General features: G+C 45.7%; 3 protein-coding genes and 1 pseudogene across 3 annotated transcripts; all 4 read right to left on the bottom strand.

Moving 5' to 3' along the window:
- Nucleotides 1-2,770: 2,770 nt before the first annotated feature.
- LOC127328554 (UDP-glycosyltransferase 85A8-like) lies at nucleotides 2,771-3,664 on the bottom strand. The gene has a single exon (XM_051355148.1). It carries the CDS (start codon nucleotides 3,662-3,664, stop codon nucleotides 2,771-2,773), a length of 894 nt encoding a protein of 297 aa, XP_051211108.1.
- Nucleotides 3,665-12,173: 8,509 nt separating this feature from the next.
- Nucleotides 12,174-12,870, bottom strand: LOC139835480 (UDP-glycosyltransferase 85A1-like). The gene has a single exon (XM_071825335.1). The coding sequence runs from the start codon at nucleotides 12,756-12,758 to the stop codon at nucleotides 12,174-12,176; it is 585 nt and encodes a 194-aa protein (XP_071681436.1). The 5' UTR covers nucleotides 12,759-12,870.
- Nucleotides 12,871-13,007: 137 nt separating this feature from the next.
- LOC139835479 (uncharacterized) lies at nucleotides 13,008-14,806 on the bottom strand (annotated as a pseudogene).
- A 4,284-nt stretch (nucleotides 14,807-19,090) lies between these two features.
- LOC127328552 (uncharacterized) lies at nucleotides 19,091-20,552 on the bottom strand. The gene is made up of 2 exons (XM_051355146.1): nucleotides 20,369-20,552; nucleotides 19,091-20,135 (listed from the first exon to the last, which is right to left on the bottom strand). Exon 2 carries the CDS (start codon nucleotides 20,126-20,128, stop codon nucleotides 19,091-19,093), a length of 1,038 nt encoding a protein of 345 aa, XP_051211106.1. The 5' UTR covers nucleotides 20,129-20,135; nucleotides 20,369-20,552.
- Nucleotides 20,553-60,948: the final 40,396 nt, after the last annotated feature.

The following is a 60,948-nucleotide window of genomic DNA, read 5'->3' as shown; positions in this document are numbered from 1 at the left end:
CCAGTGCTCCGGCGGACGGGCGCGGCCGTCTCCGACACGCGCACGCTCATCCTCACCGACATCACCGGCGCAAGCGTCCAACCGCCTCCCAGAGCGGGGACTGTAAGTGCGACTCGCCGCTCCACCGCAGCATCTCCGGCGTCCACGGCCACGACCTCTCTCCACGCCACCTCGGCGCGGCCAACCAGCACCGACCCGCCGGTGCGCCCCATGATCTTCCTCCGCCTCCTACGCATCTCGAACACCACGCTCCTCGTGTCCACGAGCTCTCGCACGCACGCGGCCGAGCCGTCGCATGTCAGCGACGCCACGTCCCGCCACGAGACCACGTCGCCGACGTGGGCCTCGGCGCTTTGGCTGTCGACCTGGATCGTCCTCCCACCGCCCGCCGGGACGTGGCACCGGAGGAAGAGCGCGCGAGCGTCACCGGTGCAGCCGAGGGCGCCCGTGACCTCGACCGAGCTGATCTCGCATTGGAGATGGCAAACGGCCTCGACACCAATACCCCATCCGCCATCCATGGTAGTTACACTTACACTCAGTAGTCAGTACTAGTACCTGGTGCATACATATGTGTATATAAGCATGCACGCGTGGATGAGCATGTAACTTTAGTTAGTGCGTGATCGATCCGGCGAAGACTAATGGAATGTGTGTAGTGTCATACTGCCATGGTGCAGTAAACTTTATCTCTTCGAAACAGCAAGGGCCAGATGGCCTTCCATGCGCATGCTTCTCCTAGCTAGACTGCTAGTCTGCTACCTTCTCAGGTTGACCTATCAGATGACCAAAGGTAAGCTGCAACCCCGACTCAAGACGGAAAAGCTTGGCGAGCCAGTCACCAATCATTATTTTGGGGTACAGTGTGACTCAACATAGACATGGTCTGTTTCAGAGAAGTTTTGACTGAGAGAGGAATGTACAGTACCAGAATTCAAACTCCGGCAGGATTTCCATGCTTGACCAGGCCGAATGAGAGATGGGTCTCACAAGGCCCACTCTCACTGCTTGGGCCTTGAGGTAAAAAATGGCCTTGTAACCTTCATAGCCATATATTCCTGAAATCTTGCACACTTTGACTGTTGATCTGCATCTGAAATTCTGGACATTTTCAGAGACTCAAAGTTCGTGGATGGTTTCAAGAGGCATGAAGTGGAAATACAGTAAGCTAGCACAATAACTACTTGACTGAATATGTCAATCTCTACTGCAGTTTCAGCATGGACATTGTCACTTAATTTTTTTTGCGGGAGAAGGATAAGCATTACATCGGAAACAAAGCAGAAAAGACCCCAACAAACATAAAATTACAGATCCTTCCTTCTGCACGTTGACCGCGTCGATGACCCATCGTTGCCGTCGGTGGCGCGTCGTCGCCGCTGCCTCCCTCAAAGCCTTGGATCGGAGGCAGTCCCCAGGCGAGCGGGAAGTCGCCGAGCGCCGGTCCCGGAAGACCTACACCATCGAGCGCCGCTGCGGACGATCCGATATGCCGCATCTCCTTCTTCTTGATCTCGATTTGGAGGCTCCGCCGCCCTCGGAGCCGACCATGGAGAAGACGCCCACAACACCTCCGCGGAGATGCGAGGGCATCGGTGGCAGTGGATCGAAGACGACGCTCCGCAGAACGCCGACGCCGGAGAGGAGATCCACCGCCCGCAAACTTCAGCCGCCACGCCTCCACCTCCAGAGCGCCGACGACCTGCAACCAAAGAGCGCCTACACTATAAATAGGACACGAGACGGGGATCCCCCGGCCTCCCGCCGCCGAGGCGGCCGACGGAGATCGAGGGATCCAACGAATCACGCCGGCGAGGTGGAGTTCTTCGGTGGGATCCAGAAATCGCCTCCGTAGTACTGTAGACGGGGAGGGGAACGTCCAAGGTCGCACATATCACGAGTACATACAAACAACAGATGCTGCATACGACATGCACCAAAGAGGCGATGATTAACACCGTACCACGAGTACATTTTAATTTTATTCCTTTCACACTCCGAACTAATTAAACTGAGAACTCAGCAAAGTTGTCGCTAATTTTAGAAAAGAATAATCCAAAACATATTGGGCGACCGTACCCCGCTGGCTCCGTAGCGCGATGCTCTCTTGGCCGCTAGTTCTTGGACGCGAAGGGTGATAAGGATCAGAAAAAACCATGGGAGTTGCAGGGGCCCAAAGGCAAATTTCCCTCGCCACATTCAGAAGTAGTCGCGTTGAGGGTCTAAAAGCACCTTACTCATTTTGGACACCAAATGTATCCGTTTTGTTCGGTTTAAGGCCCCCCCCCCCCCCCCCCCGCGTTCCCCCTGCCCCTCTTTGGTCGTAGACTGCTACCCTGACTCAAGATGTCACCAACCAAGACGGACATGATCTGCTCCAGAGAAGTTTTGAGTGAGAGGGGAATTAATGTACTCCGTACCATAGTTCCAACTTCAGCAGGTTTTCCATGCTGGACCAGGCAAAAAGAGAGAGATGGACCTCACAAGGACCACTGTTACTAATTGGGCCTTGGGGTAGAAAATAGGCGTTGCAACCTTCATAGCCATATATTCCTGAAATCTTGCTTTCGGATCTGAAATTCTGAACATGTCCAAAGACTCAAAGTTCGCGTATAACACATGTGTGGTCTAGAGAGGCATGAAATGGAAATACAGAAAGCCACCACGAGAATAGACTGAATATATCGATCTCGACTGCAGTTTCAGCATCGCAGATGATGCATACGACGCGCATCAAAGTGGCAAAGATTAATTCAACGAGTTATATTAACTAGCTAGAACTATGCGCGCGCAAGACCTCGTCGACGAACCTGTCGAGGTTTCGTTGCGACGACCCGCCTGCCGCGACCGCGCTCGCGGCCTTCTCCTTCCACTCCGCCGCTTTCCTCCTCATTGCCGCCGCCTTCTCCCCGTCGCCCATCAGCTCCCTCAAGGCGGCCTCCACCTCTGCCTGGCCGGCTTCTCGCGACAACTGGACGCCCACACCCCACTCGTCGCACGCGTACCGGCAGTTGGTCACCTGCTCCGAGAAGAAGGGCCAGCACAGCATCGGCACGCCGGCGCGCAGGCTCTCCACCGTCGAGTTCCAACCGCAGTGGCTCAGGAACCCACCCGTCGCGCGGTGGCCCAGCACCGCCTCCTGGTCGCACCACCCCACCATCAGCCCCCGCCCCGCAACCTCCTCCGCGAACCCCTCCGGCACCGGCAACATGTCGACGCCGTCCCGAACCATGTCGGGGCGGACGACCCACAGGAACGGGCTGCCGGCGGCTGCTAGCCCGCGCGCGAACTCCACCATCTGCTCCCTCGTCACCACGGTGATGCTCCCGAAGTTGACGTACACCACGGAGCCGTCCGCCGGCTGCGCGTCCAGCCACGCGACGCATCGGTCGTCCTCCTTCCACAGGCTCGAGGTGATCGACGGGAGGTAAGACGGCGGCGACACCTCCGGGCCTAGAGGGCCGATGGTGAAGGTGTTTGGCAGGCGCGCGCGGATGGCATCCAACGCGACGCGCTCGAGGTCGTCGAAGGTGTTGAGGAGGATGCCGTCGGCGGCGGGCGCGTCCAGCTCGCACCGCTTGATGTTGATGGTGAGCATTGTGTCGTCAGCGTCCGTGGTGCGGATGAACGTTGGGAGGTCGCGGAGGCGGATGTCGCTGATCATGCCGGCGATCCAGTCCAGGGGCGTGTCTAGGTACCCGTTGGTGAAGCAACTCTCGTCTGCGTGTGCATCGTTCGTTTGAATCAGTTCCAGTTACATAACAGTGCAAATGAGAACGCATACAATACGAATCTTTAGCGGACTATTGCATCCACGTTTCATATATGTCGAGTGGAGGAAGTGAACATGTATGTATTTTAATTTATCATAAATCTTTTGTTTGCTTTGAGATATGGATATGCAAGCTCTTATGTCATTATTCATACATATGGTACAATGCTCTCAAATCCATCACACTCTCCCATCCACTAATCCACCTATTTAATTCTCATTCTAAAATTTAAAGGGCCTATTTCAGAGTAATTATCAAAATAACATTAAGTTTTAACCAGTGTTTTTTATGTCGATGATTAGAAGAATCCAAAATTAACAAAATTCAAAACCTAAATTCCCCAAAATAAAACATTATGATTCAAAATAAACCCAATGAAACGAAATTTAATTAGTCTACGGAGCGTGTCTAATATAAGTTTCAAGTATTGCAAAACAGATAAACAAGCAAAATGATACCCATGGAGAATGGATACTACGCGAAGATGTCTGCCCACGTGGCAAGCCAACACATGTGAAGGAGTGGAATGCTCCGCATAGTCACCACGCGGTGATCATGTGGCGGTCATGGTTGTATGTTCATCCTCGTCGAGCAACCGTCTGGTGGGCATGCCCACATGGCTATTGTCACATATTCCTGCTACCTTGTGAACGCCCTGTATGCCTCGTCAGCCGACGATTGTCCCATGTTCATGCCTACTCAGCAATAGTTTTACATGAATCCGTAGTGCCATTAGGGTGGTGCGTTGTTGCAGAGGCTGAGTGTAATTGGTATCTTCTTGATATTAATATATTCCCTTTATCGAAAAACATGAATGGGCAAGCGTCGGTTGTCGCTTTAGGCCGAAATATGTACTTCCCGGGTATAGCCAGCATTCGGCTGCGTACTTATATTTTTTTTACATAGTTGTTTTGAAAATTTTCCATGATTTTGGTACAGTTTTGACCCATCGTGAAATAAAATGTTGCGATTTCATGACATCCGACGTGTGGCGCGGGGGGGCAGTGGATGAAATCCACAAATCCGCCGGAGCACGCTCATCACTATGCTTTTGTATTACGATGGGTTGTGCCCAAATGATGACATATGAGATGTGTTTTCGCTGTCCCTCCCAAAATCCTTGGTCAATGTGTGGGCCACAGTGATGTTGTGTGCGAGCACGCCACTTGTACACGGACCTTGATCCTTAAGTACCAAATAGAATGTAAATACTATGAATATTAACTTGATAAACTTCAAAAATGCATAGATACATTTTCGACGTTGTCTTGGTTTCAGGCGTGCTTATCCCGATGATATCGTGAGACTAACCACCGACAAGTTGATGTTGCGAGCCACCGCTAGGCACTGATACGTCGAAAATGTATCTATGCATTTTTGAAGTTTATCAAGTCAATATTCATATTATTTGCATCATTTGTGCTATTTCCCTACTGTTTTAAGTATTTTTGGGATTTCCCATGAAATTTTATTATTTTAGCATCTAACGGTAGAAATAGCCGAAGATGGAGTGCATGAGACAAAAGAGGGGAGTCATAGGGTCCACGACGTGTCTGCTCTACCACGGCGCGTCATGGTGTGGTCCACTCCCACTTGATCATATGATCTTGTCGAATCTTGCAACTTCGGGTATGTCTTGACCTAAAACCATCTACATATACCTTCTTCGGTTTTTATAGCAACAAAGATGGTGGTACGAGGCGAAACAACAAAGCCGAGAAATAGATCGCCAACATGATGCATCATATTACCAAGTTCTTGTATGCTTGTTCTAATCAAACTTGTAAGTTAGGCCATGTGTGAGTAAACATCAGTATTAGTTGGAGAAGAACTTGTGGTGTGTCAGTATAAGTGTTTTTGGAACAACTATGGTGTTTTACTTTTTTGTTCTACCTCACTTGGGATAAATGAGATGCGTATGTTGTGTTGTTCAGCGACGGGTCTTGTTTCATATATACAACAAGCACATGAGAACTTTCAATATCATGCCATTTATCTAAAAGAAATACTATTTTTATTACTTTATTGTAGGTGTTCCTTGGTGTTTCCCTCACACATATACTACTAGTAGCTAGGATGTGTTGTCATCTTAATATTATACCCATATGAATGTGTATCAATTCTAAACAAACATAAAACTTGCATGTGCTATAACTTGTCAGCTTAATTACTTTGTGCCATATGGTTTGAGAGAGATAGAGGGGTCAAATTGTTAGAGATATATTTGGTATAGGTATATTAGGTAGTCTAGGATTTATACTCTCTACCTACCATATTTTTAGGAGAGCTATCTTAGCCTCCAAGTCTTGTATTCTATATATACTCGCACCGAGAGACTCAATACAACATCCATCATATTCCATCAATCCCTCTCTCTATCGTTCTACACAAATGAACACATGAGCCTTCGTCCATTTTCCAACATAAGAAATGACTTTCACCTCACTTTTGTGGTTTTTTAAAATTGTCATTTTAGTTAATCCAAAAGTATGAAACACCTTGATTACTATTGTTTATAAACCTCTTACAGCTGTTGTATGTGACAAATACTATGATGGAGTTGGAGACAACGGGGCGGGTTTCTATGTTTTGAGTGGGTTGTTTGATGAGAATAGATATAAATGCAATTTTCTTGTGTTCAATATTAACCCTCGAGTCATTTTTCTGATGAAGATGTTGCTTGCTGCAACATTCTACGTTTGGAGTCCCGTCAAGTTGGTTGACACGCAGTTTGTTACCTTAAGGCAGACGCACATGTACCATGTGTTGGTGCTTTAGGTGATGGGTTGTATCGATCATTGTCCACCTTGAACATAGGTTTGAGTATAGCTTTTTCCACCATCTCACAACATTGCACGAGACTTAGAGACACACTTGGGACCTTGCAACGTGTTTTCAAGCGAAGGAGTATCTATAAAACGCGACATTCCGTACAAGATTGTGTCATGTTCACACCCTGTTCTAACATCTCTACTGCCATGATATTCTTTCAAGTGGCCTCCTCAACGGCTCTCCCCTATTTATATGGAATCTTCTCATGCACACTATTCATATCGCTAGAGTCGCCCCACCTCGTGACACCCACAAACACACATCACCCCTTCCCGAGCGAAGACCATGGACCACCGATGAGTCGTTTGCCACCCAGTCGGCCAGGCAAGCGAGGAAAGGTGCCCCACCTCAGAAGGTTGGGTACATCATGGGCTTCTGCAGCTGATCATATTTTTCTATCACAAAATGTTACAAATTGCCTACCTCTGGAACTTATTGCGTTCGTATGAACCGTATGAACCTTATCGTGTTTGCATAAGCTCTTATTCTATCATGTACGTGTTTCTCCATTTTTCTATCACAAGCTGTCCTCGCTTCGACGCGATTGCTGTGGTATTCTTTTGGCTCATGGATCTATTAAGGGGTACATTTGGACCCACACGTTTTGCATTTCATCGAAGTGCATGACGCCTGTATCATTTAGCCATTTTTCTGAGTGATTCAGCTTGACAAAATGAATGCCAAGCATGTGGGCAACTAAATATACCTATAGATATGTCCCCTAAAATAGTGTGTAATCGTACGGTCTACCGTCCTTTATTATGGACATGCATCTCAACCATCTTGTTAAACGATTTTCTTGGCGCCATGGCGCATAATGGGTATAATATATCTTCACTTTGGTGAAATTTATGGCGATATTACAAAATGTTAGGATTTTTTGCTGGCATGTAGCATTTGCATCCTAAAGTCAATTTTGATTGGAATGTTTTTGTCGGTTAATTAATTGGTAACAAATGTGTAACACTAAGTGCACACTCTAAGGGTGCATTTGGAAGCCTGTGTGAGGGCCAACGGGGTTGTTCATGTGTTAGGAAAGTATCCTTGATGAATAAATGTGTACGGATTGTGTCAATCATATAAGACACAATTCGGTAAAGAAGGCAATGAGTTAACCACACCGATCACATCATGAATGAATCAATCACAGTGATCATGGTGTCCCCCTTATCAAAACCATCCATGATACCGTTGCACCTTTTCATATATATAAACATGTAACCGATGGGAGAACAACCATCGGTTCCAACACACACAAAATTGCATGGTATCAGAGAGGGTAGTCTTAGCACACCGATCCTAGGTTCTTCCACCACTTCAGCATCGCGCCGCCTCTAGGGAGATTAATCTTCTCTCCCCTGGGTGGCACCCAGTCTCAATCAAAGATCAGATTGGTTTAGTAGATTAGATCAATTTCAGAATTCCCAATTTTCTATTAGATCAACTAAGCCAAATAAATCTCTAAATCTCCACGGACCTTATGTCCCTGCGCAAATAAGATGCACATGCACACACCAAGGTCGCGTGGCGAAGGGAAGATCAACACCACTGAACGATCCGTCACCGCCGAGTCGTTCTAGCACTCCAAGATGATCAGATATGGCGCCGAGTCGTTCTAGCACTCCAAGATGATCAGATCTGGCAGGCCATGCGTGCAAAGTTCTACATCAACGATCTAATGCCTGCACTATTACTCCCTCAACTCTACGATATGTGGGACACCCCCACCTCGTGCAGCGACCTGGCGATGCGCCTACGGCACACTGGCATGACCTAGCCACCTGGGAGGCGGGGACACCCGCACATGACATCGGAGGACCGTGAAGGCACATTCCAATCCTCAGAATTCACGGCGCATCTCCTTCTAAAGGCTTGGAAGATGATTCCAGCAAGCCGTTTTCCGATACTTGTCCTCCCACCTCCACCGCTCTCTTCTGCGACCGCCCTGTGAGAGGCCGGATCGATCCTGAGCCCTTCCCGTCGGAATAGCCGGCCGGAGGTGGAAAAGGAGAGACGATGTAGTAGGTGTAACATAGTAGTGTTAGGTCTTATGCTAGGTTCTGGTGCGATGACGTTGTCTAGCACGATGCCGAGAGGTGGCGGCTCAATCTCTTGGCCGAGATCTGCAGCCTTTTGGCAATCTTCCTCCTCGACTCACTGCTCCTCCGGTTGGAGCCGAAGGCGTGTGGGAGGTGGGTGGCTAGATCCTCCACAAATAAACGGCCATTATCCTTGGCTTCGGGTGCCCAAGGTGGGAGATGGAGGCTTATCTTGTTCGCTCGTCATGGTGATGAGGTAAAAGAGAAGTTTCCTGCCCCGGCCAGAGGGTGGCCACACAAGCAACACGTGAGTAATGAAGCTGCTCCCAGGAGCACATCCACGGCGACCCTATCTTGGTCGTCGCTCAACAAGGTCGACGGGCGACCGCTCCCACCCTCTTCGTCGGTGATGTTTCTTCCCGGCCGCCGATTGCAAGTCAACAACTGCCTCCAGGCTTACTTGCCAAGGCGGAGGCCCCTCTGCATCAGCGCAGTAGGCTCCCGGCGGCTCACCCCAAGTGGCATAGTCCCCGGCGGTGATCAGCTCGGCTGCGCTGCCATGCGAAGAAGCAGTGGTTCTGGGACCGGATCCGATTGCTTTTGTAATTTATCTGTTAGGATCCTTTGTGCAAAGAGTTTGGACTGGTTTGTGCTTTTCCTTTTCTTGGTAGTCCTCCATGTAATTGTGGCTCCACCGCTGAATTAATGCTTCTAGGTTCCTCTGGAACCTACCCCTGTTAGGGCATCTCCAGCGGCGCAACGCAAACGGACGATGAGCGACCGTTTTCGTCCGCCGTGACCGGAAATGCGTCTGGCACCACCTCTAGTGGGGCGACGCAAAGTGACCGGGCCATCCACGGAGACGCAAACCTGGCCCAAATATGCGCCAGGTTTGCATCTCTGCGGACGCTCGGCGGACGCGCAAAGTGTCCGCTCGCTTCTCCATCGGGCCCGCCTGGCAGCGAGCCTGCATCGAGGGTATCGCTTCGGCGGTCAGCGCTTCGCTTCCGCGTCTGCGCCGCAGCCTTCACCATCAATGGTGCGGCTGCCTGTTCTGCACGCGCACTGGCGGACGGCGGCTGGGCTTCTGCGCCGCCTTCAATGCCATCGTATCCCGCGCGCGGCCGCGCTTAAAAGACCACCGGCCGCATTCCTCCTTCCCCCACACCTCCACTCGCAGCACCACCGCCGCAGCGCCATGGGGAAGAAGAACGACTTCGAGACCTCTGGCAGCGGCTACAAGAGGGTGCCGCTCCCCGTCACGCTGGGGAGGCTCATGCACGACAAATGGATGCCGTGCGAGCGCTGGGCCGGCGTGCAACTGCCTGGCGGCTGGCGGCTCAGCTGCCGCCGGGTGCCCATCCCTGCACGCGAGCCTGATCGGACCGCGGAGATCCGACGAAGAAGGCGGTACCTGCCGCCGGACCTTTGCGACGATCCGGCATACGCCATCGACTCCGGCAGCTGGCGTACATATCTGTCGACCGAGACGGATAAGAGAAGAAGGGCGGGCTTCATGGGCGACAGGGATTTTCCCTTCGGGTCTGCATCGCCGACTCGTCCACGACGACAGGAGGCGCCGAGGCGTCGTCAGCAGGCGGCAACGCACGCGCAGCACAACGACGACGACGACCACGATGACGACGCCTACGCCGCGTACGACGATGAGGACGACTACATCGAGGCGCTCGCGTACCATAACGAGGAGGTGAAGGATGACAGCGACGACTACGTCGCGGCCGTCTTCCACGAATGTCAGCAGGCCGTGGCGGAGGGCCGCAATTTCGAGTTCCCGGAGAACATGATGGACGACGAGATGGCGAAGCTCGGCGTCCTCGTCTCCGAGAACGACGCGCCTGTGCAGCCGCCGCTGCCCCGGTACGCCACCGGCGTCATGCCGCCGGGCCTGTCGGAGGATGAAGACCTTCGACTGGCACTGCAGGACTCGGCGGCGCCACAACCGCAGCCCTGGGCACCGCCTCCACCGCCGCCAAAGCCGCAGCTCTGGGCGCCTCCATCGCCGCCACAGCCGCAGCCCTGGGCGCCTCCTCCACCGCCGCCACAACTATACCTCTGGGCGCCTCCGCCGCCTCCACAGCCGCAGCTCTGGGCGCCTCCACCGCCGCAGCCCTGGGCGCCTCCTCCACCTCCAGCACCGCCGGCGCGCCCAGCGTACGCTCCCCCGGATGGCAACTGGCCGTGGGTGATACCGGAGCTCATCATGCTCGACAGTAGGCGTTAGGTTTTTTTTTTCATGTTTTAACTATGTAAATTATATATGTTTCATGTCTTAAAAAAATAATTCGGCCAAAAAAATCCGCCGTGCCGCTGGAGCCACCCGACGCAAACGGACACGCGGTCGATTTCGACCATTTCGACCGACGCAAACGGACACACGCAGACGCTAAAATACGTCGCATCGCTGGAGATGCCCATAAAAAAAGCTCGGAAGATCCACGCGCAACTTCAGGCTGGGCCATCTTCTACTGTGTGCCTGCACTAGCCCATGAGCATCCACGATTTGTTTTTGTGTTGCATGCAGGAGAAGCAAGCTGGGTCACGCTTCTCATCTACACTGAGATTTCAGTCCGCGATCGTCCAAGGCTGCAAGTCCTCCATGCATGTGCGTCTTTCTCATCCAGTACATACCGATCTGGACGACTGGGAGCAGCGCCTGTCGCGACTACTACATCAACCACGCGCGCACGCGCATCACGAGGTGGACGCCATGGCACGCACACGTGGAACTTCATGGACAACATGCATGTGGGCATGTGGCCATATATACATCGTTCCGCGTGACGACAGCATCGATGACGAGAGTACAAACATCCCGCGCCGAGCGATCACCGAGCCAATCTAGCTATCCTCAGCGACACTGCACCGAGCCAAACTACAACGAGCCAAACCACGACGTAAGTTGTATGACTATTTTGGGTGATGAGCTAAGATTTCCGTCGAGCGACATTAATATCACCCACACGCAAGCTTGTGTGGCGAATCAAGAATTTCACTTCGAATTCCGGACCTGAACATCCTGCCGCTCATGGTGTTTCACGATCAGTATTGGAAATGAACGAAGAAGTGGTGGAACGTGCGGAACCACATATTGGATCACTCCAGTGCGGCACGAAGCCGCTGACGCTGAGTAGGCTCCTATGCCGCTAGCACGGTGGAGGTTCCGTAGCGCGTCATGAGCACCGGGCAAAGGGACGGTTGAGCAACTCAAGCGAACCGCCCTACCTGACTTTGGATAAAGATAGAAGGGAGAAGGTTGTGAAGGTGGCCTCTACTTCGCCGACTTCTTCGATGACATCAACACCAAGAGAGACCTTCAAGTATGAAGATGAAGTATAAAACTAGTCTCGTCAACTAAAGAATCGGCAATCAGCTGGCTAGCACGTTCAAAGTAGATACCTTTCAGCACACTTGCCATTATTTTACGCATGTCTTTGTTTTGGGTGTGAAATACAATATGTTATCATCTTATGCATTTATATGTTTCTTGACCTGAAGCAAACAATCTGACTTAGATGGCACTGTTATCAGAAGATAGTGGCGAAGAAAGAGAGGATATATGCTCTGAGCAGGCGGTCAAGAATGTTAACAGGTGCATCAAGAGCTGATCGAAGTTGAGGTAGCCCAAGAATCCGCACGCGCTGGGGGTGAAGAAGAGGTAGGCGGAGAGCCCCATCTCCTTGGCCACGTGCACGGCGAACCCCATGGCGCCGTCGGCAACGACGCAGGTTACCGGCGGGACGCCCTCCGTGCGGCCGAGCCGCTGGACGAGCTCCCTGACGTGGCCTGGGCACGCCCGCCGCGTGGCCTCGCAGAGCGCCCAGATGTCCTGCGTGGCGTCGAGCTCGGCACGAGGGAGCCCGTCGGGGATCGTCTCGAACCGGAGGCCGTCGGCGGCGGCGCCCACGACGGCGCCGGGCCCGCGGGACCGGAGGAGGCGGCCGTGGTTGTGCTCGGTGTGGACGAAGGTGACGTAGAAGCCACGCGCGTGCAGGGCCTTGGCCAGCCGAAGGAACGGGTTCACGTGGCCCTGCGCCGGGTAGGGAATCAGCAGGACGTGCGGCGTTGTGGTCGCCGGCTGCGACGAGGGCGCCATCTCTATGGTCTTGCTTGCTCTCCTATGCTTTGGTTCGGTCAGGTGTAGCGTAGGCCTGTGTGTGTGGGTCGTCGATAGGACCCAGGAAAGAATTGGAGGGTGTGCAAACCTTCAAAAAAAAAAAGTTCGCACTACCCCATGTGCTATGAAGATTTGCCAAATCAATAGCATATATAGCTAATATATAGCTAATGTGATACACAACATTGTAGATCAACACATGGGTTTCAGTTTTACATGATTCCAATACAAATAGCTCAAAACATTAACCAAGTCTTACATTATGAAATGAAATATAGAAAATTACATCACTAGGATTTGGCAAACCTACGTTCTTTCATTCCCATGAAGGTTTCAACTATGTCATCTTCACTTACTTTCAAGAACACATCTTGCTCAATAAATGTCACCAAGCAATAGTTCAAGAGGTCATCACCCATACTATTTCTCAACTTGTTTTTCACTAGACTCATTGAAGAAAATGCTCTTTCAACATTCGCTGTCGCCACCGGTAAGAGCAATATCAACTTGAGAAGTAAGTAGACTAGATCATAAACAACATGCTTGTTTGTTTCAACAAGCTTAATAGAGAGCTCACCAAGATGATTTACACATTTGAACCTATCATCCCTTCTCATATCATTGATAAAGGTATCAAGTTGGAATTCAAGCCTTATCAAAGACAAGCTTGGAAATTCATTGGGGTAGAAGCTTGCAAGTTTCATTACCTTTTGTGCATCATAAGAAGCAAATGAATTGAGGGGATTCAAAGCCGACATGCAAATAAGCAACTCCATGTTAACCTCATCAAACCGATTATCAAGCTCTTGAATAATTTGATCAACGACACCAAGATACACTTCTCTTCTATACCGATCATCATTTGTTTGTATTTCATAATACCGATGTGATCTACCATGAGCCACGTAATTGTCCTCCGGTGAAGGAACTCCAATGCCATGTTTGTTGCAAAACAATGTCACCTTTGCGAGAAATCCTTCCCATCCATTAGACCTCATACGTTGCATTTGATCCTTTGCCAATCTAACAAGATCCATTGCATTAAGAATATCTTGATCCTTCTTTTGCAGAGATATAGAAAAGTCATTTGTGTATCCAAGAATAACAAGCATCAAGTGAAGATTGAAAACAAAGTCAAATGATTCAAAGGCGGCAGCAATTCCACGTATTCTTGACCACTCACTCTTTTGAGAAGGATCCTTTCCAATCCTTACAAGCACTTCAAGGATTGTGGAGTACATATCAACAATGTGTAGGATGGTTTTAAAATGAGAACCCCACCTAGTATCACCGGGTCTAGATAAACCCATTTCTTGATTCAATCCACTTCCACTTTCAATTTCACCCATTTCAAGTGTTTCATAAACTTTCTGAGCTCTAACATCTCGAAGCATGTCATGACGTTTGCAAGAAACTCCAATAATATTGAACAAGTAAGAAACATGATCAAAAAACCAAACACATGCTTCATTTTGCAATAAGAACCAATTGAAGTTGATGTGCAAAGCAATGGATATAATAAGCGGATTGTGACTCTTGCATAATCAATGTTTTCAAGCCCTTAATCTCTCCCTTCATGTTGCTAGCCCCATCATATCCTTGCCCACGAATTTGAGTGGGAGTCAAATGATTATCCTTTAGCAAGGATATAATTGCAACCTTAAGTGACAATGAAGTTGTATCCGACACATGAACTACTCCAAGGAACCTCTCACATACTCTTCCCAATTTATCAACACTAGTGGTTGGGGTGCCCCATGGGGCGCCTCCTCACTGGTCCTTAGCGGTCCAATCAAAGAGCCACAAGAATGTTCAACGTCAACACTATAATAGCATTAAAAGGAAGCCTAATACATTTCATCAACCACCGCACCAACACACAACCAAACCAACAATAAGGATGTGCAATTTCCGACACAAACATTTACAACATCAGAAGAAAAGGACAATACACTGAGGTTGCTCTTTGTTTCCAGCGCCATGAAGTAAGCGGCCGCAGGCTTGATGTTGAACTTGGGAAGCGCCATGGGCTTCTCTTCGGGTAGACGGCCTGCCAGATCTTGAATACAGCCCACGCCATCCCCATCTCATGGCCTGTAACGGCGAGCCCTTCGTTCGTCCCTGCAAGAGCTTTCACTTCGTACCTTTAGGAGAAGAAGCAAGGTGTAAGGGGAAAATTTTCGGAACTGTGATCCAAGGAGGAGTAGAAAACCGCGGTAGAATAACAAGTTACTTGTGAGACACAAGACCGGTCGATGATGTTCACACCACGTCCTTCCCAACCACTTCTCCAGCATCACAAATACTGCATGTTGACACCGAGCAAAGATAAATAAGTTAGCTTGATGGCGTAATCGAGTACCGAAAAAAGTTCATTGTTACTTTCAAGGATGATATTCAGGCACACAGATATTCCATACAACTAACAGGAAGAAACAAAGTATCATCTGATTGATTTGACAATAGTAAGTGCATAACACAATGTGCTCTGAGGAGATCATGTCTACTTATAATACACTTATCAGATTCATGGCATGAAACATTTCATGTGAACAGGGATCCTAACTTTTAAGATTTCAGGAAGTATGGTGGCTTTTTGTTCACCCCACTGTATCGAGGTTTGGGATTTGTGAGCACAATTACCAAAGTTGGCATCACATGTAACAAATATAAATCATATCAAATTTCACAATGGTTTCCATCAAATACCTTGATATAGATCAAAAGAAAAGGACTGAAATCAATACTCATGGTTATGATTCAGGGTTTGGCAACATAGAAAACAATCAGTTATCACCATATTGTTCTGTAATAGTATTCTTAGTTCCATGCAAGATTAAAGCAAAGGATTTGAAAAGTTATGCTCACCAATTCTCCTTTCTTCAACTGTTCATGGACCTCCAATGGCCAACACTAAAACCCAAGTAACTGCATAATCAAGACTAACCTGCAAACATCAGGATATTTTGATTATTCAGAGGTAAAACCAGCACAAAAGTATTACACAATATAAGAAGATGCATTGAAAAACAAGATTATGGAAGTGTACCATCAAGGAGTTTTTTCTAGTGTTGCAAGATGATTTCTTGATCTTCTTTCCATACACGATAGTAAACATTGTGTAAAATTGATGCAGTGCTTGCAGCAAACAAAGCATTGGGACAGTGGTAACCTCCAATCGATGAAAACATATCTCGACGAACCCGACAGTTCAATGATATAGGCCCGTATGAGCATACACAGAATATTTTGTAGCTTACCTCAAATCTAGATGGGCTTAATATGGGCGGAGAAAAAAAAAATCTAAGAAAGCACCATTAATCAACTACTCGATTATTTTTAAAACAAAATCTAGAGTAATCACCAAAAGAACCACAACCTCCAACCTAGAAAATGAACAAGAATAGTTGGCTTCAATAATATTGAAACTATACATTGAATTGTAAAAGTAACATGGGAAAGAGGCATTACCGATACACATACAAGCATGGATATATCAATTAACGGGACAAAAAGATCTAGTAAACCAATTTGAATAGAAATGCCCACACACACATGAAAACAGACATATATCACATCGACATCAAATTTATTTATAACTAATACCACTGTTTAAATATATCAACTGAATCAACACGAAAAAAAAACTGAAATTCCAATCCTCTTCAGAAATTTCATACAGAAATAGAAGTAATTAGCTCGCCATTGGCAGGGACCTCGGTGGGGCGAAGATATTGTTCATGATCTTATTCAGTTTGGTAGGGTTAGAGGATCTGTTGGTGTAGGAGAAGATAGCCCCAACATGACACTCCAAGAACAGAAAATTAACATCTTGAAACGACAAATTTGAAGCAGTAAAAACATCTACAAGCAAAGTTAACATACGACATTAAAGGTAGGGGAAAAAAGAGGAGGGACATGCAAACCTGAATCAACACAACCCCTTAGTCCCGCTGCCGAGTCAATCTGCGTCGTTTTTCTCAACAACTTGTCGGATGCACGCGCCCTGACACTCCACCTTCTCCACAACAACATCCCTGCTTCTCCCGTGGAAACCCATGGATGGAGATGTCCTCATGACCAACATAACAAAGCTGAAATAATCGAACAGAAGAAGTAAGCAAAGCTGGGCAGTGGTAATTTGCAGAGTAGGTAGGAAACACTGATGTAAAGCTCACTCACATACAGGTTTACAATTAGCATGAAACTAAAAGTAAGCACAAATTGGTAGTCTAAACTATACAGGAGATTTATACAATGATAAAATCAAATATTATTCTAAGGAGATTGAATTATCTAGATGAACCTTTTGTAGTTGCTAACCTTTTCGTATTTAATTATGTTAATCTTGTTAATCTGATGAAAGGTAAGTTAAATAAAAATGCATATTAATAAATTAAATCTATGAAAAAAGTAAGCTTTACCACCTTCGGAACCCATCCAAAGTTGCACATGACTAATATCCTCCCACATTCTCACACATGATCCGAGTTGTGATCCTTAGTACTTACTCAAGTAAATATTCCAAGTCTAACAACTATTTGGAATTATTTGTGAGAGGGGATGCACTCCAAACATATTTCAAGTGCTAATCTTTACCTGGGGATGATACAGACAAACACCAACTATAACACCCCACAACCACACTGCAAGATATGGAGGAAAACATCTATGTATTGAATTTAACAACATCGGGGCACCCCTTGTCCTCCTGCTAATAATTATTCACCACTTATCCTGCATCAACTAACATGCCACCTTAAATTTTTCCTGAGGTACTCCTGCTTCAACCACAACAAGATCTCCTATTAACCAGCAGTCCTCAAGCTTAACCCACAGCCACAAGCGCGAGCACAAGCACAAGCAACCCTTGTACACCAACGGAAGCACTCGAAAACATCACGTCATTGAGCTCACATCAACTCATCTACCACCTCCAAATAAAATAGAAAATCATCTCATCGCATGCCTCCCCACACCATACCGACCACTTAAATTATACTACCCACCAAAGAACTAAGAGCACACCAACACCACATCCAATCTCATCACACAATTCTCTCGTCGCCAGCAAACTAACTTACAAAGATATAGAATAAAAAAAAAGCTCAAGCCTTTGCCATCTTGAGCGCTCAAACACAATTCAAGCCTACCCATCAACAGATAAGCTATCAATCAAATATACAAACAAGCATCAAGCATGAAAGAATGTGAAGGCGTATAGTGCAAGGAAGCAGAAATCGAAGTAAGGACGCTGTCTAGGAGGAATGGCGAGCATTTAACCGCTGCCGTTCCCGCAGGCGGTGATGGTGGAGTCAAGCTTGAAGCCTGAGGACATCCATCGGCCAGCCAGTAATTAATGGTAGCCGGATCCAGCATCCCGTCAGCGACGTGCAGTCCTCCTTCTCCCTCCGCTGCCTTATATCCTCCCCGCGCTGATTCCCCTCCTTCCCCATCTCCTATCCAACCCGCTCGCAGACCGACCGACAAAAAACTCCTAAGGTGGCAGCGTCCCCCGTCACCACTCAGTGTGGCAACGGAGCCGCGCGAGACAGGATCCGTGTTGGCGGCCAACACCAGCGAGGGGCAAGGAAAAGGGAGTCCCTTTCCTGGCAGTGGTAGAGGCGGCCGCAGGGGCCCTGACCTTGTCGTCGCGACGCACCGAATACATCCACATCCGACACGGGGTTCTTTTTGTCGTCCTTGATCGCCGACAGAGCAGCAGCCCATGGTCTTCATTGCTTCTCCCGCCTCCTATTGGAAGAGAAGATCACATGGCGGCAGCCCCGTCGATCTAGGGTTAGGTATGGCTGCAGGGGAGGAACGACCTAGGGCTAGGGGAGAAATCACAGAGGTGGGCAACGAGGAAGCGTGCCTATGAGGAGAGGAAGAACGAAAGAGGAGGAGCCTACCCGCGCCGCCGCCGGGGGATTGAGCTTCAGTGACTTTGCCAGCCCACAAAGTCACTGACTTTGTGTCACTTACAAGTGGGGCCACGTGGGGCCCACATGATGAAGGGTTCCACCTGACCCTACTTGTAAGTAACACAAAGTCAGTGACTTTGTGGGCTGTCAAAGTCACTGAAGCTCAATCCGCCGCCGGGGTGTCCTGGACACGTTGAGCCTCTCCTCTCGAGAGCTCTCTTCGGGAGGGGAGGCACGAGTGGGCGAGCAAGCATTGTCGCTATCATGGGTTTTCGCCAGCGGCTTTGTTTACAGATCAGACGGCGCGGAGCAGCCTTTTTCTCCCAACCAGCAATCACCAAGTGGAGCGCCCTGGCATAGGGCAAGGGTACTCGCACTTCATGTTTCTCAATAACGCAAGCAAAGAGCAAGTTGTTCTTTATGAGATATATCACTAGACTCATCGGCTAGAATTGCATAATAGTCATCACCAAGTTCTTCAATGATTAGTCTAGTGGTTTCTTTCGCACAACACTCAATAATGTCATGTTGTATCTTAGGACTATTCAAGATGCAATTTCCAGGAGCATTCTTCAGAACAACCTTGTCAACTTCTTCATCATTTGCAGCAAGCCACTTTAGAAGCTCAATAAAGTTCCCCCTATTGTTTGATTCTTCACTCTCATCATGTCCACGAAATGCCAATCCTTGATTCAAAAGAAACCTCAAGCATCTAAGAGAATAAGTTAGTCTATTCTTGTAAAGGAGTAAATCCTTCTTAGACACCTTCACAATAACATTATCAATTTTTGTGTTGGGTGTAACAAATAAGTTATACTTCTCTAGAGCTTGGTTGTGAATGTTTGTGACACCACCCACATGTTTCTTATATGCATTGGGTCTTCTCCAATCTCTAAAACCACCTTTAACAAAGGCATCACCACCAGGCGCCCGTGCCCCATTGGATCTCCCTTTGAACAAATAGCACACAAAGCAAAACACAGCATCCTTCTCGATACTATATTCTAGCCATTTGTAATGCTCAAACCAAACACAACTGAAGTGCCGACTTACGCCATATATTTTTCTGGTTCCGAAGTCATGTGAATATGGTTGGCATGGGACTTTTGCGATATATCCTCTCCGAACAACATCCTGATCATTGTCAGCATATGCAGAAATAGGAACCCTTTCCCCTGGATCATACGGCCTGAAGTGAGCATCATATGATGTTGCACTTGGTCGTTCTGGTGATGGTGGATCTGGTATTGTATCTTCTGTTTCATTCTCACTCTCGGAATCAGATTGGACAGGAGGTGCGGAATGCCTTGGGTCTTCGGTTTGCTCATCAGCTACAAGTACAACCATGAGCAATGAACTAGATGCAATCTTCGCTTCACGATTCCGGAAAAGAGATGCAATTTGGCTATCACTCTTTCTCTTCATAATCAATCTACAGTTACAACAAACATAGGAAAAATTAGAAATTTACAGTCCTACTCCCATTACTGCCTAGTGCCTACTCCAGGGAAAAATTCGAGGGAAAAATTCGTGGGCACAAATTCATGGTCAGGTTGCTCCTACAGTCCTACTCCCATCACTGCCTACTCCAGCTCAAATTCGTGGGAATCAGCTCAAATTCGTGGGCATAAATTAGAAATAGGTTGAGAACTTAGGGATTCATACCTGCAGACTCGATCTGGCCGAGCGGCGGGCTGCGCGAGAAACGAACGGCGAGCGGCGGTAAGTGGAGGCTGGAGAGGGGAGGGAGGCAGGCTGGCAGGGGCCAGTGTCCAGCGAGGCGGCGACGACCGGACGGCGGCGAGTGTGGGCGTCTAGTGCGGGCGGCCGGCAAGGTCGTGAGATGAGATGGAGCTGGAACCTGGGGATCGAATCTTGTCTCGTGCTAGGCTGGTAGCTTAATTGGCTTATTGGGCTGTTTTGGACTCTTGGGCCTCATTTTCAGTCTGAAAAAGAGCAGGTAAAAAAAAATCTTCAGAATTCCAGGGTGTGCAATGGCACACCTTGCACACCCGCTGCGTCTGCCAATGCTCACAAGTGGCTTTTCCCCCTGAGCTTTCGAACATTTTGACTGGTATTTCAGCTTTGTATGTAGAGGTTGTTTGATGTGTGGAATTAGTAATTTTTGCTATGGGCATTGTCCACATATTTTCAAAAGTTTTCCAAGTCAGCAAGACTAATTCCTGGAAAAAAATTATCAATCATGATTTTTTTCCGAAGACACTTGTCTACTCCTCGTTTCTATGGTTTATAATAACCCTACATGACTCAAGAGTACATGTCAATGTGGACCTAATTTATTTTTGTTTCCTTCACATTAATGTATTATTTTAAAGGTCATGGCATTTTCGTAGTTGATAGGCTCCACCAATCCACCGCTCCTCCGCTCGCGGATGCCACCGGCGTGCGCCGCCACTAGAGTACCCTTTCCCCTCCGCGTCGTTCATATCTTCCTAGCGTCGGGTGGTCCCCATGGAGGACTAGGATATAGGGTTCTCAGGCGCTCCAATCTCCTAGGGAGACTACGGGGGAAGGAGGTGCTAGGGCACCGCCGAGGAGGAGAGGAAGCAAAGGCGCATCAAGGAGGAACAACAGAGGCAAGCCATGGAAGAGAGGGAGCATATGCATGCTGAGGAGAGGAGTATTGGTTGAATCACAACCTGCAGCGCAGAATCCTAATTCTACAGGAGAGATTGACTTCTCCCGAGGAGCTAGAGGCTATGTCGGAGTCGCGGGGGTGGCAGCAGGAGGTTTCGGGAGAAACTCTACCGCTAAAGCTGGAGCTCCTCCATGAACGACTTCGGGAGCTGGAGCATGGTGCTCCTCCGGCGTGAATGGGGCTTTCACGCGTATTACCATCTGGTGGGTAACATACACGAGCATCTCAAGCCGACATTAATTCAGATCAAACTTCATGGATTGGATTATGATCATTTGTGATGATCTCAGGTAGATCATTCTCCTGTCGGCACATGAGAGGCTAATTGATACCAGGATCACAAGAGATGGGGAATCTATTAGAACTGGAGGTTCTGTGGAGTTCGATGGATGGTCGGCACAGATTCTGGTATCCCCTCTCTCGCTGGAGTCACTTTTTTCCTCGGTCGACATTGAATCCGCCACGAGCTGATTCACAGGGGATTTTTCGAGAGAAATCCATTGACTTGGACCGGGAGTTTCTCGTGCACAATCGACAAACCAAACATAGGTACACATCGGGCTCTGCAGGTCCAGGTTTCATATAGTACTGCTGCTCGGCGTGATGGCTTACGGGCCCCATAGAAGGGGGACATGGAAACAAGCTTAAATAATAAGTTGGGTTATCCATGTAATACTGATTCCTAGTTTTCTCATTTCTTGTAAAGATCTAGATTTTTAGTAAAGCCGGTTTTGTATCCTCCCTCCTTCCGTACATTGGTGGCCTAGGAAGGTTGCTGGTGATTTGAGAACTTTTGCTCAAGTTGTTGCATCACCTAGTTGTTTTGATCCTTGTTCTCCATGACTCGCCACATCGACATCGATGTGTGATATAGGTGGATGGGGGCAGTGGAAGATTTCGTAATGACAGTTGTCCGCCACAGAACAAGAATAATGTGTGGAAAAGGCATTCGGATGAGGATGTTGGGCATAATTTTGGGAGTGCTAGGTCTAATTCAAACACTCGTTGGAAAGTTGCTGCTGTGAAGGACAAGCATGCAGTTTGCTAAAAACTATGGTGATGGTGCCGCTTCTTCGCACCAAGAGGGGTGGAAAGGTTGTCCACGAAAAAATCTTGAAACTCGGAGGTAAACCACCTAGTAGTTTCAACTGCAACTTTATGGATCATTTCACTATGACATGTCCAACAATTTGATGTGATATATGTGGTAAATTGGGGAAGATTAGGCAATTGTGCCAACAGGTGATATCGTGGGTATGTGTTTCTTCTATGTGTGTTTTTCAGTCACTTGGCCTTGTTTTTTTTCTATCACCTTGATTCTTGTTTTTCTGAGATTGTAAAGGAAAAAGTTTCTGAGATTTGGAGCAAGAATTTTCTGAGTACCTAGGCTCAAACTAGAGATGCATTACTAGGCCAATGAACAAATCTCAGATCACAATGTGATTTCCAAATCCTAAACATGTGGAGAGAGCTTGTTATGTTTGTGAACGTGTGGTGATGAGAACTTGTGATCTACTGATCAATATATCACATTGGTTAGCTGCTGCTGGGGCAAATCTATTTTGCACAAGGCTTGGGTTAGTGTCAGAAATGTACCTTAGAGAAGAGGTGTGATGAGAGTGTAACTTTTGCTGGATCCCTGGTGGATATAACTCCAGAGGTGGATCAATCTACTCTTCATAGGTCTAAATATTGTAGAATTCTACTTGGGTGTCGTGATATTGATCAACTTCCCTCTGAAGCTGAGGGTGTTCTCGGGGATTACTTCTATGTGTTCAGTTATGAAATGAAATATGTTGTGGTTACAACACTTCCTGGAACAACTTATGTGGTGCACACTCAATCTAACACCTCAGCTAATTCTTTTTCTCCTAAGAGGCCTAAATATGATACCGATACCTCTTCTGAATCTTCTGAAGAGCAAACTGGTAATAGCCAAAATGTGAACTATGGAAAAAGCTATTGCAATTATCTGGCAGTGGTGAATGAGAATGATTTTGATGATGATGTGGAGGGTGCTGATGAAGATGAGCTCATTATTGTTGTGATTGCTAAGCAAGAAGAAGATCAGAAGAGGGGAAAGGAAATGGCTGATAAATCTGCTAACTCCGGGCCTGTTTGTCAACACCCGAATTTTTAAGTCCAGATGCCTGTTATGCCATACATCGCAATCCCAGGAATATTGTTGTTGCGAGACATAACAGTTGAATATCATAAGTCATCATTCATTACATACCATAGTCGTCTTACAAATTCAGATCATATGATCCATATTACACAAATAGTTGATCTATTGATCAACGGACACAAAGTTCATAGCGGAAGCGTAAATAGAAGGGACTCTCTAGTCCACAGGCCAACGCTTGACGTCGGAAGACTCCTAGTTGTCGTAGGCGTCCTGCTGGTCATCTCCTTGTTCATCTTCATACTCTGGCCATTTGAATAGCCAGGGACAAAGCCGTGAGTACTTCAAGTACTCGCAAACTAATACTAGTGTAAGTGCTAGACATTTCTAGTAAGGTTTGCTAAGCTCTAGTTTATTTGCATAAAGCCAATTTTAGTTCACAAGTATTTGAGAAAAAGCTTGTTCATATGCTAACTAACTCAAGTGGGAACATTAGTGTCATTCCCACCATTCAAGTGGTGGTTTCAATTCAATTCACCGCTTCACAATTCATTTCACCATCATTCTCAAGAGTTTGACATCGGAAACTGTAGGGCCTTTCCAACCGTCCGTAACCGTGGACGCGGCTATTCGAATAGATTGACACTCTGCAAAGGTTGCACACTTGTGCCACAACATTTGATTTCATCCGTCGGGATTACCCCGAATCATCGTAACACAGTACGCGGATCATCAACCATAACCTTTCACTTACAAATCCTAGTATGAGGACCTCTCCCCATGAGCTTGGCCTCCCAGTGAAGCCCAACTGTCAACCTGGGAACTGCACAGGGCTTGGCCATACAATTCACCTCAATTCACATCCTTTCTCAACAACGGAGGCAGCCTCAAGCATAACCCCTATGATGTGTGTTCAGAGGGAACCCATACTAAGATGCATAAACTTCCAGTTAAGCCCTACCCATAATCAGGTATTGTGGGGGTACTCAATATTGGAAAGTGATACATCTCCGACGTATCGATAATTTCTTATGTTCCATGCCACATTATTGATGATATCTACATGTTTTATGCACACTTTATGTCATATTCATGCATTTTCTGGAACTAACCTATTAACAAGATGCCGAAGTGCCGCTTGTCGTTTTCATTGTTTTTGGTTTCAGAAATCCTAGTAAAGAAATATTCTCGGAATTGGACGAAATCAACGCCCAGGGTCCTATTTTGCCACGAAGCTTCCAGAAGACCGAAGAGGAGACGAAGTGGGGCCACGAGGTGGCCACACCATAGGGCGGCGCGGCCCAAGCCCTGGCCGCGCCGACCTGTAGTGTGGGCCCCTCGTGTGGCCCCCTGACCTGCCCTTCCGCCTACAAATAGCCTTCGTCGCGAAACCCCCAGTACCGAGAGCCACGATACGGAAAACCTTCCAGAGACGCCGCCGCCGCCAATCCCATCTCGGGGCATTCAGGAGATCGCCTCCGGCACCCTGCCGGAGAGGGGAATCATCTCCCGGAGGACTCTACGCCGCCATGGTCGCCTCCGGAGTGATGTGTGAGTAGTCTACCCCTGGACTATGGGTCCATAGAAGTAGCTAGATGGTTGTCTTCTCCCCATTATGCTTAATTGTCGGGTCTTGTGAGCTGCCGAACATGATCAAGATCATCTATCTGTAATTCTATATGTTGTGTTTGTTGGGATCCGATGAATAGAGAATACTTGTTATGTTGATTATCAATTTATATCTATGTGTTGTTTATGATCTTGCATGCTCTCCATTACTAGTAGATGCTCTGGCCAAGTAGATGCTTGTAACTCCTAGAGGGAGTATTTATGCTCGATAGTGGGTTCATGTCTCCGTGAATCTGGGGAAGTGACAGAAATCTCTAAGATTATGGATGTGCTGTTGCCACTAGGGATAAAACATTGGTGCTATGTTCGAGGATGTAGCTACTGATTACATTACGCGCAATACTTAATGCTATTGTCTGTTGTTAGCAACTTAATACTGGAGGGGGTTCGGATGATAACCTGAAGGTGGACTTTTTAGGCATAGATGCATGCTGGATAGCGGTCTATGTACTTTGTCGTAATGCCCAATTAAATCTCACTATACTCATCATAATATGTATGTGTATGGTCATGCCCTCTTTTTTTGTCAATTGCCCAACTGTAATTTGTTCACCCAACATGCTGTTTATCTTATGGGAGAGACACCTCTAGTGAACTGTGGACCACGGTCCAATTCTCTATACTAAAATACAATCTACTGCAATACTATTCTACTGTTTTCTGCAAACAATCATCATCCACACTATACATCTAATCCTTTGTTACAGCAAGCCGGTGAGATTGACAACCTCGCTATTTCGTTGGGGCAAAGTACTTGGTTTGTGTTGTGCAGGTTCCACGTTGGCGCCGGAATCCCTGGTGTTGCGCCGCACTACATCTCGCCGCCATCAACCTTCAACGTGCTTCTTGGCTCCTACTGGTTCGATAAACCTTGGTTTCATACTGAGGGAAAACTTGCCGCTGTACGTATCACACCTTCCTCTTGGGGTTCCCAACGGACGCGTGCTGTACGCGTATCAAGCACTTTTTCTGGCGCCGTTGCCGGGGAGATCAAGACACGCTGCAAGGGGAGTCTCCACATCCCAATCTCTTTTACTTTGTTTTTGTCTTGCTTAGTTTTATTTACTACTTTGTTTGCTGCACTAAATCAAAATACAAAAAAATTAGTTGCTAGTTTTACTTTATTTGCTATCTTGTTTGCTATATCAAAAACACAAAAATATTAGTTACTTGCATTTACTTTATCTAGTTTGCTTTATTTACTATTGCTAAAATGGGTACTCCTGAAAATACTAAGTTGTGTGACTTCACAACCACAAATAATAATGATTTCTTATGCACACCTATTGCTCCACCTGCTACTACAGCAGAATTCTTTGAAATTAAACTCGCTTTATCGAATCTTGTTATGCGAGAGCAATTTTCTGGTGTTAGTTCTGATGATGCTGCTGCCCATCTTAATAATTTTGTTGAACTATGTGAAATGCAAAAATATAAAGATGTAGATGGTGACATTATAAAATTAAAATTGTTCCCTTTCTCATTAAGAGGAAGAGCTAAAGATTGGTTGCTATCTCTGCCTAAGAATAGTATTGATTCATGGACTAAATGCAAGGATGCTTTTATTGGTAGATATTATCCCCCTGCTAAAATTATATCTTTGAGGAGTAGCATAATGAATTTTAAACAATTTGATACTGAGCATGTTGCACAAGCATGGGAAAGAATGAAATCTTTGGTTAAAAATTGCCCAACCCATGGACTGACTACTTGGATGATCATCCAAACCTTTTATGCAGGACTGAATTTTTCTTCGCGGAACCTATTGGATTCAGCTGCTGGAGGTACCTTTATGTCCATCACTCTTGGTGAAGCAACAAAGCTTCTTGATAATATGATGATCAACTACTCTGAATGGCACACGAAAAGAGCTCCACAAGGTAAGAAGGTAAATTCTGTCGAAGAAACCTCTTCCTTGAGTGATAAGATTGATGCTATTATGTCTATGCTTGTGAATGATAGGACAAATGTTGATCCTAATAATGTTCCGTTAGCTTCATTGGTTGCACAAGAAGAACATGTTGATGTAAACTTCATTAAAAATAATAATTTCAAAAACAATGCTTATCAGAACAATTCTAGTAACAACTATAGGCCCTATCCTTATAATAATGGCAACGGTTATGGGAATTCTTATGGGAATTCTTACAACAATAATAGGAACACACCCCCTGGACTTGAAGCCATGCTTAAAGAATTTATTAGTACACAAACTGCTTTTAACAAATCTGTTGAAGAAAAGCTTGGGAAAATTGATATACTTGCTTCTAAAGTCGATAGTCTTGCTGCTGATGTTGATCTTTTGAAATCGAAAGTTATGCCTAATGAAAATCATCATAATAAAATTTTTACTACAGCAAATGCCATCTAAGTTAGAATTAATGAGAATATAAGATTGATGGCCGAATTGCGTGCTAGGTGGGAAAGAGAAGAAAATGAAAAAGAAGATAATATTGCTAAAGTTTGGACTATTACCACCACTAGTAATGCTAATGCTACACAAGTTGCTGCACCTCCTACTACTAATAATAAAAGAATTGGTATTAGCAATGTTTCCACTTCTAATGCGAAGCGCGAGAAACTGCTAAATCGCTAAAAGCTGAAATCGCCCGTGATAAAACTGCTGAAATTTTTTCCAACATTGGGGATGATGATCCCATTGCTTTAGATTATAAGGGTTTGAATTTTGATGATTGCCACATCTCTGAAGTTATAAAGTTCTTACAAAAACTTGCTAAGAGTCCTAATGCTAGTGCTATAAATTTGGCTTTCACGCAACATATTACAAATGCTCTCATAAAAGCTAGAGAAGAGAAATTAGAGCGCGAAGCCTCTATTCCTAGAAAGCTAGAGGATGGTTGGGAGCCCATCATTAAGATGAAGGTTAAAGATTTTGATTGTAATGCCTTATGTGATCTTGGTGCAAGTATTTCTGTTATGCCTAAGAAAATTTATAATATGCTTGACTTGCCACCGCTGAAAAATTGTTATTTGGATGTTAATCTTGCTGATCATTCTACAAAGAAACCTTTGGGGAAAGTTGATAATGTTCGCATTATCGTTAACAATAACCTTGTCCCCGTTGATTTTGTTGTCTTGGATATTGAATGCAATGCATCTTGTCCCATTATATTGGGAAGACCTTTTCTTCGAACTGTTGGTGCTATCATTGATATGAAGGAAGGTAATATAAAATATCAATTTCCTCTCAAGAAAGGTATGGAACACTTCCCTAGAAAGAGAATGAAGTTACCTTTTGATTCTATTATTAGAACAAATTATGATGTTGACACTTCGTCTCTTGATAATACTTGATACACACTTTATGCGCCTAGCTGAAAGGCGTTAAAGAAAAGCGCTTATGGGAGACAACCCATGTTTTTTACTACAGTACTTTGTTTTTATTTTGTGTCTTGGAAGTTGTTTACTACTGTAGCAACCTCTCCTTATCTTAGTTTAGTGTTTTGTTGTGCCAAGTAAAGTCGTTGATAGTAAAGTTCATACTAGATTTGGATTACTGCGCAGAAACAGATTTCTTTGCTGTCACGAATCTGGGCTGTTTTCTCTGTAGGTAACTCAGAAAATTATGCCAATTTACGTGAGTGATCCTCAGATATGTACGCAACTTTCATTCAATTTGAGCATTTTCATTTGAGCAAGTCTGGTGCCTCGATAAAATTCGTCAATACAAACTGTTCTGTTTTGACAGATTCTGCCTTTTATTTCGCATTGCCAGTTTTGTTATGTTCGATGGATATTTTGATTCCATTGACTTTCAGTAGCTTTGTGCAATGTCCAGAAGTGTTAAGAATAATTATGTCACCTCTGAACATGTATATTTTGATTGTGCACTAACCCTCTAATGAGTTGTTCTAAGTTTGGTGTGGAGGAAGTTTTCAAGGATCAACAGAGGGAGATGATACAACATGATCAAGGAGAGTGAAAGCTCTAAGCTTGGGGATGCCCCGGTGGTTCACCCCTGCATATATCAAGAAGACTCAAGCGTCTAAGCTTGGGGATGCCCAAGGCATCCCCTTCTTCATCGACAATATTATCAGGTTCCTCCCCTGAAACTATATTTTTATTCCATCACATCTTATGTGCTTTTCTTGGAGCGTCGGTTTTTTTGTTTTGTTTTGTTTGAATAAAATGGATCCTAGCATTCACTTTGTGGGGGAGAGACACGCTCCGCTGTAGCATATGGACAAGTATGTCCTTAGGCTCTACTCATAATATTCATGGCGAAAGTTTCTTCTTCGTTAAATTGTTATATGGTTGGAATTGGAAAATGATACATGTAGTAATTTGCTAAAATGTCTTGGATAATGTGATACTTGGCAATTGTTGTGCTCATGTTTAAGCTCTTGCATCATATGCTTTGCACCCATTAATGAAGAAATACATAGAGCATGCGAAAATTTGGTTTGCATATTTGGTCTCTCTAAGGTCTAGATAATTTCTAGTATTGAGTTTGAACAACAAGGAAGACGGTGTAGAGTCTTATAATGTTTACAATATGTCTTTTATGTGAGTTTTGCTGCACCGCTTCATCCTTGTGTTTGTTTCAAATAAGCCTTGCTAGCCTAAAACCTTGTATCGAGAGGGAATACCTCTCATGCATCCAAAATACTTGAGCCAACCACTATGCCATTTGTGTCCACCATACCTACCTACTACATGGTATTTCTCCGCCATTCCAAAGTAAATTCCTTGAGTGCTACCTTTAAATTTCCATTCTTCACCTTTACAATATATAGCTCATGGGACAAATAGCTCAAAAACTATTGTGGTATTGAATATGTACTTATGCACTTTATCTCTTATTAAGTTGCTCGTTGTGCGATAACCATGTTCACTGGGGACGCCATCAACTACTCTTTGTTGAATATCATGTGAGTTGCTATGCATGTTCGTCTTGTCTGAAGTAAGAGTGATCTACCACCTTATGGTTAGAGCATGCATATTGTTAGAGAAGAACATTGGACCGCTAACTAAAGCCATGATCCATGGTGGAAGTTTCAGTTTTGGACAATATCCTCAATCTCATATGAGAAAATTAATTGTTGTTACATGCTTATGCATAAAAGAGGAGTCCAATATCTGTTGTCTATGTTGTCCCGGTATGGATGTCTAAGTTGAGAATAATCAATAGCGAGAAATCCGATGCGAGCTTTCTCCTTAGACCTTTGTACAGGCAGCATAGAGGTACCCCTTCGTGACACTTGGTTAAAACATGTGCATTGCGATGATCCCGGTAGTCCAAGCTAATTAGGACAAGGTGCGGGCACTATTAGTATACTATGCATGAGGCTTGCAACTTGTAAGATATAATTTACATGATACATATGCTTTATTACTACCGTTGACAAAATTGTTTCTTGTTTTCAAAATCAAAGCTCTAGCACAAATATAGCAATCGATGCTTTCCTCTTTGAAGGACCTTTCTTTTACTTTTATTGTTGAGTCAGTTCACCTATTTCTCTCCACCTCAAGAAGCAAACACTTGTGTGAACTGTGCATTGATTCCTACATACTTGCATATTGCACTTATTATATTACTCTATGTTGACAATATCCATGAGATATACATGTTATAAGTTGAAAGCAACCGCTGAAACTTAATCTTCCTTTGTGTTGCTTCAATGCCTTTACTTTGAATTATTGCTTTATGAGTTAACTCTTATGCAAGACTTATTGATGCTTGTCTTGAAGTACTATTCATGAAAAGTCTTTGCTATATGATTCACTTGTTTACTCATGTCATATACATTGTTTTGATCGCTGCATTCACTACATATGCTTTACAAATAGTATGATCAAGGTTATGATGGCATGTCACTCCAGAAATTATCTTTGTTTATCATTTACCTGCTCGGGATGAGCAGGAACTAAGCTTGGGGATGCTGATACGTCTCCGACGTATCGATAATTTCTTATGTTCCATGCCACATTATTGATGATATCTACATGTTTTATGCACACTTTATGTCATATTCGTGCATTTTCTGGAACTAACCTATTAACAAGATACCGAAGTGCCGATTCTTTGTTTTCTGCTGTTTTTGGTTTCAGAAATCCTAGTAAAGAAATATTCTCGGAATTGGACGAAATCAACGCCCAGGGTCCTATTTTGCCACGAAGCTTCCAGAAGACCGAAGAGGAGACGAAGTGGGGCAACGAGGTGGCCACACCATAGGGCGGCGCGGCCCAAGCCCTGGCCGCGCCGACCTGTAGTGTGGGCCCCTCGTGTGGCCCCCTGACCTGCCCTTCCGCCTACAAATAGCCTTCGTCGCGAAACCCCCAGTACCGAGAGCCACGGTACGGAAAACCTTCCAGAGACGCCGCCGCCGCCAATCCCATCTCGGGGGATTCAGGAGATCTCCTCCGGCACCCTACCGGAGAGGGGAATCATCTCCCGGAGGACTCTACGCCGCCATGGTCGCCTCCGGAGTGATGTGTGAGTAGTCTACCCCTGGACTATGGGTCCATAGCAGTAGCTAGATGGTTGTCTTCTCCCCATTGTGCTTAATTGTCGGGTCTTGTGAGCTGCCGAACATGATCAAGATCATCTATCTGTAATTCTATATGTTGTGTTTGTTGGGATCCGATGAATAGAGAATACTTGTTATGTTGATTATCAATTTATATCTATGTGTTGTTTATGATCTTGCATGCTCTCCGTTACTAGTAGATGCTCTGGCCAAGTAGATGCTTGTAACTCCAAGAGGGAGTATTTATGCTCGATAGTGGGTTCATGTCTCCGTGAATCTGGGGAAGTGATAGAAATCTCTAAGATTATGGATGTGCTGTTGCCACTAGGGATAAAACATTGGTGCTATGTTCGAGGATGTAGCTACTGATTACATTACGCGCAATACTTAATGCAATTGTCTGTTGTTAGCAACTTAATACTGGAGGGGGTTCGGATGATAACCTGAAGGTGGACTTTTTAGGCATAGATGCATGCTGGATAGCGGTCTATGTACTTTGTCGTAATGCCCAATTAAATCTCACTATACTCATCATAATATGTATGTGCATGGTCATGCCCTCTTTATTTGTCAATTTCCCAACTGTAATTTGTTCACCCAACATGCTGTTTATCTTATAGGAGAGACACCTCTAGTGAACTGTGGACCCCGGTCCAATTCTCTATACTGAAATACAATCTACTGCAATACTGTTCTACTATTTTCTGCAAACAATCATCAACCACACTATACATCTAATCCTTTGTTACAGCAAGCCGGTGAGATTGACAACCTCGCTGTTTCGTTGGGGCAAAGTACTTGGTTTGTGTTGTGCAGGTTCCACGTTGGCGCCGGAATCCCTGGTGTTGCGCCGCACTACATCTCGCCGCCATCAACCTTCAACGTGCTTCTTGGCTCCTACTGGTTCGATAAACCTTGGTTTCATACTGAGGGAAAACTTGCCGCTGTACGCATCACACCTTCCTCTTGGGGTTCCCAACGGACGCGTGCTGTACGCGTATCAAGCACTTTTTCTGGCGCCGTTGCCGGGGAGATCAAGACACGCTGCAAGGGGAGTCTCCACATCCCAATCTCTTTTACTTTGTTTTTGTCTTGCTTAGTTTTATTTACTACTTTGTTTGCTGCACTAAATCAAAATACAAAAAAATTAGTTGCTAGTTTTACTTTATTTGCTATCTTGTTTGCTATATCAAAAACACAAAAAAATTAGTTACTTGCATTTACTTTATCTAGTTTGCTTTATTTACTATTGCTAAAATGGGTACTCCTGAAAATACTAAGTTGTGTGACTTCACAACCACAAATAATAATGATTTCTTATGCACACCTATTGCTCCACCTGCTACTACAGCAGAATTCTTTGAAATTAAACCTGCTTTACTGAATCTTGTTATGCGAGAGCAATTTTCTGGTGTTAGTTCTGATGATGCTGCTGCCCATCTTAATAATTTTGTTGAACTATGTGAAATGCAAAAATATAAAGATGTAGATGGTGACATTATAAAATTAAAATTGTTCCCTTTCTCATTAAGTGTTGAGGTGGTCAAAGTGCTCTTCTTCTTCTGGGTAGAATCCTTCCTCTTCCTGGTATTCTCCGGTACTAGCGTCTATACACGAATACGAGGATACAATCACCAAACAATACTTAAGTAGCCCTAATTAGCCTTAATGGCTCACTCCAAATGATCTAGCATCATCACTTAGCATTGCTACTTAAAATTAATCTAGGGTTTCTTACTTAGTGTTAGGGAAATAATTTCTCTCCTTACATATGTAAATGATAGTTTCCATATAGTTCTTGAGAAATAATTTCCTCTCATTGAATCTTCTTAAGATTTAATTTCCTCAAACAATTATACATGAAATCATGTTGACAGGTCAACCATTCATCATCATTTGAGGAATTGATTTAAATGAGGTAGAATACCTCATACCATTTAATCATGCCTATTATGATTTAAAATCACCAAGTATTTCATTTGAGAGTATTTGACCAGGGGTCAATATTTCATATGAAAGTATTTGGGACAAGATTTAAATGAAGTGAAGCACTTCATATAATTTGCATAATAGTTTTGGACAATATCACCTCAATAAACTAGCCATATTGTCCATTAATTAAACTAGGGCATGATCATGCAAAGTGACCACACCATTTTCTTGCAGAAAAAATTAGTGTAAGTCAAATGTGAGCTATTGGAGTTGGAATTAACTTAATATCTATTTTGGTTAATTTTTAATAATTATTTGAATATGGCAAAGTCCCTGCCTTCATCTTTTTATCAGATTAATTCTACAATAGATCTTTAGGTGGGACCAGTGGCATATTGTATAACTTTTCCATAGCTTTCCAACAATATGAAATTTGCTAAATTTGGTTGGTTAGATTTGAAACTATTCAATTTCTAAAACAGGACCAGTATTTAAATTTCTGCCAAATTATTTAACCAAAATTGAAGAAGTGGGCCGGCGGGAAACTGAATGGGCCGAAAGATTCAAACTGCCAGAAGGGCCAGCCCAGCTAGCGCTTCACATGCCACGGGCCGCCTGACAGAGGGGCCCGCGCGTCAGCGAGTCAGACTCACCGAAACGGTACGCGTGAGTGGTGGCCGTTGGATTAGAAGCTCGATCTACGGCTGAGGGTGGTCTTCTTCTCCGGCGAGAGGAGGACGTACTGGCGGCGGAGGTAGGGGTCGGAGAGCTTGCCAGCGTTCCCGCGGGTCGGTGCGAGGTGCGAGGCGACGTTGTCGACGGTGAAGAAGCTCCTGGTAGCAGTGGCGAGGCGTGGGGAAGCGTCAATCGGCGGTGATGTTCTGCGAGCTCCGGCGGCGATGATCTTGCAATTCCGGTGATGGGGATGGTAATTGGACTAGCTAGCGATGTGGGAAGAACCAGTGATGAGAGGGGAGGAGTTTGTGTGAATAAATTGTGCTTGGAGCTCCTCTATTTATAGATGGGGAGGGGATGCCGCGGGTGCTGTGAGGGAGCGCCGATGGCGCGGCGTCTCCGGCGCTCGAAGGGGCAAGGTAGGGGGCGCGCTAGGTAGCTGCGATCATGGCGGTGCTAGAGAGCTAGGGGGCGAGGTGGGGGACGGCCTGGCGAGCGAGCGCGACGGCGACGTTCATGCAGCAGGGTTGCGGGAATTCCGGCGAGGGTGGCGACGGTTGCGGCGCTCGAGCGAGACACGGAGCGTGTCTGGTGGGTTTCTGGCACGGTGGCGGAGCTCAACTCGCAGCGTGGTGGTCCAGGGGAGGCGCAGGGAGAGAGGACGGTGTGTGCTCTGGGCTGCCCGTGTGCGCGCTGGTGCGACGTCCACGGCATGCTCTGGGCAGCTCGGGGCGCGCCAAATCCGGCGAGCGTCGTCGTCCTCCTCGACAAGTGGCAAAGCTCGATGAGGTAGGGTGGTGCTGTGGAGCCAGTAGACATGGTGGCCAGGGTGAGGAGGAAGGAGAAGGGAGGGGAGCATGTCCATGGGTGACATGGCCGGCATGGCCATGCACATGCTAGGTTTGTTTGTCCCCTTAGGGTTTCTGTGCATGGGCTAGGGTGAGAGAGGTCAAGGGAACCAGAGGGAGTGATTTGGGGCAGTAGGGTTTGGTAGTTCACTATTTAGAATAGTGTTTGCATAGTTCCCTATTTGTAATTTGCTATAATTTACCAAATTTGGTTTGATTCAAAAGGTGGCAAGATTTGGAAAAGTTGTATTTAGTTGAGTTGTATTTGATCAAAGAGAATGATGGGTAGTGGTGGAATTTAGAAATTCAAAGAATTGCAAATTTGCTAAGTTGGAGATTGTTCCCCTTAATAAAAAGTTCCAACTTTACATGAGCATAGAATTTATACAAAGTGAATTTGGCATGGTGGTCTTTACCAAAGTTGTTCTCCTTCATGTGCTCTTGGATGTGGTACAAAGAATTGGGAGAGTTTAGTTTGAAAAACTTGATCTAGAGGGGATCAAAGTGGTGACCAGATTATAATTGGCAGATTAGACCAATATCACATGTGATCACAATTTGAGTTCAAAAAATGATTTGATTTGTGTTTCTTTGATTCCACAAGTTGTAATAAGTGTTTAGTATCATATTACAACTAATGGTGAAGACCAAAATGGTCTAAGTCAAAGATTTAGAAAAATGGCATAAGCCATATGTGAGGGTTTTGTGATTTTCTAACTTTTATTCTTTTATTTTTCTTTGCTTCATTTTGACAAGAGTGAGGTTTATTTGGTGTTATATTGAGTTGGGTGAAAGGTTCACACCATTTTGAGGCAATGGAAGTGGCTAGGTCAAGATTTGATAATTTGGCTAAGTGCCACATATGCCTCTATGCATATATTTGATTTGATTTTGTTTCTTACTTGAATTGGTTGGTAAGTGCTTTGTTGAGTGTGTTGAGGTATTTCAATTCATCTACTCAAGGTAGACAAAGCAAAGCTCATCATTTTCAAAAAGTAGCCATAGGCTTGCATATGCCTTTTTCTTAAATAAGATCTTTTCTTTTTCTTTTATTTTTCAAAGATTGATGACAAGAGGGATGAGGTTTAGGGTTTAGTAAGTTTTGCAATGGTTCACCACCATTTAGCAAAGTAAGAAGAGGTAGTGTTCAAGATTTACATATTAAGGCTATAGGCCCACATATGTCTTTTTCTTTATTTTAGGTTTCTCAAAATAGATCCAAAAGATTTTTGAGAAGGTTAGGGTTTAGGGTTTTTCTTATTTGATTTCTTTCTCTTTTAATTTTATTTGGTTTGTGATCTTCACTTGATCACTTTAGGGTTTTAGGGTTTATCACATAAGCATAATAACACTTATCATGGCAAAAACACAAGTAATAGGTATGAGCACTAAGCATAGCACTCTATTTAAGAAAAGTTTTTGTTGATTCTCATTTTTGGAAAAAGGAAATTCATTTTCTCTTTGTTTTGAAATTTGGGGTGTTACAAACCCTTCCCCCTTAAACAAATCTTGTCCCGAGATTTTAAGAAAAGTTAGGTTCCTAAGAGAGATTGGGCGATATGATTTAACAGGGAAACATACTTGGCATGGCCTGAGGTGCTCCTTGGGCTTCTGTGGCAGTCATGTTGTAGTAGCGGCCGTTGTTGTTCTGGTTATTTCTTGCGGCAAAGCGGCGTTGGTTCTGAGCAGGTGCAGCGGTGTTGCCGACAATCTTGGCGAGTCTCTTGGGGCACTCATTGGAGTAATGCCCAACCACTCCACACTCATAACAAGTGATGGTGGCCTTGTCCTTGTTGGCGACGGGGATGGCGTTGCTTCCAGTCCTAGGGCCAGTATTGTTGTTGTTGTTGTTGTTGTTGTTGTTGTTGTTGTTGTTCCCGTTGTTGTTGTTGTTGGGGTTGTTGTTGCTGGTGTGATTGTTGTTGTTGTTGCCTCCGGGCTTCGGGGGTCCTCCGTGATTGTTGGTGTAGTTTGGGCGGTAGTTCTGGGCAGGGGGCTTGTTGTATTTTGGAGTATATCCTCCAGACGAGCTGTTGCGGTACTTCTGGGTATTGCTGGACCCATGCTGGTTCATCATTCGGCGCTTGCGGTTCTCGTTGGCTTGGAGAAGCTTCCCTTCCATCTGGATGGCGGAGTCCACCAGGGCTTCTAGGTCAGCAAAGAGAATGTTGACCAGTACGGTCTGCATCTCGTCGTGTAATCCGTTCAGAAATCTTTCCTTCCGCTTCTCATTGGTGTCGGTTTCGTCCGGGGCGTACCTTGATAGAGTAAGAAATCTGTCGCGATATTCTACCACGGACATTCTGCCTTGCTTGAGTTCGCGGAACTCGTCTCGCATCATCTTGATCAGTCCTTGGGGCACATGGTACTTGCTAAACTTCAGCTTGAAGTCTTCCTAGGTAATCATCTGTCCCGCATTCATTGCGCGGGCACTTGTCCACCAGGCTCGTGCAGGTCCTGATAGATAGTGGGTGGCAAACAGTACTTTCTCTGTGGCTTCGACTCCCGCAACTTCGAGGTTGTTCTCCATTGTCTGGAGCCAGTCATCTGCGTCGAGGGGCTCTTCGGTCTTGCTGAAGATAGGTGGGTTGGTGTTTTGAAAGTTCTTCAGTTTTGAACCAGGGTGGTCGTGGTTTCCATGGCCGTTGTTGTTCTGAGCGATCTGCTGCAGTGCAGCAATGTTGGCCTGGCGTTCAGCTCTCTCGGCTTCTCGGTCGGCCATCATCATCTCTAGCATCTGCAGCATGGCGTCTTGGGTGGCGCTGCGGGTTGGTGGGGCCATCTAAACATCGGAGTAGATGATAAGATAAGAGGGAAATTTCTACGGTTTGTTTGAATTAAAGTTCACGAAGTTCAAAACTTGAAAACTTGAGTAGTGTTGAGGGGGTAAAAACCAGCAACAGTTTTTCATTCATACCAAACATCATACATTACAAATCTAACAAACCGTTGGTTTGAAGAACCATTCATTCGCTCTAGATACAAGGGGATCCTGATACAACTCACACCTACTTAAGTGATGGGGTGATACTACTCTTCAGGGTGGATTCTTCGTTGTTACGGGTAATGTGCTTGGCGAGAGGCGAGGGCGTTGTCCAACTCCTTCCGGGTCTTGTACAACATGAAGTCGAGGTGTGCTACATAGTGGTTCATCTCCATGTGCGGGGCATGGTCATCGGTCTTCCCATGGGGTCATGTCTTGGGTAGTAGATGAAGCGAGTGTTCTTGATCTTGTTCTCATTTTGTCCACACAGACGGGCAATTGCTTCTTGCATAGCTCTTACTAGTCCTTCCTTCCAAGTGTTTCCCGTTACAGAAAACCATATGGTTTCCCATATCGGGACTCCAAGCTTTCTTCATAGATCAGCAGAAACTTCCCACCGAGGTGGTCCTCCCCACTGATTATTGAGGGGTGTTCCGAAGAACTCGGGATACGGGCGTCCTAGATATTCCACTAGTTGCTTCAAGTCTTTCTCGAACATTAGGTTTCCTCCGTGACCAAGCTGATAGAACTCCCATTTGTACTCCATCTGTGAGCAATTAGGATGAGTAAGTTAAAGAGTGGTCAAGTGTGTAAAGTTTTATGTAGTTCTTAAAGTAAAAGTAAAGCATGGCATTCTCATTTTGAAAAAGATCTCAAGGATAAGAGTAAGAATAAGTTTTTCACAAATATTCACTTCATTTGTTTTGAAACTAAGTTTTGCAGACGTCCATTCTAACTAGGGTCTTCTAAGGTCAAACAATGGCTCTGATACCAACTTTTCAACACCCGAATTTTTAAGTCCAGATGCCTGTTATGCCATACATCGCAATCCCAGGAATATTGTTGTTGCGAGACATAACAGTTGAATATCATAAGTCATCATTCATTACATACCATACTCGTCTTACAAATTCAGATCATATGATCCATATTACACAAATAGTTGATCTATTGATCAACGGACACAAAGTTCATAGCGGAAGCGTAAATAGAAGGGACTCTCTAGTCCACAGGCCAACGCTTGACGTCGGAAGACTCCTAGTTGTCGTAGGCGTCCTGCTGGTCATCTCCTTGTTCATCTTCATACTCTGGCCATTTGAATAGCCAGGGACAAAGCCGTGAGTACTTCAAGTACTCGCAAACTAATACTAGTGTAAGTGCTAGACATTTCTAGTAAGGTTTGCGAAGCTCTAGTTTATTTGCATAAAGCCAATTTTAGTTCACAAGTATTTGAGAAAAAGCTTGTTCATATGCTAACTAACTCAAGTGGGAACATTAGTGTCATTCCCACCATTCAAGTGGTGGTTTCAATTCAATTCACCACTTCACAATTCATTTCACCATCATTCTCAAGAGTTTGACATCGGAAACTGTAGGGCCTTTCCAACCGTCCGTAACCGTGGACGCGGCTATTCGAATAGATTGACACTCTGCAGAGGTTGCACACTTGTGCCACAACATTTGATTTCATCCGTCGGGATTACCCCGAATCATCGTAACACAGTACGCGGATCATCAACCATAACCTTTCACTTACAAATCCTAGTATGAGCACCTCTCCCCATGAGCTTGGCCTCCCAGTGAAGACCAACTGTCAACCTGGGAACTGCACAGGGCTTGGCCGTACAATTCACCTCAATTCACATCCTTTCTCAACAACGGAGGCAGCCTCAAGCATAACCCCTATGATGTGTGTTCAGAGGGAACCCATACTAAGATGCATAAACTTCCAGTTAAGCCCTACCCATAATCAGGTATTGTGGGGGTACTCAATATTGGAAAGGTATCGCATTCAAACCAATATCATTTTTATCAAAAATCACCATCTTTGGTCATATTCACCTTCAAAAATCATTCAATGGAATGCTTCATCATTCCAAGGTTTCAAACTTCAGTTCAAGTCACATTGTTCCCATCTAGAGTAGTCAAGTTTTAATTCATTAGCACTAGCTCTAAATCATGAGGGGTGCTATCTTGCTTTGCTTGATTGAGACTAACTTTGCTACTCTAATAAACTCCTTTTACTTTGACCAAAGTTAACTATAAAAGTAACTCTTGGAAAACAACAAGTAAAACTTGTAATGTAGAAACTTGGGATAGGCTTATGGTAAGAAAAGGTAAGACTATGGTGCCTTGCCCCAAAGGGCTTTGCACTTTGCAAGAGTATTAGCTTGCAACATTATAACTTGCAATAGTCTAGCTTGCATTGGTGTTAGCTTGCCTTGGTTGTTGAGGTGGTCAAAGTGCTCTTCTTCTTCTGGGTAGAATCCTTCCTCTTCCTGGTATTCTCCGGTACTAGCGTCTATACACGAATACGAGGATACAATCACCAAACAATACTTAAGTAGCCCTAATTAGCCTTAATGGCTCACTCCAAATGATCTAGCATCATCACTTAGCATTGCTACTTAAAATTAATCTAGGGTTTCTTACTTAGTGTTAGGGAAATAATTTCTCTCCTTACATATGTAAATGATAGTTTCCATATAGTTCTTGAGAAATAATTTCCTCTCATTGAATCTTCTTAAGATTTAATTTCCTTAAACAATTATACATGAAATCATGCTGACAGGTCAACCATTCATCATCATTTGAGGAATTGATTTAAATGAGGTAGAATACCTCATACCATTTAATCATGCCTATTATGATTTAAAATCACCAAGTATTTCATTTGAGAGTATTTGACCAGGGGTCAATATTTCATATGAAAGTATTTGGGACAAGATTTAAATGAAGTGAAGCACTTCATATAATTTGCATAATAGTTTTGGACAATATCACCTCAATAAACTAGCCATATTGTCCATTAATTAAACTAGGGCATGATCATGCAAAGTGACCACAGCATTTTCTTGCAGAAACAATTAGTGTAAGTCAAATGTGAGCTATTGGAGTTGGAATTAACTTAATATCTATTTTGGTTGATTTTTAATAATTATTTGAATACGGAAAAGTCCCTGCCTTCATCTTTTTATCAGATTAATTCTTCAACAGATCTTGAGGTGGGACCAGTGGCATATTGTAGAACTTTTCCATAGCTTTCCAACAATATGAAACGGTACACGTGAGTGGTGGCCGTTGGATTAGAAGCTCGATCTATGGCTGAGGGTGGTCTTCTTCTCCGGCGAGAGGAGGACGTACTGGCGGCGGAGGTAGGGGGTCGGAGAGCTTGCCGGCGTTCCCGCGGGACGGTGCGAGGTGCGAGGCGACATTGTCGACGGTGAGGAAGCTCCTGGTAGCAGTGGCGAGGCGTGGGGAAGCGTCAATCGGCGGCGATGTTCTACGAGCTCCGGCGGCGATGATCTTGGAATTCCGGCAATGGGGATGGTAATTGGACTAGCTAGCGATGTGGGAAGAACCAGTGATGAGAGGGGAGGAGTTTGTGTGAAGAAATTGTGCTCGGAGCTCCTCTATTTATAGATGGGGAGGGTATGCCGCGGGTGCTGTGAGGGAGCGCCGATGGCGCGGTGTCTCCGGCGCTCGAAGGGCAAGGTAGGGGGCGCGCTAGGTAGCTGCGATCATGGCGGTGCTAGAGAGCTAGGGGACGAGGTGGGGGATGGCCTGGCGAGCGAGCGCGACGGCGACGTTCATGCAGCAGGGTTGCGGGAATTCCGGCGAGGGTGGCGATGGCTGCGGCGCTCGAGCGAGACACGGAGCGTGTCTGGTGGGTTTCTGGCACGGTGGCGGAGCTCAACTAGCAGCGTGGTGGTCCAGGGGAGGCGCAGGGAGAGAGGACGGCGTGTGCTCTGGGCTGCCCGTGTGCGCGCTGGTGCGACGTCCACGGCATGCTCTGGGCAGCTCGGGACGCGCCAAATCCGGCGAGCGTCGTCGTCCTCCTCGACAAGTGGCAAAGCTGGATGAGGTAGGGTGGTGTTGTGGAGCCAGTAGACATGGTGGCCAGGGTGAGGAGGAAGGAGAAGGGAGGGGAGGATGTCCATGGGTGACATGGCCGGCATGGCCATGCACATGCTAGTTTTGTTTGTCCCCTTAGGGTTTCTGTGCATGGGCTAGGGTGAGAGACGTCAAGGGAACAAGAGGGAGTGATTTGGGGCAGTAGGGTTTGGTAGTTCACTATTTAGAATAGTGTTTGCATAGTTCCCTATTTGTAATTTGCTATAATTTACTAAATTTGGTTTGATTCAAAAGGTGGCAAGATTTGGAAAAGTTGTATTTAGTTGAGTTGTATTTGATCAGAGAGAATGATGGGTAGTGGTGGAATTTAGAAATTCAAAGAATTGCAAATTTGCTAAGTTGGAGATTGTTCCCCTTAATAAAAAGTTCCAACTTTACATGAGCATAGAATTTTATACAAAGTGAATTTGGCATGGTGGTCTTTACCAAAGTTGTTCTCCTTCATGTGCTCTTAGATGTGGTGCAAAGAATTGGGAGAGTTTAGTTTGAAAAACTTGAGCTAGAGGGGCTGAAAGTGGTGACCAGATTATAATTGGCAGATTTGACCAATATCACATGTGATCACAATTTGAGTTCAAAAAATGATTTGATTTGTGTTTCTTTGATTCCACAAGTTGTAATAAGTGTTTAGTATCATATTACAACTAATGGTGAAGACCAAAATGGTCTAAGTCAAAGATTTAGAAAAATGGCATAAGCCATATGTGAGGGTTTTGTGATTTTCTAACTTTTATTCTTTTATTTTTCTTTGCTTCATTTTGACAAGAGTGAGGCTTATTTGGTGTTATATTGAGTTGGGTGAAAGGTTCACACCATTTTGAGACAATGGAAGTGGCTAGGTCAAGATTTGATAATTTGGCTAAGTGCCACATATGCCTCTATGCATATATTTGATTTGATTTTGTTTCTTACTTGAATTGGTTGGTAAGTGCTTTGTTGAGTGTGTTGAGGTATTTCAATTCATCTACTCAAGGTAGACAAAGCAAAGCTCATCATTTTCAAAAAGTAGCCATAGGCTTGCATATGCCTTTTTCTTAAATAAGATCTTTTCTTTTTCTTTTATTTTTCAAAGATTGATGACAAGAGGGATGAGGTTTAGGGTTTAGTAAGTTTTGCAATGGTTCACCACCATTTAGCAAAGTAAGAAGAGGTAGTGTTCAAGATTTACATATTAAGGCTATAGGCCCACATATGTCTTTTTCTTTATTTTAGGTTTCTCAAAATAGATCCAAAAGATTTTTGAGAAGGTTAGGGTTTAGGGTTTTTCTTATTTGATTTCTTTCTCTTTTAATTTTATTTGGTTTGTGATCTTCACTTGATCACTTTAGGGTTTTAGGGTTTATCACATAAGCATAATAACACTCATCATGGCAAAAACACAAGTAATAGGTATGAGCACTAAGCATAGCACTCTATTTAAGAAAAGTTTTTGTTGATTCTCATTTTTGGAAAAAGGAAATTCATTTTCTCTTTGTTTTGAAATTTGGGGTGTTACAAACCCTTCCCCCTTAAACAAATCTCGTCCCGAGATTTTAAGAAAAGTTAGGTTCCTAAGAGAGATTGGGCGATATGATTTAACAGGGAAACATACTTGGCATGGCCTGAGGTGCTCCTTGGGCTTCTGTGGCAGTCATGTTGTAGTAGCGGCCGTTGTTGTTCTGGTTCTTTCTTGCGGCAAAGCGGCGTTGGTTCTGAGCAGGTGCAGCGGTTTTGCCGGCAATCTTGGCGAGTCTCTTGGGGCACTCATTGGAGTAATGCCCAACCACTCCACACTCATAACAAGTGATGGTGGCCTTGTCCTTGTTGGCGACGGTGATGGCGTTGCTTCCAGTCCTAGGGCCAGTATTGTTGTTGTTTTTGTTGTTGTTGTTATTGTTGTTGTTGTTGTTGTTGTTGTTGTTGTTGTTGTTCCCGTTGTTGTTGTTGTTGGGGTTGTTGTTGCTGGTGTGATTGTTGTTGTTGTTGCCTCCGGGCTTCGGGGGTCCTCCGTGATTGTTGGTGTAGTTTGGGCGGTAGTTCTGGGCAGGGGGCTTGTTGTATTTTGGAGTATATCCTCCAGATGAGCTGTTGCGGTACTTCTGGGTATTGCTGGACCCATGTTGGTTCATCATTCGGCGCTTGCGGTTCTCGTTGGCTTGGTGAAGCTTCCCTTCCATCTGGATGGCGGAGTCCACCAGGGCTTCTAGGTCAGCAAAGAGAATGTTGACCAGTACGGTCTGCATCTCGTCGTGTAATCCGTTCAGAAATCTTTCCTTCCGCTTCTCATTGGTGTCGGTTTCGTCCGGGGCGTACCTTGACAGAGTAAGAAATCTGTCGCGATATTCTACCACGGACATTCTGCCTTGCTTGAGTTCGCGGAACTCGTCTCGCATCATCTTGATCAGTCCTTGGGGCACATGGTACTTGCTAAACTTCAGCTTGAAGTCTTCCTAGGTAATCATCTGTCCCGCATTCATTGCGCGGGCACTTGTCCACCAGGCTCGTGCAGGTCCTGATAGATAGTGGGTGGCGAACAGTACTTTCTCTGTGGCTTCGACTCCCGCAACTTCGAGGTTGTTCTCCATTGTCTGGAGCCAGTCATCTGCGTCGAGGGGCTCTTCGGTCTTGCTGAAGATAGGTGGGTTGGTGTTTTGAAAGTTCTTCAGTTTTGAACCAGGGTGGTTGTGGTTTCCATGGCCGTTGTTGTTCTGAGCGATCTGCTGCAGTGCAGCAATGTTGGCCTGGCGTTCAGCTCTCTCGGCTTCTCGGTCGGCCATCATCATCTCTAGCATCTGCAGCATGGCGTCTTGGGTGGCGCTGCGGGTTGGTGGGGCCATCTAAACATCGGAGTAGATGATAAGATAAGAGGGAAATTTCTACGGTTTGTTTGAATTAAAGTTCATGAAGTTCAAAACTTGAAAACTTGAGTAGTGTTGAGGGGGTAAAAACCAGCAACACTTTTTCATTCATACCAAACATCATACATTACAAATCTAACACACCGTTGGTTTGAAGAACCATTCATTCGCTCTACGATACAAGGGGATCCTGATACAACTCACACCTACTTAAGTGCTGGGGTGATACTACTCTTCAGGGTGGATTCTTCGTTTTTACGGGTAATGTGCTTGGCGAGAGGCGAGGGCGTTGTCCAACTCCTTGCGGGTCTTGTACAACATGAAGTCGAGGTGTGTTACATAGTGGTTCATCTCCGTGTGCGGGGCATGGTCATCGGTCTTCCCATGGGGTCATGTCTTGGGTAGTAGATGAAGCGAATGTTCTTGATCTTGTTCTCATTTTGTCCACACAGACGGGCAATTGCTTCTTGCATAGCTCTTACTAGTCCTTCCTTCCAAGTGTTTCCCGTTACAGAAAACCATATGGTTTCCCATATCGGGACTCCAAGCTTTCTTCGTAGATCAGCAGAAACTTCCCACCGAGGTTGTCCTCCCCACTGATTATTGAGGGGTGTTCCGAAGAACTCGGGATACGGGCGTCCTAGATATTCCACTAGTTGCTTCAAGTCTTTCTCGAACATTAGGTTTCCTCCGTGACCAAGCTGATAGAACTCCCATTTGTACTCCATCTGTGAGCAATTAGGATGAGTAAGTTAAAGAGTGGTCAAGTGTGTAAAGTTTTATGTAGTTCTTAAAGTAAAAGTAGAGCATGGCATTCTCATTTTGAAAAAGATCTCAAGGATAAGAGTAAGAATAAGTTTTTCACAAATATTCACTTCATTTGTTTTGAAACTAAGTTTTGCAGACGTCCATTCTAACTAGGGTCTTCTAAGGTCAAACAATGGCTCTGATACCAACTTTTCAACACCCGAATTTTTAAGTCCAGATGCCTGTTATGCCATACATCGCAATCCCAGGAATATTGTTGTTGCGAGACATAACAGTTGAATATCATAAGTCATCATTCATTACATACCATACTCGTCTTACAAATTCAGATCATATGATCCATATTACACAAATAGTTGATCTATTGATCAACGGACACAAAGTTCATAGCGGAAGCGTAAATAGAAGGGACTCTCTAGTCCACAGGCCAACGCTTGACGTCGGAAGACTCCTAGTTGTCGTAGGCGTCCTGCTGGTCATCTCCTTGTTCATCTTCATACTCTGGCCATTTGAATAGCCAGGGACAAAGCCGTGAGTACTTCAAGTACTCGCAAACTAATACTAGTGTAAGTGCTAGACATTTCTAGTAAGGTTTGCTAAGCTCTAGTTTATTTGCATAAAGCCAATTTTAGTTCACAAGTATTTGAGAAAAAGCTTGTTCATATGCTAACTAACTCAAGTGGGAACATTAGTGTCATTCCCACCATTCAAGTGGTGGTTTCAATTCAATTCACCACTTCACAATTCATTTCACCATCATTCTCAAGAGTTTGACATCGGAAACTGTAGGGCCTTTCCAACCGTCCGTAACCGTGGACGCGGCTATTCGAATAGATTGTCACTCTGCAGAGGTTGCACACTTGTGCCACAACATTTGATTTCATCCATCGGAATTACCCCGAATCATCGTAACACAGTACGCGGATCATCAACCATAACCTTTCACTTACAAATCCTAGTATGAGCACCTCTCCCCATGAGCTTGGCCTCCCAGTGAAGACCAACTGTCAACCTGGGAACTGCACAGGGCTTGGCCGTACAATTCACCTCAATTCACATCCTTTCTCAACAACGGAGGCAGCCTCAAGCATAACCCCTATGATGTGTGTTCAGAGGGAACCCATACTAAGATGCATAAACTTCCAGTTAAGCCCTACCCATAATCATGTATTGTGGGGGTACTCAATATTGGAAAGGTATCGCATTCAAACCAATATCATTTTTATCAAAAATCACCATCTTTGGTCATATTCACCTTCAAAAATCATTCAATGGAATGCTTCATCATTCCAAGGTTTCAAACTTCAGTTCAAGTCACACTGTTCCCATCTAGAGTAGTCAAGTTTTAATTCATTAGCACTAGCTCTAAATCATGAGGGGTGCTATCTTGCTTTGCTTGATTGAGACTAACTTTGCTACTCTAATAAACTCCTTTTACTTTGACCAAAGTTAACTATAAAAGTAACTCTTGGAAAACAACAAGTAAAACTTGTAATGTAGAAACTTGGGATAGGCTTATGGTAAGAAAAGGTAAGATTATGGTGCCTTGCCCCAAAGGGCTTTGCACTTTGCAAGAGTATTAGCTTGCAACATTATAACTTGCAATAGTCTAGCTTGTATTGGTGTTAGCTTGCCTTGGTTGTTGAGGTGGTCAAAGTGCTCTTCTTCTTCTAGGTAGAATCCTTCCTCTTCCTGGTATTCTCCGGTACTAGCGTCTATACACGAATACGAGGATACAATCACCAAACAATACTTAAGTAGCCCTAATTAGCCTTAATGGCTCACTCCAAATGATCTAGCATCATCACTTAGCATTGCTACTTAAAATTAATCTAGGGTTTCTTACTTAGTGTTAGGGAAATAATTTCTCTCCTTACATATGTAAATGATAGTTTCCATATAGTTCTTGAGAAATAATTTCCTCTCATTGAATCTTCTTAAGATTTAATTTCCTTAAACAATTATACATGAAATCATGCTGACAGGTCAACCATTCATAATCATTTGAGGAATTGATTTAAATGAGGTAGAATACCTCATACCATTTAATCATGCCTATTATGATTTAAAATCACCAAGTATTTCATTTGAGAGTATTTGACCAGGGGTCAATATTTCATATGAAAGTATTTGGGACAAGATTTAAAAGAAGTGAAGCACTTCATATAATTTGCATAATAGTTTTGGACAATATCACCTCAATAAACTAGCCATATTGTCCATTAATTAAACTAGGGCATGATCATGCAAAGTGACCACAGCATTTTCTTGCAGAAACAATTAGTGTAAGTCAAATGTGAGCTATTGGAGTTGGAATTAACTTAATATCTATTTTGGTTGATTTTTAATAATTATTTGAATACGGAAAAGTCCCTGCCTTCATCTTTTTATCAGATTAATTCTACAACAGATCTTGAGGTGGGACCAGTGGCATATTGTAGAACTTTTCCATAGCTTTCCAACAATATGAAACGGTACGCGTGAGTGGTGGCCGTTGGATTAGAAGCTTGATCTATGGCTGAGGGTGGTCTTCTTCTCCGGCGAGAGGAGGACGTACTGGCGGCGGAGGTAGGGGGTCGGAGAGCTTGCCGGCGTTCCCGCGGGTCGGTGCGAGGTGCGAGGCGACGTTGTCGACGGTGAGGAAGCTCCTGATAGCAGTGGCGAGGCGTGGGGAAGCGTTAATCAGCGGCGATGTTCTGCGAGCTCCGGCGGCGATGATCTTGGAATTCCGGCAATGGGGACGGTAATTGGACTAGCTAGCGATGTGGGAAGAACCAGTGATGAGAGGGGAGGAGTTTGTGTGAAGAAATTGTGCTCGGAGCTCCTCTATTTATAGATGGGGAGGGGATGCCACGGGTGCTGTGAGGGAGCGCCGATGGCGCGGTGTCTCCGGCGCTCGAAGGGGCAAGGTAGGGGGCGCGCTAGGTAGCTGCGATCATGGCGGTGCTAGAGAGCTAGGGGACGAGGTGGGGGACGGCCTAGCGAGCGAGCGCGACAGCGACATTCATGCAGCAGGGTTGCGGGAATTCCGGCGAGGGTGGCGACAGCTGCGGCGCTCGAGCGAGACACGGAGCGTGTCTGGTGGGTTTCTGGCACGGTGGCGGAGCTCAACTCGCAGCGTGGTGGTCCAGGGGAGGCGCAGGGAGAGAGGACGGCGCGTGCTCTGGGCTGCCCGTGTGCGCGCTGGTGCGACGTCCACGGCATGCTCTGGGCAGCTCGGGACGCGCCGAATCCGGCGAGCGTCGTCGTCCTCCTCGACAAGTGGCAAAGCTCGATGAGGTAGGGTGGTGCTGTGGAGCCAGTAGACATGGTGGCCAGGGTGAGGAGGAAGGAGAAGGGAGGGGAGCATGTCCATGGGTGACATGGCCGGCATGGCCATGCACATGCTAGGTTTTTTTGTCCCCTTAGGGTTTCTGTGCATGGGCTAGGGTGAGAGAGGTCAAGGGAACCAGAGGGAGTGATTTGGGGCAGTAGGGTTTGGTAGTTCACTATTTAGAATAGTGTTTGCATAGTTCCCTATTTGTAATTTGCTATAATTTACCAAATTTGTTTTGATTCAAAAGGTGGAAAGATTTGGAAAATTTGTATTTAGTTGATTTGTATTTGATCAGAGAGAATGATGGGTAGTGGTGGAATTTAGAAATTCAAAGAATTGCAAATTTGCTAAGTTGGAGATTGTTCCCCTTAATAAAAAGTTCCAACTTTATATGAGCATAGAATTTTATACAAAGTGAATTTGGCATGGTGGTCTTTACCAAAGTTGTTCTCCTTCATGTGCTCTTGGATGTGGTGCAAAGAATTGGGAGAGTTTAGTTTGAAAAACTTGAGCTAGAGGGGCTCAAAGTGGTGACCAGATTATAATTGGCAGATTTGACCAATATCACATGTGATCACAGTTTGAGTTCAAAAAATGATTTGATTTGTGTTTCTTTGATTCCACAATTTTTAATAAGTGTTTAGTATCATATTACAACTAATGGTGAAGACCAAAATGGTCTAAGTCAAAGATTTAGAAAAATGGCATAAGCCAAATGTGAGGGTTTTGTGATTTTCTAACTTTTATTATTTTATTTTTCTTTGCTTCATTTTGACAAGAGTGGGGTTTATTTGGTGTTATATTGAGTTGGGTGAAAGGTTCACACCATTTTGAGGCAATGGAAGTGGCTAGGTCAAGATTTGATAATTTGGCTAAGTGCCACATATGCCTCTATGCATATATTTGATTTGATTTTGTTTCTTACTTGAATTGGTTGGTAAGTGCTTTGTTGAGTGTGTTGAGGTATTTCAATTCATCTACTCAAGGTAGACAAAGCAAAGCTCATCATTTTCAAAAAGTAGCCATAGGCTTGCATATGCCTTTTTCTTAAATAAGATCTTTTCTTTTTCTTTTATTTTTCAAAGATTGATGACAAGAGGGATGAGGTTTAGGGTTTAATAAGTTTTGCAATGGTTCACCACCATTTAGCAAAGTAAGAAGAGGTAGGGTTCAAGATTTACATATTAAGGCTATAGGCCCACATATGTCTTTTTCTTTATTTTAGGTTTCTCAAAATAGGTCCAAAAGATTTTTGAGAAGGTTAGGGTTTAGAGTTTTTCTTATTTGATTTCTTTCTCTTTAATTTTATTTGGTTTGTGATCTTCACTTGATCACTTTAGTGTTTTAGGGTTTATCACATAAGCATAATAACACTCATCATGGCAAAAACACAAGTAATAGGTATGAGCACTAAGCATAGCACTATATTTAAGAAAAGTTTTTGTTGGTTCTGTTTTTTGTAAAAAGGAAATTCATTTTCTCTTTGTTTTGACATTTGGGGTGTTACACTGTTACTCAAGAGGTGCTTCCTATGAAGATTGCTAGTGACAATGAAGGTACTGAACACGTTGTTCCATCTTAAAAAATGAAACCAGTCATATCTAGCTCAAAAAATGCTAGTCTAGCACCAAATACTCCAGTCATATCTAAGGAGTTGGTTGCCTTTGATGACATCATGCAAAGAAGTATGTCTTATGCTTATATGGTCTCTGATAGAATGTGGCCTGCTGATACGTTGCAAACGTATCTATAAGTTTTGATGCACCATGCTTGTTTTACACCAATTTTTATATATTTTGCTTAGACTTCGTTGCACTTTTATACATTTTCCGGCACTAACCTATTGACAAGACGCCACAGTGCTAGTTCCCTGTTTTCTGTTGTTTTATATTTCAGAAAAGTTGTACATGAAATATTCTCGGAATTGGACGAAACAAAAGCCGAAATTCTTATTTTACCATAACAAAGACGGAGTCCAGAGGAGAGACGAAGAGGCGCCACAGGGCGGCCACACCAGCCCTTGGCGTGGCCTAGCCCCTGGCCGCGCCATGGGGTGGTATGGGACCCCTAGGCATCCACCGACCTCGCCCTTCCGTCTATTTATTCACGATCTCGGGAAAAACGTAAACACCCGAGCCTCCATCCACGAAAAGTTCTGTCGCGGCCGCCATCACCGACCCTAGCTCGGGAGGGTTCTGAAGCTCTTCCCGGCACCCTGCCGAGGGGGAGATCATCACTGGAGGCCTCTATATCACCATGCCCGCCTCCTAAGTGATGCGTGAGTAGTTCATCTCTGGACTACGGGTCCATATCAGTAGCAAGATGGTTGTCTTCTCCAATTTATACTTCATGTTTAGATCTTGTGAGCTGTCTATCATGATCAAGATCATGTTTATGTAATGCTACATATTGTGTTTGCTGGTATCCGATGAATATTGAATACTATGTTGAGATCGATTATATAAGTGCTATATGTTTTTTGTGATCTTGCATGCTCTCCGTTGCTAGTAGATGCTTTGGCCAACTAAATGCTTGTAACTCCAAGAGGGAGTATTTATGTTCGATAGTGGGTTCATGCCTCTAGTATTCTGGAAGAGTGACAATAACTTCTAAGGTTGTAGATGTGCTGTTGCTACTAGGGAGAAAACAACAATGATTTATCTAAGGGTAATTCTATTGTTTAATTTACACACATTGCTTAATGCGATAATCTATTGCTTCCAACGTAATAAAGGAAGGGGTTCGGAAGATAACCGGAAGGTGGATTATTAGTCATAGACGCAGTTGGATTACGGTCTATGTATTATGTTGTAATGCCCAACAAATCTCATAGTAATCATTTTTTCATGTATGCTTTATTCTGTCATTTGCCTAGCTGTAATTTATTCACCCAACATGTTATTTATCTTTATGGAGAGACACCTCTAGTGAACTGTGGACCCCGGTCCTTTCTTTTACACTGATAAAATCATCATGTTCTTTTTACTTGCTGCAAGCACTGTTCTCTTTAATTCCACTGCAAACAAACACCTCTTTCCACACGATACGGTTAATTCTTTGCTTCGGCAAAACCGGTGAGATTGACAACCTCAGTGTAAGCCGGGGCAAAGTATTTTGGTTGTACTGTGTGCAGGTTCCACGTTGTTGCTGACGCCGATAGTGCACCCTGCCACAAGTCAGCTAGCAACACCTTTAGAAGTCACGCCTTTCTCCTACTGGTCGATTAAACCTTGGTTTCTTACAGAGGGAAAACATGCTACTGTGCTCATCATACCTTCTGTAGGGATTCGTTGCATAGAAAACAAAAAATTTCCTACCGCGAGAACGCAATCCAGGCCAAGATGCAATCTAGAAGATGGGAGCAACGAGGAGATGATCGAGACTCACCCTTGAAGATTTCCAAAGCCTACAAGATGAGGCTCTTGTTGCTGCGGTAGACGATCACTTGCCGCTTGCAAAAGCGTGTAGAAGATCTTGATCACGGTGCCACGATCGGGCAGCACCTCCGTACTCGGTCACACGTTCGGTGTTGATGAAGACGACGTCCTTCTCCCCGTTCCAGCGGGCAGCGGAAGTAGTAGCTCCTCCTTGAATCCGGCAGCACAACGGCGTGGTGGCGGTGGTGGTGGAGAACTCCAGCTGTTGGGGGGATGACCCCCGGTATGCCAAGGGCATGCCAAACCGGATGGTTTGAGCCATCAAGATACCGGTTTAATGTTTATACCGGAGCACAAAGATAAGTGTTTGGATAATTAAAGCTAAGCCGGTATCCCCAAGAGGGGTATACCGGAACCGGGTAAAGAAGACACCGGGCTACTGGTAAGAAGAGCATGTCGGCAAGACTGGTCAAAGATTCTCTTCAGAGCTAGAGGACAAAGATGAGCTAAGCAAAGTAGCTTTAAACGAAGCCCTGGCGCCAAAGAGGAAGATGACGCTGAAAGAAGCCGGAGGACGTCAGCCTCCCTGATTAAAGAAGAACCCTGCGTCATCTATGATTAAAGTAACTTTGTAAAGTAGTTTGTCTAGTCAAAGATGCCATTAGGGTTTCTTCCTCTGTAAGCCACCCTCTCCCCTATATAAGGAGAGGGGGCACACCCATACACGGGACGATCGATCAATAGAGAAAACCTTGTATGCACAAACCTGTATCCTGTTGAGATCAATGAAGAGAAAGATCTAGAGCAGAGTTCTTCTTTGTGTGTTTCTTCTTCTACCTTTGCCTTGGCTTAGTTCTTGAGGAAAGCATCCGGAAGTTCATCCTATCTAATCAAAAACCCTCCCCCGAATCCTCTAGCGCCCATTCGGCCCCAACTTAAGCCATCCCATGGCATCTGCTCGTTCACCACGATGACAGTTGGCGCCCACGTGGGGCATGAAGTGGCGCTTGCTGGAGTTCACATTCGGGCGGGCCTCCTCGACGTCGCCGGCCAGCGTACGGTGTCCGCTCTGGTGCAGCGCATCTACTCCATGTATTTCATCAACGACAACGCGGGCTGCTTCGCCAACGGCGGCATCTTCCCCAAGAACGGCCGCATCATCGAGTTCGGCAGCCACCGTGTCTACTTCGGCACCGTCCCTGTGCGCCAGCGCCTCTCGCCGGTGCTGTTGGCGCCGGATCCGCCAAGGTGGCTATGTGCTGGCCGCGCCGCCGGCAGCGTGGAGGTGATGATGGCTGGCGCGGTCGGTGCTGGCAAGGAAGCTGTGGAAGAAGGAGCTGGCCGTGCGGCATCAACCCATGCGGCCAAGCCGCCGCTGGAGTGCGATGCAGGCGCTGCGGGAGCATCGTCCGCACCACCGGAGACACCGCTCCAAGCGGTGATGAACGTGCTGGCGACGCCCATCGCGCAGAACACTGACCCGGCAGCGGCGCAGGCGGAGCTGGAGGCGTAGCACCAGAAGCTGCTCGAGAACGGCAAGGACGTCGTCAGGGCGTAGCGCGAGCTGAACCTAACCATACATGAGTATAACGCTGCCCATGGCTTTGCTTCAGTTAGCGCTCATGCTGCTAGGATACCGGAAAACCGGCTTAAGGCTCGCAATCTAGATCAGGATTTGCGTAAGGAGATTCTTACCGGAAAGAGTACCTCTGCATCTGTGAGCATCGTAGAGAAACCTAAGTATAGTAGCCCGGATAAAACCATAAAAGCTGCTAAGGCTGCGGTAGAGCTGTGTGAATCGCTTTCCGGGGACGCTCTGGCAAAACAACAAGAGCGCGTCCAGGAGCTGCTTGAAACCATCGAGCAGCAAAACACTGAGCAGCTTGCTAAGCTGAACAAGGTTGTGGCTTCAAAATCCGCACGTTCAACAAAGAATGCCGGTAGCAGGTCCCATGGGCAGGCCTCGTCCCCCCATCCGTACAGAAGAAGAGAAAAAGAAATGAATGAGCAGCAGATGACTGTGTATGATCCGGTCCTTGCCGGAAAACAACAAGCCGGGCAACACGATGCCGGAAGAAAAAGCCAAGGGGCAGATCGAGGCTACGCCAAAGGAGGCTATGCCGGAAACAATCATACCGGTAAACATGAGACCGGGCAAAATTATCGAGCTGCAAGGGCGGCGTATGAGGAGGAGGAAATACTTCCCCCGAGGTACCGGCAGGCAAGGGCCACGGTACCGGAACAATACGATGAGGCAGATTCAACAAGATTCACAGCACACCGGAACCCATTGGGAGAACGCCTGGGAGAAAGATACCTGCCAGAACGGGATGCGAGACACCGTCTGGATAGAGTATATTTGTCAGAACTGATCGAGGCAGAAGGTCCTCCGGGCCCAAAATGTTTTGGTCCAAGGATCATGAAAGAGGGACCACCGGTTCGCAACTTCCAGTTGCCCCGTGACACAAAAACATATGATGGCACCACTAAGCCGGAAGACTGGCTCGCGGATTACGTGACCGCGGTATACGTCGCTGGTGGCGGAGGAACCGTAGCTGGAGGAGGAAACCGGCGTTGGGCCGTGAGAATCATACCGTCATTCTTGGTGGGACCAGCGCGAATCTGGCTGAACAACTTGCCGGCAGGAAGCATAAACGATTGGTTGGACTTTGAGGAGGCTTTTGTAAGTAACTTCAGCAGCACGTACTGGAGGCCAAACAGGCCGCAGCAGCTCGCCTTGTGCGTACAGCGCCCAAATGAAATAGGCCGGGACTACCTGGCCCGGTGGAACACCACAAGGAACTCCTGTGAAGGGGTGATAGAGGTGCAAGCCATTGCTTGGTTTAGCAGTGGGTGCAGAAGAGGTTCGCCGTTGTGGCAAAAGCTGCAGCGGAACATGCCGGTAACTCTGGCAGAAATGATACGTGTGGCAGATAACTACGCATTGGGAGACCCATTGCAACCGGCAGTACAAGCTGAGCCGTAACAATCAAACCCGCCTCAGCAGCGCCAAGAGCAACACCGGGATAACCGGAACAACAAAAGAAGGGAAGATTTCCCGGATCGAAGATACGGTCCGCAGCAAGTTGCTGCTGTACAAGAGAACTCTGAGGCCAGCGGCAGTCAGAGGCAAAGAACCGGATCGCAGCCATGTGCGGGTCCTAAGAAGCAATGGGTTGAAAAGAAACCCTGGGGCCAGAAAAAGAATTGGCAGGAACCTGTGAAATATACCATGGAAGCCGCGATGGATCAACCTTGCCGGTGGCACACTCCGAATCCGGCACACCCGTCAAATCATTTGACGAAGAATTGTTCTTGGACCAAGTACTTGATGCTCAAGGGAGCAGTAAAAGATGCGTAAGCACAAGGGTGCTCCACAATGCTACCACCATCTCAAGATATGCTACGACAGCATCAACTACCACCACCACCGCCGCTTACCGGAGCAAATGCTTTACCGGTACAGCCTCAGCCAAACAGGCAGCAACACCAGCAAGTTAACCAGGTGGGAGAAGGCAATGGCCAACCACCTCCACCGGCACCTTTGGGCCGGAATGTTTACCATGATCCAGATATGTGCTGCGTTGTGTTCGTCACTGAGCCAACCGACAGACAAAGCCTGCATCGCCGTTCCATGGGAGTAAACGCTGTGATGCCGGCAGTGCCAAAATACATGCTGTGGTCAGATCAAGAGATCTCCTGGTCGTTCAAGGATCACCCCAAGATAATGCCCAATCCGGGTGGTTACGCTCTTGTGGTAGACCCAATCATGCATGGGCCAAACGCTCGAGTCAAATTCAGCAAGGTGCTGATAGACAATGGAAGTAGCATAAACATCATGTACCGGAACACCATGCACACGCTGGGCATAACAGAAAACATTCTGCAGCCAACCCGCACAACATTCCACGGAATCGTTCCGGGCTTGTCCTGCGCACCAGTTGGAAAAGTCCGGGTGGATGTGTCGTTTGGAGGACGTGACAACTGCCGGGTGGAAAATGTTGAGTTTGAGGTGGTGGACTTAGATAGTCCTTACCATGGGTTGCTGGGGAGACCGGCATTGGCTGCTTTCATGGCCTCAACTCACACGGCCTATCTCAAGATGAAGATGCCGGCACCTCGTGGACCCTTAACTGTGGTGGGAAACTACAAAGTCTCACTGGAAACCGCTTCAGCCGGATCAAACCTGGCAGAATCGCTGGTGATTGCAGAGGAAAAGAGGAGGATGCAAACTGCTGTTGCGCTGGCTCAGTCCTCACAGCTGAGCTTAGCAGCAATGAGTGCAAACTTGGGCACACCGGCATTCAAGCCGACAAAAGAAACAAATGACATTGTGCTGGACCCGTCTTACCCTGAGCGCACCGTTCGTATCGGTGCCGGCATGAATGAGGCATAGGAAAGCGCGCTCGTCAGCTTCCTCCGTGAGAATCAGAATATCTTTGCCTGGTCTACTGATGACTTGGTAGGTGTTCCGAGGGAGCTGGCTGAGCACTCTTTGAATGTCCGGAAAGATGCGAAGCCGGTGCGACAACCTTTACGCCGGTTTGCTGAGGATAGGAGGAAAATCATTGGAGAAGAAGTGACAAAGTTGTTGGTTGTCGGTTTCATCGTGGAAGTGCTGCATACTGAGTGGCTAGCCAATCCGGTGCTAGTCGAAAAGAAGAAAGAAGAGAACCTGGAAGCAAAAGCTCCAAAGGTGTGGCGCATGTGCATCGACTACACCAACCTAAACAAAGCTTGCCCGAAAGACCCTTTTCCTTTACCCCGGATCGATCAGGTGATTGATTCCACTGCTGGTTGTGAACTATTGTCTTTCCTGGATGCTTATTCCGGTTTCCACCAAATCCCCTTGAAAAAGGAAGATCAAATAAAAACTGCGTTCATTACCCCGCACGGGGCTTATTGCTATGTCACTATGCCTTTTGGTTTGCGCAGCGCTGGTGCAACGTACCAGCGCTGTATGCAAAAATGCTTGTTTGATCAAATCGGAAAAAATGTGCAAGTCTATGTGGATGACGTCGTAGTAAAAACTAAGGTAAAAGAAACCTTAATCGATGACCTCCGGCAAACATTTGATACCTTGAGAAGATTCCGGATGAAACTAAATTTGGCAAAATGCACCTTCGGTGTTCCTGCTGGCAAACTGCTTGGCTTTCTCGTATCAAGCCGGGGCATTGAGGTCAATCCGGTAAAAATACGGGCAATCGAAAGAATGACTATACCGCGCGATCTCAAGGACGTGCAAAATTTTACCGGAAGCTTGGCATTGCTAAGCCAGTTCATAAGCAGGTTGGGAGAAAAGGCTCTGCCACTCTATGCTCCCATGAAAAAATCCGATACGTTCGTCTGGACCCCTAAGGCAGACGCAACGTTTAAAGAGCTAAAAACAATGCTGGCCACAGTGCCTATACTGGCTTCACCTCTAGAAAGAGAACCTATGCTATTATACATAGCAGCAACAAACCGGATTGTGAGTGTAGTGGTTGTAGTTGAAAGAGAAGAGGAAGGAAAAACCGTGCAGAGGCCGGTATACTACCTGAGCGAGGTGCTCTCCCTCTCAAAACAAAACTACCCGCACTTCCAGAAAATGACTTATGGCGTGTTCATGGCCGCCACAAAGCTTAAGCATTACTTTGAGGAGCACCCCATGAAAGTGGTGAGTGAGGCACCCATTTTCGATATCATGTGCAACAAAGATGCTAGCGGTAGGATTGCAAAGTGGGTAATTCAGATATCACCATACTTACCGGTATATGAAAGAAGGGATGCCATAAATTCGCAAGCTTTGGCTGATTTCCTTGTTGATTGGGCGGAAATGCAATACAAGCCGCCAGACCAAAAAATAGAATACTGAAAGATGCACTTTGACGGATCCAAACTCAAAGAGGGTCTAGGTGCCGGTGTGGTACTTACCTCACCTAAGGGAGATCATCTCCGGTATGTTTTGCAAGTACATTTCAGGGCATCAAACAATGTCGCTGAGTACGAAGCTCTGATTCATGGACTTAAGGTCGCAAAAGAAATCGGTGCGCACCGGATCATTTGCTACGGAGATTCAGATCTTGTGGTGCAACAATGTTCCGGATATTGGGACGCAAAAGATGCCAACATGGCTTCGTACCGGTTTCACGTGCAAAAGATTGCCGGCTTCTTTGAAGGCTGTGAGTTTCACCATGTGCCACGAGCGCAAAATGAAGCCGCGGATGCTTTGTCCAAGCTAGGCTCATCCAGGCAAGAAATTCCTCCCGGTATAGCCTTGGCACACTTAAGAGTACCATCGATCAAACCAAGCCCGGAATCGGAATCAATTTTCATACCGGAATCACATGTGATACCCATGGATATCGATGAAGGGAACCCGGGGACTGCTCCGGCAAACTCGGGGACTGTACCGGTAAACTCGGGGACTGCTGCGTCCATACCGGAAGAAACAATGCTGGTGGATAACATGGAGATAGACGTACCAGTGTTTCTGGTTCGAGAGGCACCATCTTGGGTTAAACCTATTAAGGAATTTCTGATCAACGGCACCTTGCCGGTTGACGAAAATGAGTCCAGAAGGATCCAGAGGAGATCCAATGCATACACCATCATCAATGGTGAGGTGTATAAGAGAAGTGTCACCGGTGTCCTTCAAAGGTGTGTGGAACCGGAAGAGGGAAAGGAAATGCTTGAGGAGATTCACCAAGGAGAATGTGGGCATCACGCTTCGTCAAGGGCGCTAGTGGCAAAAGTTTTCCGGCATGGGTTCTATTGGCCCACTGCTTTGGAAAATGCTGAGGATTTGGTAAGAAAGTGCAACGGGTGCCAAAGGTACGCCAAACAAAATCATACCCCAGCATCCGGTTTAAAAACCATACCGCTAACTTGGCCGTTTGCTGTTTGGTGCCTTGACATGGTTGGCCCATTCAAAACTGCAAGGGGAAATATGACCCACATCTTGGTTATGGTGGACAAATTCACCAAGTGGCTAGAAGTGAAACCTATTGCAAAATGTGATGGGCGCACAACAGTGAAGTTCTTAAAAGATGTTATCTTGCGGTACGGTTACCCGCATAGCATTATCACTGACAATGGAACCAACTTTGCTCAAGGTGAGTTTAAGAGATTTTGCGAGGATAACAATATCCGGTTGGATTTGTGCTCAGTGGCACACCCACAAGGCAATGGCCAGGTGGAAAGAACAAATGCTTTGGTACTTTCCGGTATCAAACCAAGACTTATCGAGGTGGTGGAAAAGTCACCGGGGTGTTGGCTCGATGAGCTACCATCAGTGCTATGGAGCATAAGAACGACTCCAAACCGGTCCACCGGATACACTCCATTCTTTATGGTTTACGGAGCAGAAGCGGTCATACCAACCGACATTCTCCATGACTCACCAAGAGTGCAGCTCTATACCGAGCAAGAGGTAAAAGAGGCCAGAGAAAACGATGTGGACTTGCTAGAAGAAGCAAGTGAGTTGGCACTGGCAAGAACAGCCATTTACCAGCAAAACCTCAGACGCTATCATAGCCGGAAGGTTAACCCGAGAGTATTCCGGGAAGGAGATCTGGTGCTACGCCTAGTGCAGCGCACTGGAGGCCGGCATAAACTTTCACCCCCATGGGAGGGACCCTTCATTGTGAGCAAAGCTCTCCATAATGATGCCTATTACCTGATCGATGCATACGAATGGAAAAAAGGAAAGGCAGACAGGTCCGGAGAGGAGACCAAGCGTCCGTGGAACGTAACTCTGTTGCGTCCTTTCTACTCTTGAAGTTGTGGTGTAAGAAGTTCCTTTTTGTACCTTATTTGCTATGAATAAAAGATGCCGGGACCTTGAATGAATCTCGGGGACTACCCATACTGAAGTTTCATGCAATATGTTTATTTTTTCAGTTTACCGGTTGCTTGTTGAACATTTTTTCTTTCCGGTTTAGTAGCGTGCTATGACCTACCGGAGTCTTCGACTCTGCTGCTGTCCGCAACCCGGCTTCATGGCAAGCAAGATAAACCGGTAGGAATTAAGCACGTGAACTGCAAAAAGAGAGAGTGGGAACGAACAATCCGGAAAAATTTAACTAACCCCGATTGTACCGGTTTTTTGTGAAAATTTCGAGTTATTTCTAAGTTCAAGAAAGTGCTTGCTTGGTAAAAGAACTTTGTGCTCATACGCCAGAACGCCCAGAGAAGGTAGGCAGAGCCAAAGCAAAAGAGCCAAGTGTGCATCGGATTGGATGCGGAAACAATTCCGGAATCTTTGCAGTGCAAGATAAAAACAACACAACGAGCAAAATGCTAAGACAATAGACAAACATAAGTTAATAGGCTACCGTTATAACATACCGGCATAGATTGTTGTAGCACAACCAAAAGAACGGTTAAGTTTTATATTACATCATAAACCCTGGTATACCGGGGTAGAATTTAATGAGCATTGTTTTGAAGTAAGCAGGACAGGCAAACACATTACAGGAGATACTTAAGCAGAAGGAGCTTCGGGAGGAACGACACCGGTCTCTGGAGCTTCCGGAGGCGCATCACCAGCTCCAGCATCTTCATCTTCCTCATCCTCTCCTTCTTCTTCATCGCTGAGGTAGTCTTTGACGTCGGGAGGAGGGGGGATGATGGTGCGGACCGGGGCGTACTCTGCGATCAGGTAGGCTCGATCCTGCCGCTTCGCGGTGAGGACCGGGTCCATATCGGTT

This window comes from Lolium perenne, chromosome 2 (genome assembly GCF_019359855.2).
Source record: "Lolium perenne isolate Kyuss_39 chromosome 2, Kyuss_2.0, whole genome shotgun sequence".
Lineage (NCBI taxonomy): Eukaryota > Viridiplantae > Streptophyta > Magnoliopsida > Poales > Poaceae > Lolium > Lolium perenne.
Note: the sequence above shows the minus strand (reverse complement) of the source record. Positions and strands in the feature narration are given on the sequence as shown.

Excerpts from the sequence above, each read along its gene's own strand:
- LOC127328554 (XM_051355148.1), bottom strand. The coding sequence starts at position 3,664 with ATGATCAGCGACATCCGCCTCCGCGACCTCCCAACGTTCATCCGCACC.
- LOC139835480 (XM_071825335.1), bottom strand. The coding sequence starts at position 12,758 with ATGGCGCCCTCGTCGCAGCCGGCGACCACAACGCCGCACGTCCTGCTG.
- LOC127328552 (XM_051355146.1), bottom strand. The coding sequence starts at position 20,128 with ATGAAGAGAAAGAGTGATAGCCAAATTGCATCTCTTTTCCGGAATCGT.